General features: G+C 37.7%; 1 protein-coding gene across 1 annotated transcript; it reads left to right on the top strand.

Moving 5' to 3' along the window:
- The first annotated feature begins 33,286 nt into the window (after nucleotides 1-33,286).
- On the top strand, nucleotides 33,287-66,231 carry LOC143270430 (cytochrome P450 3A21-like). Its single transcript, XM_076560356.1, has 13 exons — nucleotides 33,287-33,439; nucleotides 35,087-35,180; nucleotides 43,921-43,973; nucleotides 45,526-45,625; nucleotides 53,030-53,143; nucleotides 53,431-53,519; nucleotides 54,141-54,289; nucleotides 58,064-58,191; nucleotides 59,435-59,501; nucleotides 61,887-62,047; nucleotides 64,085-64,311; nucleotides 66,008-66,170; nucleotides 66,220-66,231. Exons 1-13 carry the CDS (start codon nucleotides 33,369-33,371, stop codon nucleotides 66,229-66,231), a joined length of 1,428 nt encoding a protein of 475 aa, XP_076416471.1. The 5' UTR covers nucleotides 33,287-33,368.
- The last annotated feature ends 5,858 nt before the right edge of the window (nucleotides 66,232-72,089 follow it).

The following is a 72,089-nucleotide window of genomic DNA, read 5'->3' as shown; positions in this document are numbered from 1 at the left end:
GCCTTTGGTAAAATTCAACACTCCCTCATCATATAGGTTCTAGAGAGATCAGGGATACAAGGAAAATACCTAAACATAAAGGCAATTTAGAGCAAGCCAACAGCCAACATCAAAGTAAATGGAGAGAAACTCAAAGTGATTCCACTAAAATCAGGAACAAGGCAAGGCTGTCCACTCTCCCCATACTTATTTAATATAGTACTTGAAGTTCTACTAGAGCAATAAGACAACAAAAGGAGATGAAAAGGATACAAATTGGAAAGGAAGAAGTCAAACTTTCATTATTTGCAGATGATATGGTGGTGTACATAAGTGACCCCAAAAATTCTACCAGGGAACTCCTACAGCTGATAAACTCCTTCAGTAAGGTGGCAGGATAAAAGATTAACTTAAAAAAACAGTTGCCCTCCTATATACAAATGATAAATGGGCTGAGAAAGAAATCAGAGAAACATCAACCTTTATAATAGCCACAAATAATATAAAGTACCTTGGGGTTAACTCTAACTAAGCAAGTGATGCACCTGTATGAAAAGAACTTTAAGTCCCTGAAGAAAGAAATTGAAGAAAATGTCAGAAAATAGAAAGATCTCCCATGCTCATGGATAGGCATGATTAACATAGTAAAAATGGCAATCTTACCAAAATCAGTCTACAGATTCAATGCAATCCCCATCAAAATCCCAACACAATTCTTCACAGACCTGGAAAGAACAATACTCAACTTCATATGGAAAAACAAAAAATCCAGGATAGCCAAAAGAAGCCTGTATAATAAAACAACCTCTGGAGGCATCATGATGCCTGACATCAAGCTCTACTAGAGAACGACATTAATGAAAACAGCTTGGTACTGGCATAAAAACCGAAATGGGGACCAATGGAGCCAAACTGAAGACCCTGACATTAATCCACACAACTATGAACATATAATTTTTGACAAAGAAACCAAAATTTTACCATGGAAAAAAGAAAGAATCTTCAACAAATGGTGCTGGCATAACTAGATGTCAACATGTGGAAAACTGCAAATAGATCCATATCTGTCACTGTGCACAAAACTTAAGTCCAAGTGGATCAAAGACCTCAACATAAATCCAGTTACTCAAAACCTGATAGAAGAGAAAGTAGGAAGTAGTCTTGAAGGCATTGGTACCAGGGATCACTTCATAAATATAACACCAGTAGTACAGACACTGAGCGAAACAATTAATAAATGGGACCTCTTGAAACTGAGAAGCTTTTGTAGGGTAAAGGACAAAGTCAATAAGACAAAACAACAGCCTACAGAATGGGAAAAGATCTTCACCAACCCTACATCTGACAGAAAGCTTATCTATAAAATATATAAAGAACTCAAGAAATTAGAAATCAAAATATTCAACAGTCCAATTAAAAAATGGGCTATAGAGATAAACAGAGAATTCTCAACAGAAAAATCTCAAATGGCTGAAAGACAATTAAGGAATAGTTTAACATCCTTAATCATCAGGGAATTGCAAATCAAAATGACTCTGAGGTACCATCTTACACCCATCACAATGGCTAAGTCAAAACCAGTGAAGAAAGCTTATGTTGGAGAGGATGTGGAACAAGGGGAACACTCCTACACTGTTGGTGGGAATGCAAACTTGTACAGTCACTTTGGAAATCAATATAATGCTTTCTTAGAAAATTGGTAATCAACCACCCTCAAGACTCTGCTATACCACTCTTGGGCATATACCCAAGGAATGCACAATCATACCACAAGGTCATATATATATATATATATATATATATATATATATATATATATATATGTTCAACTATGTTCATAGCAGCATTATTTGTAATAGCCAGAACCTGGAAATAACCTAGATGCCCTACAACTGAAGAATAGGTAAACAAAATGTGATACATATATACAATGGAGTACTACTTCTCAGAGAAAAACAATGACATCATGAGGTTTGCAGGAAAATGGATAGAATGAGAAAATATCATCCTGAGTGAGGTAACCCAGACTCAGAAAGACAAACATGGTATGTAGTCACTCATAAGTGGATACTAGATGTAAATCAAAGAATAATCAGACTGCAACTCACAACTCCAGGGAGGCTACCTAGTAAAGAAGACCCTAAGAAAGACACAGGGATTACCCAGTGACAGAGAAATGGGTGAGATCTACATGAGCAAACTGGGGGTGGAGGGGATTAATGGAGGGCAAGCATTGGGAGAAAACAAGCTTAGGGGATTGAGAGGTCCCAGCTGGATCAGAAACAGAGTGGGAGAACAAAGAAAGAGATACAATAATAAATGAAGACTCCATGGGAATAGAAAGAAACAGAGTGATGGAGAGGTCCCCATAAATCCACAAAGATACCTTCACTATAGACTACTTGCAATGGTTGAGAGAGTACCTGAGCTGACCTACACTTGTGATCAGATGGCTGCACACCCTAACTGTTATGAGAGAACTCTCATCCAGTGACTGGTGGAAACAGATGCAGAGATCCATGACCAAACCCTAAGTTGAGGTCCAGGAGTTCAAATGGTGAGAAAGAGGAGATGAGAGAGAGAGAGAGAGAGAGAGAGAGAGAGAGAGAGAGAGAGAGAGAGAGAGAGAGAGAGATGAGCAAGAGATATTGAGACCATGATTGGAAAAATCACAGGGACAAATAGCCAAACTAGAAACTAGAAACACATAAACTGTGAACCAAATAGCTGAGGAGCCCCCATGGAACTGGACCAGGCCCTCTGGATAAGTGAGATAGTTGATGAGATTAAAGTGTTAAAAAGACCCCAGGCAGTGGGACCAGGACCTGTCCTTGGTGTATGAGCTGGCTTTTTGGAACCTAGGGCCTATGCTGAGACACTTTGCTCAGCCTTGGTGCAGGGAGGAGGGGACTGGATATGCCTCAACTGAATCTACCAGGCTAGGTTGACTCCCCAGGGGAGACCTTGCCTTGGAGGAGAAGGGAACGGGTGATGGATTGGAGGGGTGAAAAATGGGGGATGGGAGGAGGAGGACAGGGGAATCTGTGCCTGATATGTAAAATTAAATTAATTATAAAATAAAAATATTTATAAAAAAAGAAGTCACTATCCACTCCCTCCCCACATATTTAATATAGTAATTGAAGTTCTAGCTAGAGCAATAAGACAACTGAAGGAGATTGAAGAGGTAAAAGTTGGAAAGGAAGAAGACAAAGTATTGATATTTGTAGATGATACAATGCTATATATAGGAGACCCAAAAAATTCTGTCAGGGAATTCTTACAGTTAATGAACACTATTGGTAAAGTGGCTGAATACAAGATTAACATAAAAATGAATATCCTTCCCATCCAAGGAGGCCACCTAGAAAACAGGACCCTAAGAAAGACACAGGGGTTGCCCAATGACAGAGAAATGGATGAGATCTACATGAACAACCTGGACGTGAGTGGGAAAATGAAGGGCAAAAGTCGAGGAAAAGAAAACTTAGGGGAGCAGGAGATCCCAGCTGGATCAAGAACAGAGAGGGATAACAAGGAATAAAAGACCATGATAAATAAAGACCACTTGAGAATAGGAAGAAGCAAAGTGCTAGAGAGGCCCACAGAAATCTACAAAGATACCCCCACAATAGACTGCTGGCAATGGTGGAGAGACAGCCGGGACTGACCTACTCTGGTGATAGGATGGCCAAACACCCTAATTGTCATGCTTGAAACTTCATCCAATGACTGAGGGAACTGGATGCCGAGATCCACGGCCAGGCCCCAGGTGGAGCTACAAGAGTCCAATTGGCGAGAAAGAGGAGGGTTTATATGAGCGAGAATTGTTGAAACCAAGGTTGGATAAAGCACAGGGACAAATAGCCAAACAAATGGAAACACATGAACTATGAACCAAAGGCTGAGGGGCCCCCAACTGGATCAGGCCCTCTGAATAGGTGAGAGAGTTGATTGGCTTGATCTGTTTGGGAGGCATCTCGGCACTGGTACCAGGTCCTGGGCTCGTTGCATGAGTTAGCTGTTTGAAACCTGGGACTTATGCAGGGACACTTGGCTCAATCTGGGAGGAGGGGACTGGACCTGCCTGGACTGAGTCTATCAGGTCGATCCCAGTCCTCAGGGGAGACCTTAATCTGGAGGAGGTGGGAATGGGGGGGGTGCTGGGGGGAAGGGGAGGGGGCAGGAAGGGAGAGAACAAGGGAATCTGTAGCTATTATGTAGAACTGAATAGTATTGTAAAATAAAAAAAATAAATAAATAAAATTTTAGCATTGTGAGCGAATATATATATATATATATATATATATATATATATATATATATATATAATGTTACTGGACTGGACATTGTTAATATATATATATGGAGTTTTTATCTGAATCTGTCAAATGTTAATGGACTAGACATCATTAATGTAATTTTTGGCTGTATATATTGTATATACTTATTGGATATTTTTTCTTGTATTAGTTATAAGCTTTCTTTAATTTTAGACAAAAAGAGAGGGAATGTGATAGTATTGTGTTCCCAAAATTATTGTGTACCTTAATAAACTTATCTGGGGTCAGAGAACAGAAAAGCAACTAGTTAGGCAGTGATAGCACACGCCTTTAATCCTAGCATTCCAGAGGCAGAAATCCATCTGGGATCTCTGTGAGTTCAAGGCCACATTGGAAACAGCCAGGCATGGTGACTCACACCTTTAATCCTAGGGAGTGATGGTAGAAAGCAGAAAGGTATATAAGGTGTGAGGAACAGAAAATAGAAGCATTTTGGCCTGGTTAAGCATTTGAATGATTAAGCTTTTAGGCTTTGGAGCAACACAGTTCAGCTGAGATTCATTCTGGATGAGGACTCAGAGGCTTCCAGTCTGAGGAAACAGGACCAGCTGAGGAACTGGTGAGGTGAGAGAGCTGTGGCTTGTTCTGTCTCTCTGACCTTCCAGTATTCACCCCAATAACTGGCCTCAGGTTTGATTTGATTTTATTAATAAGAACTTTTAAGATTCCTGCTACATATATATACATATATGTGTGTGTGTGTGTGTGTATACACATACATACATACATGTTCTGCCTCAATACCTATGTAAATTCTTGGTTTTCAGAAAAAATTATATCAAGTTAAGAGAATTCTCTGTCCTGTCTAGTTTTCTGAGAACATTAATTAGGAAGGCGTATTAGATACCCTGTCCTAAATTTTCGTATTATTCCATCTTTGATAAGCTTGTGTGGAACTTTGTTTTATTCTATGTGTGGCATTGGATAGCATACTTTAGAATTCATTTCATGTTTCTGCATTAAGCTGACAATTGATTTGTTGATGATATCTCTGGTAGTACTTATAAGCCATATTTCAATGCAATTTTACTTCAAATGGCATAGTCTGATATTACTAAGAGGACAGTGCAAGCATTTAAAATAAATTTTCAAGTTTTCCATAATTTTGCAAGCTTTGGACATGCCTGTGAAGAATTGGTTTGGGTTTTCTATCAAATATTTGGGTAGAATTCCACACTGAATCTCTCTGGAGAAGATTTTTTTCATTGTAGGTGTTTTTTGTCTTGTTTTGTTTTGTTTTTAATTTTCGAGACAGAGTTTCACTGTGTGTTTTATTAAAAATTTAACATCTTTCCTTTGATATGTTTTCTTTTTCCTCCTATTATATTTGTTTCTGTCCTAGGTCTCTGGGTCATCCAGCCTGTGGGTCCTTGTACTCCAGGCAGTAACAGGGATAGGCTTAATGGATTCCTCCAGTAATGGGCAAGATAGGATTGTAGGAATCAGAAGGGTCACGAACTCCACAAGAAAGCACACAGAATCTGGGCTCATAGTTGCTCACTAGGATTGAACTGACAAGCAGGAAGACTGCGTGGGACTGACCCAGGCACTGTGCAGAACAGGCACAAGCTATGCCAGCTTGAACAGAATTCAGGTACTTGGGTGCAGGCCACACCAGTCAGAAGAACAGGTCAACACCACACCAATCAGAACAGAGACGCCTGCTGCAGCAAATGACAAGCTAATCACAAAAGACTGACATTTGGACAGAGCCTCCGAACAAGACCAGAAATCCAGGTCTCAAAGACTAGAAAACCAATGTAGACAGAGACCAAGGAACAAAATACTCACTTAATAAAGACAAACTCAGAAATCAGGGACTAGAACTAATCAACCCAAACCCAGATTATTAAATGTCAGTATTAAGATACAATCAACAACAGACAGGCAATATGGTAATACCAGAGACCAGCTATCTATTGACAAAAAGGCCTGTACATTCCAACACAGCCGAAGTACAAGAAAACATCCTTAAAAACAATTTCATAAAGATGATAGATGTCCTTAAAGAGGAAATGGAACACTCCATAATAGAAATCAAGGAAAAGATAACCAAATTAGAGGAAATCTACAAATCCCATAAAGAATGTCAAGAAAGCAAAAATAAAACAAACAAACAAAGAGGTGAAAGAAACTATTCATGACATGAAAATTAAAATAGAAGCAATAAAGAAAACACAAATTAAAGGAATTCAGGAAATGGAAAATCTGGGTAAGTGAGCAGCTACTACAGACACAAGCATCACCAACAAAACAGAAGAGATGGAAGAAAGAACCCCGGGCATTGAAGATATGATAAAAGAAGTAGATTCATGAGTCAAAGAAAATGTTAAATCTAAAAACAAAAACTCCAAAAAACAAATATTGCTGCCTTTGACACTGGCTTCTAGCAGCAGAGGCCTGAAAGAAAATGGAAAGAGTTGGCAGACGATGACTTATTTTATCTGAGGTGGTAAGGGAATACTTACATGTTCTCTTGAAGGTGTCCTTCAGACCTTTTTATTCTGGTTCTGTATTGTCTTTTTACTTTTCATCTACACCTTATATACCCCAACATTAATCTTTCAGGAAATATCAAAATAGAAAGGTTTGAGGGCCCTAGAACTCTCAATGAGGGACACTACACTTGAGATATACTTACAATCAGGCCTGCCCTTCCAGAGTGTATTATCATAGAGTTTGTTGGATTACCTACATAGTTAATAATTCAATGCCTTGTGACAGATCATCTGAATATAGAAAGCTGCCACTTTGCCTTCCAGGGTCTAGGAAGAAAGAGTACACAGAAACGATGCTTTCTGTGGTTCATCTCCTTGTGAGTTCATTTGGGTAACAGATAGTGCTATTAGACTTTTTCTGGGAAAGATGGGAGCAAATATCTCAGTAGGACTCAGTTGATAGATCAATGCAGCCATTCCTCCAAAGTCCATCTTGAAGAGACATGAGGTTATGAATTTATCACAGGGAATTGTTTGAAAGATTACTTGTGGGAGCATGAATGACCCAAAGGCAGCTGCAGCATCAAATCCCCACATCTGAACAGAGGATGACTCACAAAATCTGTATCTTTAAAGTATATACTTATTTTTTCATTTTGTGTGTATGACTATTTTGTATGCATGTATGTATGTCTATCCCATGCATGATGCCCATTTAAGTTAACAGAAGGCATTGGATTCCCAGGGACTGTAATTGTGAGCAGTTATTTAGGTGCTGAGAACAGAATCTGGGTCTTCTACAAGAGAAGCACATGCTCTTAACTGCTGAGTCATCTCTCCAGCCCAAAAGCTGCTCCGAGTAAGCTGTGCAAAGTTTTAGGTTTATGGACAAGACAAGTTAGAAAATCTTTTCTGGAGGCTCTGCTGGTGGACTATCCTCCTCCTCTGAGAAATGTCACTCCACCTCTTTACAACAAGAGGGATCATGTGGATCTTGCATAACAGGTTACCCACAATGATGACAATAGTCATAAGAGAAATGCTAATCAAAACAACTTTGAGATTTCATGTTATACCAATCAGAATGCCAAAGATCATTAAAATAATAAAACTAACAGCAGCATAAGGTGATAATAATGCAAGGAATTGAGACCAGATATTCACTGTGAATTGGAGTGGAAACCTGTATAGACACTGTGGAAACCATAGGATGATTCCCAAGGAAGCTGTCAATTGACATAGCTCAAGATCCTGCTATACTAGTGAGCATATGCCCAAAGGACTCTACATCCTACTACAAGGATACTTGCTCATCCATGTCCCTTGTTATTCTATTCAAAATAGCCAGAAATTGAGCACACCATAGATGTATATCACTGATGAACACATAATGAAACTATGCTGTATTTACACAACTAAAAAAAAGGAAATGTATGGGAGAAGGAATGGAGCTTGGAAAAAAATCATTCTGAGTAAAGAAAACTATACCCCCCACCCAAGCAAATAGAAACATATGATAAAACAAAAGAGAAGGGGAAACAAAACAAAACAAAGAGAAACCTTCCATGGAGATGTTAGCTTTTAATATGTGTTGTTCTGATTGGTTGATAAATAAAATGCTAATTGCATGGTAGCCGGGCAGGAAGTATAGACAGGATAAGCAGACAAGGAGAATTCTGGGAAGAGGGAAGGCTGAGTGAGGAGACAATGCAACATGCAAGGGATGCAGGTAAAGGCACACAGCATGTGACAATATATAGATTAATAGTCATGGGCAAATTAAGATATAGGAGCTGGCTAGCAAAAGGCTTGAGCTACGGCCATGCAGTTATAATTAATATAAGCCTCCATGTGTTTACTCTGTGGAAGCAAGTGGGAGAGATTTGTCCCGACCACCTGCACAGGAAATCTTCCAACTACAAATGGCTTCCACACGTGGTGACAACAATTTCCACCTAAAACCTGAGAGACCTTAAGAAAGATTATAAATGTAGCTAAGAGCACCTTGCTAGTTCATGTCACTCATGGCAGGCCTAGGTAGAATTATGTGTCCCCTTGCTGTGGTAGGTTCACAGCATGCAGGCTGAAGCTACAGCATGGTGGATTCCTGTTGAGTTACCAAGAGATTTCTGCAAACAATGGATGCTGAATATAGCTTTTGCTACAAAAAAAAGGAGGTTTCTTGGCTACATGAAGCATACACCCACTGCTTCCCAGAGTGACCAGTGAGCATGGTTCCAAGAGCTGGCTGTAAATGTAGTTCTGCCATGTTGTGAAGCTGAGGTGCTATTGTAGCCCAAGTAATACTACAGTTTAAAGTAATAGATTCACAATAAGACAGATTCACATAAAATAAGACTTTAAATGGTTTACAATCTATGTAAAAATGTATATAGGCTTGAAAGAGAGAGGAAAAGGGATATAGACGGTTATGTAAAGAAAATGTTTTAATCTGGACCAGAGGTGAGTATCCCGGCCCAACCCGGACCCCATCCCTGGGCACCAGACACTCCGAGAAGACCTACCCAACTTGGCCCCAGGTTCTGGCCACTGGGCAGGTACTCTTCTAGCCCCACTGGGAGGGATCCCCCTTTTCCAAGCACCCCCCCCCCCCCGGCAGCCCCTGCAATCTCTGCGCCTTGCCCCCACGCCCATCTGACCTAGACCCCAGCCACTTCCTGAGACTTAGAGACCGGCTCCCAGCTCCCACCCTGCCCCCGACTTCCCTTCTGGACCGGAGGTGAGTATCCAGGCCCAACCCGGACCCCATCCCTGGGAACCAGCCAATACAGGAAGACCTGCCCAACTTGGCCCCAGGTTCTGGCCACTGGGCAGGTCCCCTTCTAGCCCCACCGGAAGGGATCCCCTTTTCCAAGACCCCCGGCAGCCCCTGAAATCTCCGCATCCTGCCACCACGCCCATCTACCCGAGACCCCAGCCACCTCCTGAGACTTAGAGACTGGCCCCCAGCTCCCATCCTGCCCCCGACTTCCCTTCTGGACCAGAGACTTCCGGTCCAGATAAGAGCTTCCATCCTGCGCTGGAGTTCCCATTTGGACAAGAGAACTCCCATCTGGACAAGAGAGAGAGATTTCCTGAATCTGTCAGCTCTTTCTGAACCAAGTACACTGATAAGACCAAGAAGGAACCACAAGGAGATGGGCAGACGTTGAGGCAGAAGTACATACAACAAAATGAAGAGCAATATAGCATCACAAGAACCTAGCCTGCTTCCAACATCTAGACCTGAACATCAAAAATTGGAAGAAGCAGAAGAAAGTAGCCTTATGAGTAACATCATGAAGAAGGTAGAGGCTTGTATAGAGGAAAAGACTAGAAAATTGGAAGAACGCTGTAAACAACTAGAGGAAAGGGCAAACAAATTAGAAGAAAACAATAAAGCCCTCCAAGAAAACAATAAAGTCCTGGAAGAAAACAATGAAGTACTGGAAGAAAACAATAAAGTACCTGAAGAAAACAATAAAGTACTGAAAGAAAATCATGAAAAAGCAATGAAACAAATAAAGGAAATAGTCCAAGACCTGAAAGGGGAAATTGAAAAAATAAAGAAGACACAAACAGAGGGAATGCTGGAAATAGAAAAACTGGGTAAAAGATCAGGAAATTCAGATGCAAATATAACCAACAGAATGCAAGAGATGGAAGAGAGGATCTCTGGCATTGAAGATACAGTAGAAGAAATAGTTTCATCAGTCGAAGGAAAAGCCAACAAAGTCATGAACCAAAATGTCCAAGAAATTTGGGACACCATGAAAAGACCAAACCTATGAATTATAGGGATAGAAGAAGGTGAAGAATACCAACTCAAAGGCACAGAAAATACATTCAACAAAATTATAGAAGAAAACTTTCCCAACTTGAAGAAAGAAATGCCTATGAAGATACAAGAAGTCTATAGAACACCAAACAGACTAGACCCCCCCAAAAAGGCCCCTCGACACATAATAATTAAACAACTAAATGTACAGAATAAAGAAAGAATATTAAGAGCAGCAAAGGAAAAAGGCCAAGTGACCTATAAAGGTAAACCCATCAGAATAACAACCGATTTCTCAATGGAGAATTTGAAAGCCAGAAGGACCTGGACAGATGTAATGCAGACACTAAGAGACCATGGATGTCAGCCCAGACTAATATACCCAGCAAAACTTTCAATCGTCATAGACAGAAGGAACAAGACATTCGAAGACAAAGCCAGATTTAAACAATACCTATCCACAAACCCAGCCCTACAGAAAGCACTAGAAGGAAAATTCCAACCGAAGGAAGTCAGATACACACTCGAAAACACAGGCAATAGATAAAGCTACAACAGTAAACCCCAAAGAAGGGAAGTACACACACACTACCACCAAAAATAACAGGGATGAACAATCACTGGTCATTAATATCCCTTAATATCAACGGACTTAATTCACCTATAAAAAGACATAGACTTACAGAATGGATACGAAAGCAGAACCCAACTTTTTGCTGCATTCAAGAAACACATCTCAAATTCAAAGACAGACACTACCTAAGAATAAAAGGCTGGGAAAAGACTTTCCAATCAAATGGTCATAAGAAACAAGCAGGGGTAGCCATCCTGATATCCAGCAAAATAGACTTCAAACTAAAATCAATCAAAAGAGATCAAGAAGGGCATTACATACTCATCACAGGAAAGATCCACCAAGATGAAGTTTCAATTCTGAACATTTATGCCCCAAACACAAGGGCACCCACATATGTAAAAGAAACATTACTAAAGCTGAAACCACATATAAAACCCCACACATTAATAGTGGGAGATCTCAACACCCCACTTTCACCACTGGACAGATCTCCCAAATCGAAACTTAACAGAGAAATAAAGGACTTAACTGATGTCATGACCCAATTGGACCTAATAGATATCTAGAGAAAATTCCATCCTAACAAGAAAGAATATACATTCTTCTCAGCACCCCATGGAAATTTCTCTAAAATCGACCACATACTTGGCCACAAAGCAAATCTCAACAGATACAAAACAATTAGAATAACCTCCTGTGTTCTATCAGACCACCATGGTTTAAAGTTAGATTTCAACAACAACAAAAACTACAGAAAACCTACAATCTCATGGAAATTGAATAATGCTCAACTGAATCACCAATGGGTTAAGGAAGAAATAAAGAAAGAAATTAAAGACTTCCTAGAGATCAATGAAAATGAAGACACCACATACCCAAACTTATGGGACACTATGAAAGCAGTGCTAAGAGGGAAATTCATAGCACTAAATGCCCACATAAAGAAGTTGGAGAAATCTCACACTAGTGACTTAACAGCACACCTGAAAGCTCTAGAAAAAGAAGAAGCAAAGTCTCCCAGGAAGAATAGACGCCAGGAAATTATCAAAGTGAGAGGTGAAATTAATAAATTAGAAACTAAGAGAATAATACAAAAAATTAATGAAACAAAGAGTTGGTTCTTTGAGAAAATCAACAAGATAGACAAGCCCTTATCCAAACTAACCAAAAGACAGAGAGAGAGAATCCAAATCAACAAAACCAGAAATGAAAATGGGGACATAACAACAGACATTGAGGAAATCCAGAGAATTATAAGGTCATATTTCAAAAACCTCTACTCCACAAAACTGGAAAACCTAAAAGAAATGGACATTTTTCTGGATAAGTACCACATACCTAAGTTAAATCAAGACCAGATAAACTATTTAAATAGCCCAATAACCCCTAAGGAAATAGAAACAGTCATTAAAAGTCTCCCAACCAAAAAAAGCCCAGGACCAGATGGTTTCAGTGCAGAATTCTACCACATCTTCAAAGAAGAGTTAATACCAATACTCTCTAAATTGTTCCACATAATAGAAACAGAAGGAACATTACCAAACTCCTTCTATGAGGCTACAATTACCCTGATTCCTAAACCAAACAAGGATACAACAAAGAAAGAGAACTACAGACCGATCTCCCTCATGAACATTGATGCAAAAATACTCAACAAAATATTGGCAAACAGACTTCAAGAACACATCAGAACAATTATCCACCATGATCAAGTAGGCTTCATCCCAGGGATGCAAGGGTGGTTCAACATACGAAAGTCCATCAACGTAATACACCATATAAACAAACTCAAAGAAAAAAACCACATGATCATCTCACTAGATGCAGAAAAGGCATTTGACAAAATCCAACACCCCTTCATGATAAAAGTCTTGGAGCGATCAGGAATACAGGGAACATACCTAAACATGATAAAGGCAATTTACAGCAAGCCAACAGCCAACATCAAAGTAAATGGAGAGAAACTCAAAGCAATTCCACTAAAATCAGGAACGAGGCAAGGCTGTCCACTCTCCACATACCTATTCAATATAGTACTTGAAGTTCTAGCCAGAGCAATAAGACAACATAAGGAGATTAAGGGGATACAAATTGGAAAGGAAGAAGTCAAGCTTTCCCTATTTTCAGATGACATGATAGTATACTTGAGTGACCCCAAAGATTCCACCCAGGGTTTGATAAAGCTTATAAACACCTTCATCAACATAGCAGGATACAAGATCAACTCAAAAAAATCAGTACCCCTCCTATATACAATGGACAAAGAAGCTGAGAAGGCAATTAGAGATACATCACCCTTTACAATAGCCAAAAATGACATAAAATACCTTGGGGTAACACTAACCAAGAAAGTGAAGGACCCATATGACAAGAACTTTAAGTCCCTGAAAAAAGAAATTGAAGAAGATGTCAGAAAACGGAAAGATCTCCCATGCTCATGGATAGGCAGGGTTAACATAGTAAAAATGGCAATCTTACCAAAAGCAATCTACAGATTCAATGCAATCCCCATCAAAATACCAACACAATTCTTCACAGACCTGGAAAGAATAATACTCAACTTCATATGGAAAAACAAAAAACCCAGGATAGCTAAAAGAAACCTGTACAATAAAGCAACTTCTGGAGGCATCACAATCCCTGACTTCAAGCTCTACTATAGAGCTACAGTAATACAAACAGCTTGGTATTGGCATAAAAACTGACATGTGGACCAATGGAATCGAATGAAGACCCTGACATTAACCCACACACCTATGGACATATAATTTTTGACAAAAAAGCCAAAAGTGTACAATGGAAAAAAGAAAGCATCTTCAACAAATGGTGCTGGCATAACTGGATATCAACATGTAGAAGGCTGCAAATAGTTCCATATCTGTCACTGTGCACAAAACTTAAGTCCAAGTGGATCAAAGACCTCAACATAAATCCAGCTACTCTGAACCTGCTAGAAGAGAAAGTAGGAAGTAGTCTTGAAGGCATTGGCATAGGAGATCACTTCCTAAATATAACACCAGTAGCGCAGACACTGAGACAAACAATCAATCAATGGGACCTCTTGAAACTGAGAAGCTTTTGTAGAGCAAAGGATACGGTCAACAAGGCAAAGCAACAGCCTACAGAATGGGAAAAGATCTTTACCAACCCCACAGGTGACAGAGGACTGATATCCAGAATATATAAGGAACTCAAGAAATTAGACATCAAAACGACCAACAGTCCAATTGAGAAATGGGCTTTAGAACTAAACAGAGAATTCTCAACAGAGGAAACCCAAATGGCTGAAAGACATTTAAGGAATTGCTCAACATCCCTAATCATCAGGGAAATGCAAATCAAAACAACTCTGAGATACCACCTTATGCCTGTCAGAGTGGCTAAGATCAAAAACACTGAAGACACTTTATGCTGGAGAGGTTGTGGAACTAGGGGAACTCTCCTCCACTGCTGGTGGGAATGCAAGCTTGTACAACCACTTTGGAAATCGATATGGCGCTTTCTTAGAAAATTGGAATTCAATCTCCCCCAAGATCCAGCTATACCACTCATGGGAATATACCCAAGAAATGCTCAATCATACCACAAGAGCACTTGCTCAGCTATGTTCATATCAGCATTGTTTGTAATAGCCAAAACCTGGAAACAACCTAGATGCCCTTCAACTGAAGAATGGATAAATAAATTGTGGCACATATACACAATGGAATACTACTCAGCAGAGAAAAACAATGACATCATACGGTTTGCAGACAAATGGATCAATCTAGAAAAAATCATCCTGAGTGAGGTGACCCAGACTCAGAAAGACAAATATGATATGTACTCACTCATAGGAAGATGCTAGATGTGGAACAAGGATGACTGGACTGCTACTCACATCACCAGTGAGGCTACCTGGAAAACGAGACCCCAAAAAAGACACGGAGAAATGGATGAGATCTACATGAACAGCCTGGTCATGAGTGGGAACAATGAAGGGTACGGTTGAAGGAAAGAGAGTGGGAGATCCTAGCTGGATCAAGAAAAGAGAGGGAGAACAAGGAATAGGAGACCATGGTAAATGAAGACCACATGAGAAGGGGAGGAAGCAGAGAGCTAGGGAGGCCCACGGAGATCCACAAAGATACCCCCACAAAAGACTGCTGGCAATGGTCGAGAGACGGCAGGAACTGACCTACTCTGGTGATGGGATGGCCAGACACCCTGTTAGTTGTGCCACAAACCCCATCCAAGGAAGCTCTGAGGAATCTGGATGCAGACATCCACGGCTGGGCCCCTGGTGGAGCACTGGGAGTCTAATTAATGAGAAAGAAGAGGGTTTATATGAGCGAGAATTGTTGAAGCCAAGGTTGGATAAAGCACAGGGACAAATAACCAAATGAATGGAAGCACAGGATCTATGAACCAAAGGCTGAGGGGCCCCCAACTGGATCAGGCCCCCTGAACGGGTGAGACAGTCATTTGGCTTGATCTGTTTGGGAGGCAGCTGTGTGTTGATGCCGGGTCCTGGGCTCGTTGCATGAGTTGGCTGTTTGAATCCTGGGACCTATGCAGGGACGCTTGGCTTGGTTTGGGAGAGGGGGACTGGACCTGGCTGGACTGAGTCTACCAGGTTGATCCCGGTCCTCGGGGGAGACCTTGATCTGGAGGAGGTGGGAATGGGGGGTGGGGTGGGGGGGAGGGGGAGGGGGCGAGAGTGGGAGAACAGGGGAATCTGTGGCTATTATGTTGAACTAAATGATGTTAATGATGTTGTAAAATAAATTTACTAAAAAAACAAAACAAAACAAAAAATAGAAATTACATTAAAAAAAAGAAAATTCAGGAGAAAACAAAAAGAATTTTTTTTGGCAAACTTTTATTAATAAACAAAGACCAAAATTAATGATAAAAATAAATGGTGTTTTGTTGTCTGGTCTGGTAGACACAGGTGCGGACATTACCATAATTGCACCAGAATTTTGGAATCCAACTTGGCCTCTTCAGGAGGTAAACGTTCAACTGTTAGGAATTGGGACATTATCTCAGTTAAAACAGAGTGCAAGATGGCTCGAATGTATAGGTCCAGAAGGACAGAGAGGAAAATTAAAACCATATGTGGCTAACATAACTATGAACCTGTGGGGTCGAGACTTGTTGCAACAATGGAATACTCAGATTAACATCCCTCCAATCTCAGAAACAAATCATAAACTAGCACATGTTACTGAGAGAAATATTAGAAGATATTGTTCTAATGAGTGGTCACCAGCCATCCATATTATACAAGAACAGGGCACAATAACTGATGATCTTCCAAAGACACCAACAGCTGTACCTTTAAAATGGTTAACAGACAAGCCTGTATGGGTCCAGCAATGGCCTTTAACAACAGAGAAACTCCGGGCTTTAGAAGAGCTGGTAGAAGAACAGTTAAATGCTCAGCATATTGAAGAATCAACCAGCCCTTGGAATTCTCCTGTATTTGTTATTAAAAAGAAATCTGGTAAATGGAGAATGGTAACAGACCTTAGAGCAATTAACAAAGTAATTCAGCCAATGGGCTCTCTAGAATCTAGGATGCCTTTGCCTACTCTATTACCAAAAGGATGGCCTCTCATAGTTACTGATTTAAAAGACTGTTTCTTTTCAATACCCTTACAAGAAAAAGACAGAGAAAGATTTGCTTTTACAGTGCCTACTTATAATAATTCTCAATCGGTTAAAAGATTTCAATGGAGGGTCCCCCCACAGGGAATGTTGAATAGCCCAACTCTGTGCCAATATTTTGTACAACAGCCTTTGGAAGTGATATGTAAAAAATTTTCTAAATCTATAATTTATCATTATATGGATGATATTTTACTAGCTGACTCAAATGCAGACACTTTAGAAAGAATGTTTGAAGAAGTAAAGAAAATTTTGCCTTGCTTTGGGGATTACAAATTGCTCCTGAAAAGATACAAAGAGGAGATTCTATTAATTATTTAGGATATAAAATAGAGCTACAAAAAATTAGACCCCAAAAGGTGCAAATTAGGAGAGATGGACTATAGACTCTTAATGACTTTCAAAGATTATTTGGAGATATTTCTCATCTACGAACTATTGTTGGGGTAAAAAATGATGAACTGACTAATTTGTTCAAAACCTTAGAAGGTGACAAGGACTTAAATAATCCAAGAGAATTATCACCTGAAGCTGAGAAAGAATTGGCCTTGATAGAAAAGAAATTGCATGAAGGACATGTGGATCATATTGATCCAAAGCTGGATTGCATTTTGGTTATTTTACCTTCTAGGCATTCTCCTACTAGAATATTAATGCAGAGGGAAGATATTATATTGGAATGGATATTTTTACCAAATAAACCAAATAAAAAATTAAAAACTTTTGTGGAAAAAATCTCTGACTTGATTTACAAAGGAAAATTGAGACTTCGTCAATTAGCAGGAATAGACCCAGCAGAAATTGTCGTACCATTAACTAAGGAGGGCATTGAAAAATTATGGACAGAAAGTGAACCTTGGCAAAGAGCTTGCAGCAAATATCCCAAAATCGATAGAATTGATCTTATAAAGAGAGCTGATTGGATCTTGCCTCGAATTTTATGGGATACCCCATATCTGGAGTTCGTACATTTTATACAGATGCCAACAAAGAAGGAAAGGCAGGTTACAAATCAGAAAATTTAAGTAAAGTGGTTCAAAGTCCATATAATTCAGTTCAAAAATCAGAATTGTATGCTATTCTGTTGGTATTAATGGATTTTTCAGAACCTTTCAACATAGTAACTGACTCTCAGTATGCTGAAAGAGTGGTGTTACATATTGAGACTGCAGAATTTATCCCTGATGCTTCAGAATTAACTTCACTATTTATTCAATTACAAGATACAATCAGGAAAAGGAATCATCCTTTATATATAACTCACATTCGATCCCATACTGGTCTGCCAGGCCCTCTAGCACAAGGCAATGATAAATTGATAAATTATTGATAGGAAATGTGCTGGAGGCCTCAGAATTTCATAAAAAACATCATGTCAATAGTAAAGGCTTAAAAAAGGATTTTTCCATAACCTGGCACCAAGCCAACAAAGTGGTAAAGAAATGTCCTACTTGTTCCTTCTACAATCAAACGCCATTACCAGCAGGATGTAACCCAAAGGGTACTCAGAGGAATGAAATCTGGCAGATGGACATGTTTCACTTTGCAGAATTTGGAAAACTGAAATATGTACACCACACCATCGATACTTATTCAGGATTTCAATGGGCAACTGCTTTGAGTTCTGAAAAAGCTGATTCTGTAATCACTCATTTGCTAGAAGTTATGGCCATCATGGGTATACCTGCACAAATCAAAACTGACAATGCTCCATCATATGTCTCTGTTAAAATGAAACAGTTTTTTGCTTATTACAATATAAAGCATATTACAGGCATACCACATAATCCTACAGGTCAAGCAGTTATAGAAAGATCAAACAGAACTCTAAAGGATATGCTAAAAAAACAGAAAGGGTAACAAAATCACCAGAAATAGACTGCATAATGCTCTTCTAACTTTGAATTTTCTAAATGCCAATGAGAAAGGAACAAGAGCTGCAGAGAGACATTGGATAATAGAAAAAACTACAGAATTAAATCAGCCTATATACTTTAAGGATGTGCTGACCTCAGAATGGAAACCAGGGTATGTATTACATTGGGGACGAGGTTTTGCTTTTGTTTCTACAGGAGATAAGCTGTGGGTACCATCAAAATTGATAAAGGTTCAATTTGAACAAGAGGGATCTCTTAATTAGAGGAGGTGATAGCTCATCAACCAGCATGAACATCCAATTTAAACTAACTTGTACCAGTAACACATGCCTTTTCATTTAATCAGATAATAACTTACCAACTATTAGGATATAAAAAATGAAAGTTAGTAGTTAGACATTACAATAGAACTTGTAGTCATATTAGATATGTTTTAAAAATTGAGCAGAGATGTTTTAGACAGGTCATCTTCAAACCCTTCAGAGATCTACAGAATATGGCATTTAAAATGTTTTAATAACTTAGAAAATTTTTCTTTTTTGAGACATGTTGGCTCCTGGCAGTACCAATCTACTTCAGAGAAAATATGGGCATTGAAGAAACTGCATATGCAGTCAACTTTCATTGTGGCAAAAGTTAACCACTGGACAACAAAGAATCCTCAAATCAACAGGACAAAATGGACAGACAGAACATGAAACAAATGAGTACTGATTCTTGCCAAAACAAGTGTGGTTATGGCCTTATCAAAAGGCATCTTCTGAGGCCAGGACAATATGGCCCCATCCCTGAAGTGGCCTTCACAATCCGGAAAAGGTACAGTGCCCTTTTCCTTGAAGGCAGCTTAACAGGCAGAGGGCCGATGGCTTCTGTTGTGCAATAGAACAGCAGCTGAAAGCTCATGCCTCTCTAAAGTAGGCTGGCATTTAATAGAGGGATGTGGAGAAGAAGGGGATGCTGAGATGAAGCCATATATACACAGCCAAGAAGAATGGACAGCTGAATTAAAAAACTGTCAACAATTTCCAGAATTTAAAATCCTGAATCATGACAGGACACTAGTGGAATTCAGGTGTTTCTGGTATGTGGACTGCTCTCACCCAATGTGAGGTTGAACTGTTGACCTTGTGTACATCCTACTTCACAAATGAGTCTGTCAGATACACTAAGCCTATAGGCTGAAGATGATGCCCCAACACTGCAGAGAAACCTCAGGTGACTGCCCAGGCAGCTGGCTGTTTCTGTCAACTCACAAATTTTTGGGAAGTTGCTTGTATGCACTTCCTGTTTTTATTTTTGTTAGCTAATATTATTCCCTTCTTGGGTCTCTGAGGGAGTTGAAGATTAGTTAGTTATGGTTGAAGATTAGTTAGTTATAGTTGAAAATTAATTAGGATAGAAAGTGCATTAGATACCTCTTGGATTTACCAAAATAGGATAGATAATGGAATTATTTTCTCTGATTTGTCAAATTCCTGTTTAGGTATTTATTACTTATATATATTGTATATAGTTATTGTACTTTTGTATATAGTTTCTCTTTTGTTAGTTAAAACCTTTTGCTTCTTTTTTCTTTTTATTAAAATAGAAAAGGGGAAATGTGGTGGTAATCTAATTGTACTGAAATGTGATTTTGATTGTATGTTAATAAATAAAGTTGCCCGGGGGTCAGAGCCATTAGAGCCATAGCAAGAGTGTGGCGGTGGTGGCACACGCCTTTAATCCCATAGATCTCTGTGTGTTCAGGGATACAGCCAGCATTGGAGACATATGCCTTTAAGACCTAGGGGGCTGTACATTCAGACAGTGATGAGGCAGTCACATGTTTGGGTTTACAACCAATGAGAAGGCAGAATGACTAGAAAAACGACTTACACACAGGAAATAGCTCTCTTTTCGGGAAGCTGGGACACCACAGGAGGCAGGGTGAGATTTTAGCTCTGAGCTCTGACCTCTCAGCTTTCTCTTTTACATTGTTTCTGTGTTTCTTATTTAATATGATGGTTGGATACATCTACAACAATCAAATGGACTTAAAAAGCGAGCTGGTGTAGCTATCCTAATATCTAATAAAATAGACTTTAAACTAAAATCAATTTAAAGAGATCGAGAAGGACCTTACATATTTATCACAGGGAAAATCCAACAAGATGAAGACTCTACTCTGAATATTTATGTCCCAAATACTAGGGCACCCACATTTGTAAAACAAACATTACTAAAGCTTAAATCAGACATCAAACCCCACACACTAGTAGTGGGAGATTTCAATACTACACTCTCACCAATGCTCAGTCTCTCCAATTCTCAGACCCTTCTGCTTTTCTCTCATCATTCTACCTAGTTCTTTCCACCTCTGTCCTCATCTTTGTTCTTCTCAATCAATTCTCTCCAGTGCCTCAGAGAACCAGTATAAATACCCAAACAATAATTCCTGGGCAAAACAATTCAAGGCTTGAAGTTATCAGAGTCACAGAGAGAGTGATAAGGATCAACACATAAAGCAATAATTGTCAGATTCCAATTAAAACCCAAAAGGGGAGTGACTAAAGGGGAGTTCTCTGGTAGGGTCAACTAAAGGCTAAGATCAATTAGGGAATTTTTGTGCTCAAAGTATAATCTAGAATTGGCTAGGAGGAATGTTAGTGGTCAATAACTCACAAGAAAGTAAACTGTCTTTGGCATGACTTTTCCTGCTAGTCCAGGCTGAAGCTGCTTTCTGATAGGAAGAGGGACATGTGCTAGATGGCTAAGCAACCTATGTCAGAGCAGGTAGCATGTGGTTAGTAAAAGCACTTTCACTCAGAGTAAGTGCTGAGTAGAAAATCTAGGAATAGCACCTGTCTGAGGAGGAATTAAAACTTAATTTGCCCAAGAAAGAAACGTGGCATCTATCACCTCCCTGGCCTTGCAAACAATCTCCTTGGGTCAGTGGGAAGTAACTGCCTTAATTCAGTAACTAGCAAATAGCTAAATCATCATCCCAGGAATGTGAGCAGTAAATCTCTTAAGTTAGGGTCATGTGTAAATAACCTGGGGTGAAGGTAAGGAGTTGAGGATTTAATTGCTAGTGGTTATTTTCTCTTATCTAGAACTGAGATGAGATAACATTTAACTATGTTCAGTTTTGTCCTTGAAAAAAGGGTATCTTTGCTGAAATACATTTGTCTGGAGAATGACCCTGGCCAGATATATGTTAATGAAAAATAAACACAGCTGGGGACAATTATCCAATTACTCCAAATGTATAGGAAAAGTTGTACCCAAGATTGAGATGCAGTCATGAGATTACATCTACACATAACATGGAAATGTATGGTAAATGAGGAGAATCAACTGTTATTGCACAAGAAATTTATAACAAGATACAGCCAGTTCATTCAAATTCAGTAATTCCATAAAACATTGCATGATGGTTTCCTCTAACAGAACCCTTAGTTCTGATAGTTTGACCTTCTGAACACTAGTTGTCACTGCTGTATACTCTCATGGGCTTTTGCTACCAGTGGCTCTCAATAAATGAGAACACATGGGAATGAGAGGTTTGAGCTGGAACAGGGACAGAGTGAGAGAACAAGGAAATATATAACATGATAAATGAAGACATCATGGGAATAGGGAGAAACAGGATGCTAGGGAAATTCCCAGGAATCCACAAGGATGACCCCACCTTTGACTACTAGTCTAGTCAAGAGGGTGCCTGAACTGGCCTACTCCAGTAATCAGATTAGTGAATACCCTAACTGTCATCATAGGTCTTACACCCGCTAACTGAAGAAAGCAGATGCTGAGATCCACAGCAGGGCACTTGGCTGAGCTCCAGGATTACAAATGATGAGAGAGAGGAGGGATTCTATGAGCAAGGGACATGGTGATCATGATGGGAAAATGTACAGAGATGCCAGCCACACTAGTGTAAATGCATGTACTGTAGATCAATAGCTGTAGATCCCCCAGAGGACTGGACCAGGCCCTCTGGATAGGTGAGATGGTTGTTTGCTTGAACTATTTAGGGCCCCTCATGCAGAGTGATTGGGATCTATCCCTGGTGCATAAGTGGGCTTTTTGGAGCCCATTGCCTATGGTGGGACACCTTGTGCAGCCTTGGTGCAGGGAGGAGGAGCTTGGACCTGCCTCAACTGAATGTACCAGGTTCTGCTGACTCCCCATGGGAGACCTTGCCTTGTACGAGGTCTGAATGGGGGTGGGTTGTGGGGTGCAGGCTGGGGGGCAGGAGGAGAGAGGAGAGGGGGATCTGTAGTTGGTATGTAAAATGATTAGAAAATTTCATAATTAAAAAAACTAACTGAGACTAACCAAAGAAAATTGGGGTATGTTTAACATAGAAAACTTAATAATAAGTAATAAATTTTCTCTGGAATTTATCTTATAATAAGGTTTTTTGTTAGATCCTTAATTTTGTCCTTAAGAACTTTAGAATTAAAATGAGGTTTATTAAGAAATTTGAAAAAAAAATGTGTCATCTAAGAGTGTTATTTAAAGAATTCCCATGAGCTAGCTAGAATGGTTAAAAATATTTTGGGATGGAAAATGGAACAGGGAGTGAATTTTCATTTCCAGACGTAGTATTGTGTAGTATCTTAGTTAATATTCTGACTCATTTCATGGCTTTCAGGAGGAAGACACAATTATAATTGCCTATATGTCCTGGAAGGACAATGCACAAAGCTGTGGTTAGAAATGGGGTAGTCGCCTCAGAGGGAGATACCCAATCCATATCAACCTGCAGAGTGTTTATCAATAAAAAGCTGACTTTTTAGTTTCTATGACATTTAAAGTTTTTATTTTTATTTTTTGCATGCATGCAGCGTGTGTGTGTGTGTGTGTGTGTGTGTGTGTGTGTGTGTGTGTGTGTGTGTTTCCTGGACCCAAAACTGATATTTTACTGTCTACTTGTCTGACTTGCTTTTAAAATTTAATAAACATCACACACACACACACACACACACACACACACACACACATACACACACACACATACACACACACACACACTTCTAGGGTACAGTGTACTATTTTCAAACATATATACAATAGGAAATGATCAGATCAGGGTATCTGGGATTGACCACCTTGACAGTCAAACCTTGTATTTTGTTCCTTTTCATTGGTTTCCTATTGTGGAATATTATTTTAACTGGGCAAAGATGTGTTACATTTGTTTATGCTGTGAAATATTACTTTAACTGTGTAAAGGTGTGCTACATTTGTTTATGCTGAATTTATTTAATGATGTGAGGTTGTGTTACATTTGATTGTGCTATATCTGCTTAATTACATATAGTTGTGCTACCTGCCTAAGGCCCCTGATTGGTCTAATAAAGAACTGAACAGCCAACAGCTACGCAGAAAAGGGATAGGTGAGGCTGGCAGGCAGAGAGAAGAGAAGAAGGAAAAGGAGAAGAGAGGAGAGAATGAGGGAGATGCCTGGGGCCAGATCCCAGGTAGACACCAACTGGCCAGACATGAGAAGCAGTGAAAGTAAGATATACAGAAGTAAGAAAGGTTAAAAAGCCCCAAGGCCAAAGGTAGATAAAGAGAAACAGGGTAATTTAAGCTAACAGAGCTAGCCAGAAACAAGCCTAAGCTAGGCTGAGCATTCAAAACTAATAGTAAACCCCTGTGTTATGAATTGGGGGCTGTTTGGTGGCCCAAAAGAAAAAAAAACCGGTACAGGCTCCAAGGAAAGACTTCAACTCAGGAACTTGAGGTCAGCATACACTTAGAACTGATTTCCCAGATACCCATGACCCCAAGAAGGCAACTGTGACACCTGTGTCTACTCAGAAGTAAAGTTTTAAGTGATTAGTGGCATCTTGATGGCTAAGAAGCTGCACACAATAATCTGTTGAACAGGTGCCCTTTAGCTGCATGCAGGACACACACTCAGAGCTGCTACTTGACTAGTCTTTTAAGGTGTCTTCAAAACAATGCATTCATAAAACACAGACAGAACTCAAACTTTCACTGAAATGGGAAGACTATAATCTAAGAAAAATGTGGTTGGAAGCAGATCTTACAAAGGAAATGAACGTCATGTATGAGCAGATTGAAGTGCTCATTATTCTCACTTGAATATTGCACCTTGTATCAAAATCCCATTCTGTATCCCAGAAACACATACAATTATTATACTCCAATTAAAACCAAGAAAGTCTTTACAGCTGTATGAGGGTTTAGATTAAATGAAGTCCAGAAGACTGACTAGTTAGAAGGGATGGACTTGTACTCATCAGGTCACTGAGTAACACCAAATGTGGCTGACCCATTTGAGAGTATAGTTTTATTACCACATAGAGAACAAGGGTTTCTAGTTATGCTCAATTTAATAGAGTGGGATTTTGAGGTCTAAATTTTCTGTATTTGCATTGTGCAGTTATGTACAGGCAAAAAATATTCAGTGTGTGAGTCAGTAAGACACTTCTTTTAAACTCTACTCACCTCATTTCTGTTGTTGAGACAACGACACAGATCCAGCAGCACATTTCCTGTTACTTTGGTTCCAGTTCTGTTATGTGTAATTGACTTCATTTATTTCTATTTAAGTGATAATATTTTATGATGTTTGCTTTAGAAATTATCACTAACACTTCCTGAGAATTGGGGTTTATTTGCTTCATGTCAATCTATAATGCAGCAAAATATTTTCTTAAATATATGATTTACTAGCCAGCAACATGAAGAGTTTGGATTAGGTTTGTTGGCTTTTGTAACAGGATGTACACCTTATGTATTATAATGTATCTGGGTCAATTTTTAAACACCATGTTCTCCATCCAATCCTTACAAATGAAAACTATTATTAAAAAGCTTGTGGTGCACTTGGTGGCTGTGGCACATACCTTTAATCCCAGCACTTGGGAGGCAAAGCCAGGCAAATCTTTGTGAGTTTGAGGCCAGCCTGGTCTACACAGAGAGATACTGGACAGGCAACAAATTTACACAGAGAAACCCTGTCTTAAAAATCCCCCCAAACAAATGAACAAACAAACATACAAATAAACAAATAAATAAATAAATAGTTGGGGGTGCTTCCTCTGATATTGTGGTTTGTAGCTACACTCATGTCTGTGAACTAGAACAGACATCTTTGGCCAGAATGTGGCTTTAAAAGCTCTACAGTGGTTTCCAAATACAGATGTAGCCAAAAATCAATGACTTAAGTCATTATTTATGGTGCACACCACACCAATCAGGACAGAGGCACACCTACTTCAGCAAATTCCAAGCTAACCACAAAGAAACTAACATTTAAACAGAGACTCCCAACTAGACCAGAAATCCAGGTCTCAAAGACTAGAAAACCAAAGAGGATACAGAAACCAAGGAACAAAACACCACCTAACAAAGACAAACTCAGAAATCAGGGACTAGAACTAATCAACACAAACCCAGATGACTAAATGTCAGTAATAAAATAAAATCAACAATAGACAGGGCAATATGGTATTACCAGAGCCCAACTATCCATTAAAAAAAGACCTGAACATTCTACAACAGCAGAAGCATATGAAAATGTCCTTAAAAACAACTTCATGAAGATGACAGAGGTCCTTAAAGAGGAAATGGAAACTCCATTAAAGAAATTAATAAAAAGACAACCAAATTAGAGGAAATCTACAAATCTCTTAAAGAATGCCAAGAAAGTCAAGATAAAATAAGCAATTAGGTGAAGGAAACTATTCAGGGCATGAAAATTAAAATAGAAGCAATAAAGAAAGCACAAACTGAGGAAATTCAGGAAATGAAAATCTGGATAAGTGAGCACCTACTACAGATACAAGCATGACCAATAGAAGAGAAGATATTGAAGAAAGAACTTCAGGCATTGAAGATATGATAAAAGAAGTAGATTCATTAGTCAAAAAATGTTAAATATAAAAATATCTTAAAATAAATATTGCTGCCTTTGACACCAACTTCTAGAAGCACAGGGCTCAAAGGGAATAAAAAGAGTTGGTGTACTATGACTTATTATATTTGATGGAGTAAGGGAAAGGACACTTATACACTCTCTTGAAGGATTCCTTCAGACCCTTTTATTCTTCCTTTTTTATTCCAATTCTGTATTCTGTCTGTTTACTCTTTTTCTAGCTTATATACTCCAACATTAATCTTTCAGGCAATATAGAAATTACACTGTGGTTATATCTATTTTTTGCAGTTTTTTGAGACAGGATTTCTCAGTGTAGTTTTGGTACTTTCCCTGGATCTCACTCTGTAGACCAGGTTGGCCTTGACAACACAGAGTTTCACAAACTCTGCCTCCCTAGTGCTAGGATTAAATGTGTGTGTCACTACCACCCAGCTAGTTACATGTATTTTAAAGTGAATGATTAAAATGAATAAAAGTTAAAATTAGCATGTTATCCATATCCCTAACATGATTAAACATTTTATATAACACTGATGAAAAATAGTTATCCCCATGAGCCCACATACATTTATACTCAAATAACTTGTTACAGATTTACAGAGTATAAGCAAGCAAGGGTGTTTTTCTCAGCTACTTCCTTTACTGGAAGGCTGTGGTTCACAGCTGCAAAGAAAAACCAGTCATTTTGTTATTTTCTTGAAAGGTAATCTTATAAGGAATCCGAAAGGAATCACAAGCTTAATCTTTAATATATGAAAAAAATCAGTCAGCTCTACTTTAAAATTTTAAAGTGCATACCAACTCATCAATAGCTTTTTATATCAGTAGATTGGGGCCTGGAATGGGTGTAAGGAATTTACCATCATCTTTGATCACCATCCAATCCTCACAAGGAAAGTACATCAGCAAATAATAATTGGGCTGCTTTTTTTTTGATTCCTAACCTCCAAGCTATTATCACAATATCTTAATCTACCTGAAGGCATCTAAAACTTTGTTTTAGAGGTGATGCACACCAAAACTTAGGAATACATCTCTGAACGTTAGGATTAAAAGAATTCCAGCAAACATGGCTCCTAGAAATCATTTTTTCTTCTTTAACCTAAGCCAGAGTCTATATGACTTTTCAATAGGAACTCATGTGTTCTAACTCTGTGACACTTCCTTGTTTTATTTTTATCCTCTGCAGCCTCTGCTTCACCAAACAGAACAGCTTAGGAGGACATAATCTTCATAATAATCCACAGTAAAATTGCCAATAGAATGGGTTATTGCCATGAGATAAATACACTGCATTACAAGTAGTGGTGATCTCTCCATACCCATTCACCCCATGCCAGACACCAGAGAAAGATGGCAACAGCAAACGTGAAGGCACAGCAGAGGCTAAAGACATTCAGCTGTCTCTGGTCTAGAACCCTTGCATATCTGAAATTCACCCATCAGGATTTGCCTTCTGGTTGGCTGGCACTCTGAAGTCAATTGCCATCTGCTGCTCCTCTGACATGGCCACGGGCATCTTTTAATTATTATTTTGAGTTAAATATATTTTTATAATACACCTTCTGAAAACACTGCAAATATAAAAGCTTTTCTTATTAGATCCATATTATGTGCAAACTCTAAGCAACTGATTATATATATATATATATATATATATATATATATATATATAGTCAGAGAGTATCTGACTCTAACCAGCCTGGGCAGTTTACTCAGGATGTCTTGTATGAGTATTTTGCCTAAGTGTACGGCTGTGCACTACATGGATGCTTTGTGGATGTGGAAATGAGTAGGGTATGTCAGATTCACTGCAAATGGTGTTAAAGAGGGTTGTAAGTTGGGAAACCAAATGGGTCCTCTACAAGAGCACCAAGAGCTCTGAACCATGATGGTATCTCCCAGACCCTACTGTGTGATTCTTTTCGTCCCATTATCATTGTGATTTGAGTTCACACGTGACAGTGGCAATCACCATAGTGTGATATATCTAAGGTTTTTTTTTATCCTGTGAATTTATCATCAATGAACTCATTAGTTATGTCCTCTATAGAGAGCATACCCTTTAGTGGACCATCATAAACTCTTTCTTGACTGAAAAACACCTCCCACCAACTTCACCACCCTAATTGGATGTTCAATTTGATTGGGATTGTGTTTTGATACAATTCTAGTTATCTTACAATTTTATAAAACACTGAAATCTTGATGAACCTGAGAGCCATGTAAATTATTGGCATCATGTAAGACATGCTCTGATAACCTACTGTGCACACATCCTGTTTGCTTAACCTGACTATAAGAGAAGAACATTACAGCTAATTTACTTACCTTGGATTCCCATACAAAGAGCTTTTGGGACCTAAGCTAATTTTTTTATCTTACATTTTGTACCCCCCCATGATCCTGACGTGGAGTAATGCATGTCTGTATGTATGGGTTGTGGTAGTCATTTCCTGAAAGCAGCCAAAAGGTAAGAATCCACCCTACAAACAAATATACACCATAAATGACACAATAAACATAGATATAGCTTGCTAGTGTATGCTTGTTTTTGCAGTGCTTTTTTTGTTTTCTGGGTGTTTCAGGGTTTGTTGACATCACTAAATTAGTTCTTTCTCTGTAAACTCTGCTAAAGATTTCTCTAAAGAATCTGTCATTATCACTTTGTTGTGCCATGTTTTCTGTAATGTGCAATAAATACAAGGCTAAGTGCTTTGTTTGGACACATGTATAAGCAATAGGAACAGTCACATTCACATGCACAGAATACAGATAGACAATCACATACTGCACAAAGAGGACCATGGGATGCATGAATGGAAAGACAGAGCTTGAACTTTCTCTTTGTCAAACTACTCCAAAGGGGAGTGCTGAGTTGACACTAACACCATTTGGTGCCTCTTGGCATTCATTTCACTGACCCAGGGAAAGATGATAGTCAGTAATGCCCAGACTATTTCCTTAATAATGTTATGTAAGGAGAATATGAACAGGACCACTCAATGATGGGGGAAAAAGCATGGAGCCAGGCATTGGTGGTGCAATGCCTTTAGTCCTAGCTCTTAGGAGGTAGAGGCAGGTGGATCTCTATGAGTTCAAGACTAGCCTGTGCTACAAAGTGAGTTCTAGGAAAGCCAGAGCTGCACACAGAGAAACTCTGTGCCCTCTGCCAAACAAGCTAGAAAAAAGAAAAGAAAAAGAAATTCATAGAATTTCATAGTTTATGAAGTAATGAAAGAAGTTTTTGCCAAAATGATGTAAATCCATAGTTCACCTTCTATTGTACAAAAGCATTCCATAGGTAAAAATACACATGTATAAAGATTTATACATGGAGCTTCTGTGCAAAGACTTACTTTTTTTTCAATTAAGACAGTAGCAAAAATATTAAAGATAGTTTAATGTCACCCATTCTTGTCATTTCTGGTTAAAATCCATGACACCCATCTTATCAAGAATATGTTTACATATTTAATTTCCTACATAAATTTAACTATGAAAAAGTAAAAATGCATGTTATCATGAACTGTCAACTACTGTCAAAGAGGATACTCATATTCTCCATACCCATGATAGATACACAGTTGTCTTTATACTGGCAGTAGTGGCTGCTCCACCCCCTTTACCAGCTGACAAATACTGCAGATTGGCATCATGAATTCACACATGGAATCAGAAGAACTGAATTCCTCACCTATACTGAAAAGTCAGAGAGCAGATTTCTTTAAGGAAAAGAGCAATGGATCTGATTCCAAAATTTTCCATGGAAGCATGGGCACTGCTGGCAAATTTCCTATGACTCCTCTACCTGTGGTTAACTGGCTGATGCCTCTCATTGTGGCTTTAGTGTTGGGATGAATCTCAGGCTCTTTTTTCCCTGTCAGAAAACCAAAAGGACATTCATACTCCCATAGCTGAACACATATCTTCTGTGAACTAAACCACATAATTCACTGTGCTTTTCAGCCATATGTCCTCAACTCTTGATAAGGCACCAATGCTGTGGACACTCAGGAGAAGGCTTAAAACGATTATAGTCAGTCAGCTGTTTCTCTTGGTTTGTTTTCTGTCATTGTCTTATCATTTGTCTGTCACTTTGCAATAGGAAGGTTTGAGGTCCCTAGAACTCTCAATGAGGGACACTATACTTGAGATATACTTACAATCAGACCTGCTCTTCCAGAGTTTATTATCATAGATTTGGTTGGATTACCTACATAATTAATAATTCAATGCCTTGTGACAGATCATCTGGGTATAGAAAGCTGCCACTTTGCCTTCTATGATCTAGGAAGAAAGAGTACATAGAAATGATGCTTTCTGTGGTTCATCCTCTTGTAAGTTCATGTGGGTAACAGATAGTTCTATTAGACATTTCTGTAAAAGATGGGAGCAATCATCTCAGTAGGACAGAGTTGACAGATCAATGTAGCCATTCCCCAAATTCCATCTTGAGGAGTCATGAGGTTATAAAGTTATCATAGGAATTTTTTTGAAATATTACTTGCATGATCATGAATCACTCAAAGGTAGCTGCAGCATCATATCCCCATATCTGGACAGTGAGTCATCTGACTCAAAAAATCTGTATCTTTAAAGTATATAGTTATTTTTCATTTTGTGCAAATGAATGTTTTGTATTCATGTATACTAAATAGTATACATGAATATTTGAGTGAGTATAGAGGTGAATATATATTTATATATGTATGTGCATCTGTGTCTTAATTACGGTCTCAATTTCTGTGAAGAGACACCAAGACCATGGTGACCATTTGGGTAATACATGTCACAATTTGAGTTTTCGGAGAAATATTAGAGCAAATACCCTTTGACCTCAATAGGAAACAATTGACAGATCATGGTAGCCACTGTTCCAAAGTCCACCATGAAGAGACATGAGTTTATGAGGTTATTACAGTAATTTGTTTAAAAGATTGCTTGCAGGAGCATGAACGGTTCAAAGGCAGTTGCAGCTTTAGAGCCACACACCTGAACAGAGGATGACTCACAAAAGCTGTATCTATAAAATATATTTATTTTTCATTTTGTGCATATGAATGTTTGGCATGCATGTATGTATGTGTATCCTATGCATGTCTGATGTGGATCTAAGTAAAGAAAAGTCATTGGATTCCCAGGGACTGTAACTGTAGACCATTGTGAGCAGTGATTTCCTGCCTGGGAACAGAACCTGGGTCCTCTGCAAGAGCAGCAAATGCTGTTAGCTGCTGAGCCATCTTTCCAGGCCAAATGCTACACCTGGGAAGCTGTGTACAATTTTCAGTCTGAGCGACAGGAAAGGTCAGAGAGTCTTGTCAGGGAGCTGTGATAGTAGGCTATCCTCCCCCTCTGAGCGACCTCACTGCTCACTGTTTATAGTTCAAGAAAGATCATGTGGACCTTGATTTGCAATGCACAGCTTTTTTCTTAAATTATGCATCCACATGATCCTGACTCAGAATAATGTATGTCTGTATGTGTGGGGTGTGGTAATCATTTGCTGAAAGCAGCCAACAGGTAGAAAGCAACCATATATTCCACCATAAATGATGAAATCAACACATCAATATAGCTTGCTAGTGTATTTTGTTTTTGCAGTGCTTTTTTTGTTTTCTGGGCATTTCAGGGTTTTGGGGGGTCTCTAAATTATTTCCTACTCTGTAATCTCTGCTAAAGATTTCTCTAAGGAATCTGTCATTCTCTCTTTGCCATGTCATCTGCAATGTCAGATAAATACAGAGCTAAGTGCTTTGATGCGTTACATACATAAGTAGTATATACAGTCAGATTTACATGCACAGATTACAGATAAACCATCACATAGTGGACACAGACAGATACATAGGTTGGGAGGAGTGGAGAGAGATCAAGCTTGGCCTTTCCTTTGTTCAAACTACTCCAAAATGGAAGTGCTGAGGTAACATTAACACAATTTGTTGCCTCTCAACATATCTGTAGTTCATTTACCTGACACAGGGACTGGGAACATAATGATCAACAATACCAAGATTATTTCCTTTAATAATATCCTTGTGTAAAGACAATATGTATAGAAACCATTAATGGTGGAAAAAACACAAGAAAAGAAAGGTATAGACCTGAAATTGGTGTCACAATGCCTTTAATCCCAGTACTGCAGAGATAGAAGCAGATGGACCTTTGTGAGTTTGAGGCTAACCTGGCCTGCAGAGTGTTTTCCATAGAACCCAGAGCTAAAAACAGAGACTTTCCCCCAAAAAACAAAAAGATAAATGAAAAAAGAAGAAATACACGGAACATTTTTCATTTATTATGAAGGGATGAAGTGATGTTTTTGCCAAAATGGTTATAAAATATAGTTAATATTCTATGGCACAAAAGGATCCCAGTGATAAGAATACACATCTGTAGGGATTTATAGATGGAGTTTGTGTTTTAAAATGTTTTGCAGTTATGACAGCCACAGAAATATTAAAGGAAATTAAATGCTACCTATTCTATTCCATTTCTGGTAAACATCCATGACCTCTGATCTTACCAAGCATATTGGTTTATTTATTTATTTATTTATTAACTTATTACATAAAATTAACTTTGAAAAGTCAAAATGCATGTTACTGTGAACTATCAACTTCTGTCAACTGAAGAGGACACTCATACTCTATACCCGTGATAGATACTCGGTTGGTCATTTTATTCACAATAGTGACTGCTCCACCCACTTTCCTATCACATAAATACTGCAGATTGTCTTCACAGATTCACACCTGGACTCAGAAGGAGAACTCATGTCCTCACCTACTAGGAAAAGTCATAGAGAAATTTCTTGAAGGAAAAGAGCAATGGACTTGTTTCCAAACTTTGCCATGGAAACATGGGCACTGCTGGCTACCATCCTGGTGCTCCTCTACCTGTGAGTAATTGGCTGGATGCCTCTCCTTTGTGGCCTTACAGTTGGGATGATTTTCTGGCCCCTTTTCCCTGTCAGAATGCCAAAAGGTATAATGCAATGGAAATTCATACCCCTAGCTGAACACATTTTGGCTGTAAACTAAACCATTTAATTCATGTTGCTTTTCAGGCAAATGTTCTCAACTGTTGTTAAGTAGACAATGCTGTTCACAATCAGGAGAAGGCTGTCTCTTGGTTTGTTTTCTCTCATTAGTTTTATCATCTATGTGTCATTTTGCAGTAGAAAAGTTTGAAGGACCTAGAACTTCCAATGAGAGAAACTACAGAGGAGATATTAGTGATTACTTAGACTCAGACCTGCCTTTCCAGAGAGTATTGTCACAGAGATTCTTGGATTATTGACATAATAACCAACTAACTACCTTGTAACTGATCATTTCAGTATAGAAAGCTGCCATTTTGCAGTCTAGTGTATAGGAAGAACCAGGATAAAGAAAGAATGCTTTATGTAGTTCATTAGTTCATTTGGGTACTACATGGTGCTTTTCAACGTTTCTGGAAAGATTGGAGCAAATAACCTTGTCCTCAGTAGGGCACAATTGTCAGATTAATATAGCCAATCCTACAAAGTCTGCCTGGAGAGACATGAGTTTATGAGTTTATCACAGGACTTTGTTTGAAAGGCTACTTCCATGAGCATGAATGACTCAAAGGCAACTGTAACATCAAAACCCCACACCTGAACTGATGACTTGCAACATCACTATTTTAAAAATAAATATTTATTTTTATACTGCCCCTATGAATGATTTGCATGAATGTATTATGTGTATCACATGCATGCCTTATGCTCACATAGGATAAAGCAAGGCACTGGATTCTCAGATACTAGAATTATAAACTGTTGTTAGCTCTCATTTGGGGACTAGTGACCCAACCTGGATAATCTGCAAGAGTGGCAAATGCTCTTAGCTTCTGAGCCATCTCTCCAGGCCAAAATCTACACCTGGGAAGCTGTGTACAATTTTTAGTCTGATGGAAAGGCAAGGTCAGAAAGTCTTGTCAGGAAGTTCTGCTGGTGGGCTATCCTCCCCTTCTGATCAACCTCATTGTTCACTACTTAAATAAAGTTGAGGCAGGATCACGTAGACCTTGCATTGCAGGTTACCCACACCGATGATTTGTGTTTTAAGTCTGGTGAGTTTTTCAGAAACCTTCAAACTCAAGTTTATAAAGTTTTATTACATATTAACTCTAAGACTGGAACCATCAAGTATTAACCTAAAAGTTTATAATAAGTTGCTAAGTGAAGGGGATTATTGCTCTGAATTTTTATGTTATTTTCTGCCCACCTATTAACCTCACTGGATAAATTCCCATAATTCTCAATGCATCCAAGAATATATATATATTATTAAACATATATATATTAAAATATATATGTTATATATATATTCACATATACAATCATTTCTACTCATATTATATATTAAGTCAATAATATATATGAATTAGTGTATATATGTTCATCATTATATGTATTTATATATGTACATGTGGGAATATGAGATTTATGTATGTGTATGAAAATGAATAACTATGTGTATGATGAGCAAGCCGTGACCTGACTTTATCCTTCATGTTTTAGTTATGGGACCTCTTCTCATGGACTTTTTAAGAAGCTAGGGATTCCTGGACCCAAACCTCTGCCTTTTGTTGGGACAATGCTTAACTACAGGAGGGTGAGTGTTGTTGGCTTTCTACTTTGCTTCTGTGATTGTGTCACTTACACAACTATCTTTAAACCTTGTCAGTTCATCTATGCAAATGTCCAGTGGGATTATTGGCAATACTTTCATTTGGCAGAATGGTTTGTGCTATACTGACATTATTGCCAGGTTACCTTTGGGTGTTACTGACATGTGATTGTGACCTCAGGTTTGTGTCAGGTCTGGTGAGGACCCTGGCTGTTGGCACACTAAACCTGAGCCTGAAATGCTAATGTGTAGACTTTGGAAGCATCAAAGATTTTGTTTCTTTTTCAGTTTAGATTCAAGAAAAATACAGTTGTTCTTAATAATATTTAAAGAAATACATGTAAGGCCACTGAGTAGCATCTCATCAACCTGTGTGATTTATTCACATCTGAGTTCAATAATAATATTTATACTTCTTGCTGAGTATCTCTGGAACATGCCTATCAGGAGGCACATAGTTATTTTGGGGGAATATGCACATACGTGTGTCCTCAGCTGAACTGTTTAATCCCATTATTACTTCCAAGGCTCTAGCCAAGATTTGCTACCTACAAGATTTGCCTTTACTCCTTTTCATTTCAAGGTAGAACCCTATGTGTGACTCTAAACAGCAGGAATGTGGGAGATGAGACAATATTACCTATGAACCTCAGATATTTAACCAGATTGTGAGATTTGTTTCTTGAAACAGAATTAGAAACATTTATATAAAGTCACTAATAAAATCATGATTTGACAAATCTGCCAAAAATGTATATGTAGTGTATGATATATAATATGTACAAATGCATACATTTATACATATACATGTACCTATATAATAGGGACTGTGAATTTACAGAGTTTTTCTTGATGCTTTCTAAAGGAAGGACTCCTGGCTGTCCTTCCTGAGCTCATGCCCAGGGGCAGTGCCTAGGTACAGACTGCACTCTTGGCAGATTTGCTTCTCTAAATGCTCAAAATTTGCTTAATAGATGATAATTTTTCAAAATTAAGGACTCTGTTGCTTATGTTCCTAAGATTTCCATGCTTTCTGGCCCCATTCGAAAAAGCAACATCTTCTTTATGATTTTTGGATGAACTCTTTTTTAGGTATACTTTGAAACAAACTTCTTGGGTTTTGTTTTTGTTTCAAGTAGTGTCTCCTGTAGATAAGACTGGTCTTGAACATGATGTTCAGATGATGACCACAGATTACTTCATCCCCTTACTCAATGCTTATGCATATCATTATATCTTATATGTAGGCGACTGGGTCCCAGTCCCATGGTTGAGGATGTACTATGCTGACCCAATAAGAGCTGTACAATAAGAGCTCCAAAAGGTGGGGTTTTGAGAAGGAGGACCAAGGGAGAGAAATAAAAAAGACAGATAATGGAACATACATGTCTTACATAAGTTTGTGACTTATGCCAAGGAAGTTTATTAATCAGCATATCTTCTTACATACTATTTGCAGGGAGAATTGGCCAAGGAGAGCTGAGAGTTAAGTCAGAAAATTTTGGCAAAGAGAATCCAAGATACCTCAGACACTGCTGCCTTAAGACTGATAACCACAACCCAGGGAAAAGAGTAAGATTGCCAGAAACTGCAACCAAAACTTCCTAGAGGCCCTAGCTCCAAACCCATAGAGGAGCTTTGCAAATCTGTTCCTGGAATGCCACAGAACAGTCATGCCTTTTCTCCTTTGGCAAAGGTGTCTGAGAGAACTTTGGATTAGTCTGCATCAAACAGAACCTCCTCTCCACTTTTTACTTTTTATGGCCATATGAGTTATTTGTATCTACATGATGAAGAGCCACAGATAACCCTTAAACCAGCAAATGCTTCCTAATATTGTTAGATGAATTACCAACACTAAATAATCTGAGGATAATAGTGAACAAATGTTTACCACTGTTAAAGAGATTACATCTGGCATTTTGTGTAATAAATCTTTGGCTGAGTCCAAACAGGAATTGACTGTATGATGAGCATGGCACATGTTAGTAAGTATTTGCTTGATGGTTAGGAAATTCTCATGTGGCCATATTCCATGAAAATGATTTTTTATTCTCTTCCATTTTCATTCATGTTCATCATGAATTAAAGGAGCATCATGGGCATATATAAAGCCAGCGTGATACTGTATAAGTGATTAACATTGCATTGTTTGTACTGTATCTTAGGCTCAATACCCAAACTTTTAAAGCATTTAATTAGGTTCTAGTTGTTGTGTTCATTTTTATGTTTATTCACCAAAGCTCCGGAAGTACTATAAGGAATCTGATTAACAAAATGGGCAGTTACACTAGTTGGGCGAGGGCCAATGTGGAAGCAGCCTCTGACTTGAGAACTGTAAGTACTGCAAAAAAATAGTTAAAATAATATCTAGAAATATTTTTTTAGCACAAGCCTGATGTAATTCAATAAGAATGCATTGTGCAAAGTCACCATACTTAAAGCATCATTAGGTTGCACAGGAACCACAGCAAAGGAAGACAGTTAAAGTAAAAGAAGGCTCCCATGAGCAAAGGCATCTACACAGGTAGTGAGGATGCAAGTATCACATGTAATTTTGAAGTGATCCCCCTTTCTTTAACAGAGGAACTTGCAGTCTGTGACATCTATGGAGGGTTAACACAAGCAGTGAGGTCAAATCTAAAATGATATGCATACCATGGTTAGTCATTTTCTCTAAAAATCCCACAGGTCACCTCATTATCTAGGACAGTGGCTCACAGCCTAAAGTCCTTTTCCTCTGAAGATAGTATAAACAGGATTTTGTAGCTTGAGTATTCCTGTGTCTACCCAGCTCTTGTAGCCACTCAGACCCAAATAAACACACAGATGCTTACATTATTTAAACTGTTTGGCCTAGTGGTGCAGGCATATTGCTATCTAGATCTTACATCTGAAATTAACCCATTTCTATTAATCAATAAGTTGACACATGTTTGGTGGCTTTACCTGTTGCCTTTAAATGCTGCTCCCTGGACAGCAGGCTGGTATCTCCTTACCCAGCCTTCCTGTTCCCAGAATTCTCTCTCTTTGTCCCACCTATACTTGCTGCCTGGCCACTGGCTGCTCAGTGTTTTATTTATCCATCTATCATCCACAGCCCTTCCCTTTTTGTAGAACACAAACCTCACAGCCTAATGTTCTGTTCCTTTGAAAATAGAATAAACAAGAAGTGGCCAATGAGAGGATTCTAGGAAGTTATCTTCATCTAGACCAAGTTAGCACCACTAAGACAAGTCAGCCAGCTCCTCAGATCATCCATTCAGAGGCAAGGCAAGAGGTTCTTTAGAATCATGGAACAAGCTACTCAAGTGGAATTCCATTCTGAAGCAGGGCACAGGAAAATCACTGCATTCTTGGAAATGTCCATCCAATGGGGTAACCTAAAGGTGATCAGAATGATGAATAATTTGATGATGCTTGATTTTTGATTCCACATGGATCTTTGAACTATGGGCCTTTCCAGTCACTCACATGAGAAGAACATGGAAATACTGTCCCATCAATGACAAACAAATAGGAATAATTTATGATATAACAATATAGTGAAAGTGAGTAGTGCCAGGCCCCACAGGTGAAACATCAGCATTGTAAAATAACTAGCACACAATTAGTAAATTCTCTAGTAGGCAAGTCTTCCCATGTGACTGGATGGGCCATAGGGAGTGTAGTCTATATAGGCCCAGAAGACTTCTTCTGCACTTTTCACTTGTCTGACAGAGAGTAATGCCAAAATTACTAAAACAAATTGAATATGAATGACAGACTTTCATGTCTCCTTGACCACTCAAATTCCTTCTGCAGTGAGATATTTAGTATGCCCCCAACTTGTAAGTGAGCCCTATGATACCAGATGGACTGCAAGGGGTAAACTGGTCTGCATGCTGCTTTCAAACTCATCATCCTCTGCATCCTTAGCTTCTGTCACCTGTACCACAGCAGATAGCTTCATAGCCTGGGAATGTAAGACAAGGTGCTTCAGGACCCAATAAGATCTATCAGCTTCCTGTGTGAAAATAAAAAGATCCTCTCCTCTATCTGAGCACAAGTTCAGAATCACACAATTTCCATATCTCAGGAACTTTGCACAAAAGGTCTCCTTATTGAGCATGTCTACTCATAAATACCCTGCTCCAGTTAATCCTTTTTGTTCTGTTCTCAAAAAGAATTAAATTAAAGTACAATTAAGAAGATTTGTAGAAGTAAGAAGGTATAAATACTCCCACTTTTTACTTTTTCAAGCAAAACTTTAATATAATCATGTGCAACTTCTCATCTTTGAGGAATACAAGAGAGGCCAGTTTTATGTACAATGCATATTGTAGCACAAAATTCCTTAAAGGCATCAGAAGTGTATGCTGAAGCACTAATTTTTAAACACTTTGGAGGGATCAGCTATAAAAAATGATGACTAGCATGCTGGGCGGTGGTGGCGCACACCTTTAATCCCAGCACTCGGGAGGCAGAGCCAGGCGGATCTCTGTGAGTTCGAGGCCAGCCTGGGCTACCAAGTGAGTCCCAGGAAAGGCGCAAAACTACACAGAGAAACCCTGTCTCAAAAAAAAAAATGATCACTAGCAATGAGTAATCCAATGCTTACCAGCTTTTCCATTTAATAGGGTAGACATGAGGAGGAACCCAGAATAAATGTCATGCTAACATGAATATATTTGAGGCTGCCAAATAATTGAAATGCCTGTAACATCCATCTGACATAAAATAGTAAGCGCTGGAGATTTACCCCATAACAAGAGGAAGGCAGAAGGGCTACACAAGCAGAAAGGTGTAGATGTAACCAATTGTCTTATTAAAATAAGAAACACAGAGCCAATGTAAAAGAGAAAGCTGAGAGGTCAGAACTCAGAGCTAAAATCTTACCTCCTGCAGTGCTCCTAGCTTCCCCGAGAGAGCTTCTTCCTGTTTTTCTGTCTTTAAATAGTCTTTCTGTTCTGCCTTCTCATTGGTTGTAAACCCAACCACATGACTGCCTCGTCACTGCCTGTAAGTACCGCCCTCCAGGTCTTAAAGGCGTATGTCTCCAATACTGGCTGTATCCCTGAACACACAGAAATCTACCTAGCTTTCTAACCACCACGCTCTTGCTATGGCTCTAATAGCTCTGACCCCAGGGCAACTTTATTTATTAACATAAAATTAAAATCACATTTCAGTACAAATAAAATATTACCATAGAAAGGTTACAATTTGTCATACTTGAACTCTAGATAACTGAAACTAGTACTATACATAACACAGTGCTGATGGGAAATCGCATGAGTCAATAGCTAGCTTAAACCAAACAGTCTCAGCAACCATCTGAATAAAATAAGGCAAAACTAGATGGAAAGCTTGATTCCCTTTTTCCAAATAACCAGGAAGACTGTAGTGTTCTTGAAAGTATTGGAGAAATTAGGAACCTCCTGGTTCTGACAGTTGTTTGGCATGCTGAAACAAGTGAAACATTTCTTCATCCTCAGTCTGTTTAGTAAGAGCCCAAGGAAGTATTTGAACAACTTACATGAAATATAAACTGTCAGAGTAAGTGTTTAGAGGTTGAGGCAATGCAAAGGAAATCTACATTCTGGGATGATTTAGTTGAAACAGTCAACGTATGAGGAGTTACTTCTTGAAGTATAACATTAGTCACCACAGATGGACTCTCACCAAGGAACACATATCTATTTCTGGGATTGTGTACCTCACACAATGTGTTGGGATAACTAGAGAGTAGTGTTGAAAATTTGAAATAAAGGATCTTTAGGATATGAAGTACAAAGCTAGCGCATAAGGTCAAATAGCGCTACCTCTCAAGAGTCAGTGAAGGCACAAATTGAATCATGTTGTGAAGAGGTGAAGGGGTGAACTATCATATCAATTTATCATGTGATAAATTGATGGGCTTGAGGACACATTTTCTGGATAATCTGAGCAAGGATTTTATAATAAGAAGTCAAGAGGCAGCCAGCATCAGTGGGCAGAAAAACCCAATGTATAGGTCCCCTAGGTTGCAAGAGTGTTCCAGAGGGATATGTAGGAGTAACTAACAGTATAGGAGATAAAAGCTTTGTGCCAATACTGGTCAACTGTGCATGAGTGATGATTAGATGTATTAATTGTAAGGTGTTTGACTTTGAGGAATAAGCTTTCTAGAAGAGGGGTCATTATCTCCTCTAATTATGGAGAAATAGAGAGTCAAATCATTTGTAGTATGTTTCAGGGAAGTTCTCACCCAGTTAATATCTCCTTGCATCTTTTGAAAATCAATAAATGTTAGCAGTTACATCCAGATCTTGGTGGGCAAATAGTATGCATGATCTTTTGTAATATGACGTAAATAAGAAAAGGGAGCTGTAACCTGTGATTTTTCTGAGGAAATTTTCAGCTGAGTCTGTTGGAAGTGATGCTGGAATGTGATAAATAACTGAGTAATTAAATTTTCAGTAGGTGCTGAAATCACCTAGGTAATAAATCAACGAGGTTATAAATAATCATGAGAAAGGGTACTTTTTTCTAACTGGGAGTAAGGTTTGAGCAATAAATTGTTGACACAAGTTGGGACTATTAGTCATCCCATGTAGTAGCAGCTTCTTTTGATCTTTCATCATGAGTTTCTGAAAACTAGAGGAAGGAAGTCAAAAGCTAAATTAGGAGGATCCTGAGGAGGATTGGGCTTTTGACTCAGTTAGATGATTAGGAGCCAATTCAGGTGATTTTATAACTGCACCAGCAAAAAAGAAGTTTCTCCTCATCCTCTGGCATATCATGAAGTATAAGTAATTCAAGAAATTAAGCTACCTAATCATCCTCAGAGCCTTTTACCTGATTTTTTGACATCATATTTTTATCTTACATCTCCCAGTTTGATTTGAGTATATTGGCTAGATCTACTAGGGTGCTGAATTGCAAATGAATCATATACGAGCTGTGAGTATACACACAATCATGTATAAAATTCAACAGAACAAACCCAAAGTAGAAACCTTAAAGGCATCATAGGTGATATTCTGTTTTTACACTTCTACCTACATGTTCCCATACCTTTAAATTTACAGAACCTTATTCAGGGAACCAGGAGCATATTTTTTAATGAAAGTAAAGAATTTATTTAAGTCCCATAGTGATACATGTTAAAGTATAAGTAGATGAAGCATATGAATGAAAAGAGATTGTTCTTTAGAATCTTTTTCCTCCCATGTTTTACTCTCAGCTATTCCTACATACTTTCTTTCTTACAGGTACCCATGTCTGACACTTTTTGTACATTTAGCAAATTAACACTCATTCTTGATGATTTCTAATAATCTTGAGCCCTGCATTGAGCACCAAATTACATGAACCAGAAGGAATGAGGATCCCAAAGGGGAAGGTAATGAGGTGTTTTGGAGGAATATGTATGAAACTAAAGAAGACATGTTGCTGTGAGCAGGAGTTATTGCATAATATGATGAATTCTATCAGAATTTTTTAAAGCAGCACAGCTTTTCACATGCTATTTGTAAAGCAGAAAAGGCCAAAGTCAGCACATAGCTAAATCATACAATGCTGGCAAAAAGAAAACAGGATACCTCTGACACAGATGTATCAGGATTAAACCACAGCCCAGGAAAAAGTCAAATCACCATGAAACTACAACCTTCCCTCTTTTGAGGTACTGGCTAAGCACTAGATTGCACTTTTCCAATTCAGTTCCTGGACAAGGACAAAGAAGTAATGTTCCCTTTGTAATTTTATTAGGGTCTCAGGAAGTCTTTGGTTCATTCTGCTTTAAATACTAGGCAAAGAACTCTAAACATTGGGCTCTGTCACCTGCCTGGAGACATAGTTTCATATAATTGACATTCACAGTAGCTTAATATGGAATTCCCTTCTGTAGAATACTTGCTTGGAATAGATAAAACCCAAGACTTGATCCCAGCACCATATAAACTGGACACGGATGCACACATCAGTAACCCTGCACTCAGGAGGATCAGAATTTCAAGGTCAGTCTAGATACACAGAGAGTTTGAGTCCAGGTTGAGTTACTTAGGATCCTATACCCCAAAATTACAATTGCCACTTAATGATTATATGGATTTTTCCAGAGTTCAGAGGTAAAATTCAAATGAAGCATTCATCTTTATGTTTTCTTTATGTGAGGCAGCATATCCTCATCTTTCCCTTTTGAACAGGGACACTAGAAGGCAAAATCATTTGCCTTTACTTCTTTGTTCCTTTTCTTTTAATATTATAAAAGGCAAATATATAAATCTAATATGGTATGTACATCAATGTTGTCTTCAATTTCCTGACTATACTGAAATCCTGGAGAAGTCATCAAGTGAGTGAAAGCATTGAGAAGAAAATAGATTTTGTAAATTCTTGGCTGTATCACTGACTATTGTTGGCCTCAGGTATCTAAGGAGGGGAAAAGACAGTGTTCCAAGATTTCAGAGTCAAAACAAAACCAAAAGATAAAGACAGTTGCTACTTTTAATAGAGAAGGAACGTTTCTGGAATGTACAATATCCAAAAAAGAAACCATGGATATCTTTAAATTCCCTAGGTGAAGTGTCTTCTGTATTTTCTTTTTTCTCTCAGAGAACTTGGAAGGACTTCCATTAATTGCTTGGTCAGAAAATTAAATAATGAGCCTGATGTTCTGTGATTTGAATCATTTGTTTACAGTTTAGTGGGCAATACAGGTAGAAAAATAATGACTTTTCATTTTCTTTTCTTTCCCCAGGGAATATCAAAATACGATATAGAATGTCATAAAAAGTATGGAAATATGTGGGGGTGAGTATTCTGCAAATGTCCAACATGTAGATTTGTTACGATGTGACACCAAACTGCACTGGAGAACTTTTTCAGTCCAGAGTTAATTGGGTCACATTTGCCTGTTTTAAGGTGTCTGAAAGCCTGTCCTGCCAAAGGGTTCCACAAGTATGTTGTTGCCCACAGTCTGAATTAAGATGAGGACATTACAGGCATAAATTGTCTGCATCCTTTGATGTTCCAGAGACACCTAGACTTACTTTAACCCAATGTCTTAGAAGGGTTCCTGCCTTCATTTAATCTTCCTTGAGACTTTAAAAAATTTTAAGATTGTGTTAATTCAGATGCATGTAATATGTGCTCATAAATTCAGGAGAGTGTCTCTTGCCCATACAGATTTGCATTTAATTAAAAGCAAAAATAATTTCATCAAAAATATTTCTTGTAAGTATTGACTTTTCAGAGATAGGCCAAGGGAAATATAGGCATATTTACAGTTGTTATTTTTGTTTAATTTAATGTGTGTATAAATTATGTTTTTTTAAAATTTTTATTACTTCCTTTTTGTTTGAGGTTATAATATAATCGCATCCTTTCTCCTTTCACTTTCCTCCTTCAAATACATGCTCTGGTTTTCATTAATTGTTGTTACATGAGTATATGTATATATAAGTGCATTTCTATTCATAACTATGACCTATTCAGTATGTATAGGGTTACTTGTACATGTTTTCAGAACTGACCATGTGGAATCAGGTAAACCAGTTTGTGTGCTCTTCCCTGGGGAAGACCATTTCTCTCATTCTCAGTTATCTTTACCTGCCTGTACTTCTTTCTATTGGTTTGAGGCATCCCAGGACTTCCCCCATTGTTTATTTGTTGAGATCATGTCTCAATATATCCAACATTGGACTGGAAGTGTCTAAGAGTCCACATTAGGCTAGAAATCACTGTCTTCCTTATCTGCCTCCTGACTACTCATTTTAGAGTTCTGCAATTCCACACTTTTTTAAATTTTCTTTTACTTTTTACTTTTTGTTACATTTTATACAAGGCATTGACTATTTAATAAAAATGTGTATGGTTATTTCCTCTCAACACATACTACTCACTTTGAAGAAAAGGTGTTGGATGTGTTACACCAGGCTGTTGACTTCTAGGTTTGTTTCATTAATTATTTTTTGTGATGATTGAGGCAATTTAGGATTTGTCTAGAGCTTGGAAAGAAGTGACATCACTATGTTGTGTGCCACAAACAAGTGGGAAGAGTTTCTGCTTCATCTCTTCTCATCCATAATCAGAAACCACAGTACTAATCACAAGGTCTGCTGAGCTGCCATGGCCATTGACCCATTGCCATAGGCATGCTGTGCTGCATTCTTATGGCTTTAAAGAAAAGTTCCTTGAAACATTACTCCTTGTCAATTGTTAATAATTTACCCTTGGGGCAGTAGATTGAATAAACATTTTTTAATCTTACACAAGGCCAAGTTTCAGCTCACAGAAGCAAGTATTATAGAACCAGAGGTAACATCAGGATCAAAATGTAATCATCTTTGTTTTTCCAATACAGGCTATATGATGGGCTGCTCCCTGTGCTAGTCATCACAGACGCAGATATGATCAAGAATGTGCTAGTGAAAGAATTTTATTCTATCTTCACAAATCGACATGTAGGTATTCCTTTTTTAAATTGTGAGGATTATACACACCAAACATGTTATAGATACGAATATATATGTATATAAATATGTATACATGTATTCAACAACAAATTATTGATACAACAAGGCATGGATATGAAAAAAAGAAGGAAGGTGTATATGGAAGTGTATGGAAGGGAGAAATGTTACAATTACATTATAATTTCAAATATAAAAAAAAATTAAATGTAAGTCTTCATTGAAAATTTTTTTATGATCTCACATAGTCTAGCAGTTAGGATTCCTGGTTTTCACTCAGGGGGCCTAAGTTCCACTCCCGGTATAGGAACACCTGCATCTTTCAAAAAAATCAGCCAGGCTGTGTTGCTGCACACCTTTAATCACAGCATGTGAATGGATCTTTGTGAGTTTGATCTCAACCTGGTCTACAAATCAAGCTCCAGGACAGCCAGGGCTATACAGAGGAATCCTATCTTGTAAAGCAAAAACAAATAAAACATTGTTATGAGAGGCTGGAGATGTTGCCCAGTGGTAGATTAACCTGTAGATGTAACCAACCATCTTATTAAATAAGAAACACAGAAACAATGTAAAAGAGAAAGCCAAGAGGTCAGAACTCAGAGCTAAAATCCCATCCTTCCTTCTGCTCTGCCAGCTTCCTGAAAGAGAGCTATATCCTGTCTGTATGTCTTTTTTATAGTATTATTGTTCTGCCTTCTCATTGGTTGTAAACCCAAACACGTGACTGCCTCGTCACTGTCTGTATGTACAGCCCCCTAGGTCTTAAAGGCATATGTCTCCAATGCTGGCTGTATCCCTGAACACACAGAGATCTATGGGATTAAAGGCGTGTGCCACCACCGCCACACTCTGTCTATGGCTCTAATAGCTCTGACCCCCAGGCAACTTTATTTATTAACATACAATCAAAATCACATTTCAGTACAATTAGAATACCACCACATTAACCTGATCCAGATTTCAATCCCCAGCACCACAAAACGAACATTTTATTATGAAATTCTTACATATTCACCAAATTTTGAAACAATGTAAAAGGCATGCTATGTGTCTTCATGTTGTTTTGTTAAGGTGGGGGTTGTTAACCTTTCATTATGAGAAATTGTCAGCACTCAGAGATAAACAAAAAACTTCTCTTATTGGTTCACAACCATTGTTGAAGAGACACAAACATGCTGTCTAAGTGGGTATTCATGGTGGTCACTTCTCAAAGGGGAAGAGCAGATGTGACATTGGTCATCAGAGGAATGGACAAGCAGGGTCATAAAGCAGAAGTCACTAGTTCATTTTAGCCGCTCTGCTGTCTCAGGGCAGAGGCTGGTTTACTGTCTACTTATACTTATGTCACCCCATAGTCCCTAAGGAAGCTTGGTAATCATAAATAAGGCTCAAGTTGGTGTTTTCCTTTCTCCTTCAGTTTTTCCTAGGTAGTTCATTATTTATTTTATGTGGCAGTGTGTTTAAGCTTTATTAGTAAGTGTCAGTGCTTGCATTCAAACTCAGTTTGGTCTGATGACAGAGCTAAGATAATTTATGCACATTTATATACCTCCTTGTGTAAACAGCTTAGAATAGTACTTTTAATTTTTTTGTTAAAATACAAATATTTTACGCTTACTCTGGATCCTCCCCCCATTCCCACCCCAGCTCCCTTTAGATAATATAAAATATTGAATCCCTACGTCATTCAACCATCCATAGTGTAATTCATCATTCCCTCTTCCTCTCCTTCTGTATTTCTCTCCTTCTTCCTTCTCCAGGTAAAAGTCCCTTCCATTTTCCCCATTTCTCCTTCATATTACCTGTGTCCTCCTGTTTTCCTCTTAGTGTTTCACATTGTCACAGCCCCATTTTAGTTTCCTCCTTTCTGTGATCTCTCTGTTGTATTCACACATATGGAGATTTGAGGGCTGGGAACCAAAGGTATGAAATAACATGGGATATTTGTCTTTGTGGGTCTGAGTTATCTCACTCAATTTAATATTTTCTGGTTTCACTTGTTTACTGCATGGTTTCAATTCTCTTTACAGCTAAGTGTTATATCATTATTTACATATACTGCATTTTTAATATCTATTCACTATCTGTTAGTTGAAGGATATTTAGGTTGTTTTCATTTCCTAATAATTGTGAACAGAGGATCGTCTGTGGAGTAGGATGTCGTCTTTTTTGAATGATTGCCAAGAAGTGGTAAATCTGGGTTATATGTTAGATGTATGTTTGGTTTACTAAAATATTAATCACAGTGATTTTTCAGATCGCACCAGTTTGCAATCACACAGTAGATTATGATTCTGTTTTCCTACGTGCTCACTAGCATTTGTCGTTGTTGGTTGTCTTGATTTTAGCAATTCTGATATTGGTAATATGAAATCTCAAAGTTGTTCTAATTTTATTTTACCCAATTTCTATGGGTAATGAACAATCAGATATTTTTTAGACTTTTTTGTCTTCTTTTGACAATTTTTTCAACGCTATTACCTACCTTCTTTGAGATAGAGTCTCTCTGGATAGCCCTGGTTTTCCTAGAACTCACTATGTAGACCAGGCTATTCTTCAAATCAAAGAGATCCGCATCCCTTTACCTCTGGAGTACTCTTATTAAAGGTATGAGACACTATGCCTGTCTCTCATATCTCATTTTTAAATTGAGTCATTTATATTCTTAAGTCTTTGGGGTTTTTTGGGGGGGTAACTTATAGATTCTGATATTAAACCATTATCAGATGTGTAGCTGGCAAAGATTCACACTGTATAGTTTGCCTTCACTCAAGTGACTGCTTTCTCTGCTGTACAAAGCTTTTTAATTTTATGAGGAAATATTTGTCAGTTGTTGACCTTAATTTCCAGACAAATGGAGTCCTATTCATGTAATCCTTTCCTACACCCATATTCTTCAGGGTCCTGCTTCAGTTTTCTTCTGGAAGATCTAGCATTTCAGATTGTACACTAATGTCTTTGATCTATCTGTAGTTAGTTTTCAGTAAGATGATTGATATGGGTCTAACTCATTCTTTTACATGTGGACATCCTATTTTCACAGCACATTTGTTGAAGATGCTGTCTATTCTCCAGTGTGTATTTTTGGATCTTTGTCAAATATCAAGTGGCTATAGACATGTGTACTCATGTGTGAGTCTTTTTTCCCTCCATTGATCTATGTATCTGTTTTTACACCAGTAAGATACATTGTTCATTAATACTGATGTAGAACATATTTTGAAATCTGGAATGATAATTATTTCTGCATTGTTCTTATTATTAAGGATTGCTCTGGCTATCCAGTATCTTTTTTGATTCCATGTGGATTTTAGGAATTTTTTTCTAGTTCTGCGAAGAATGTTGTTGTGATTTTTTTAGTGTTGCCCTGAGTCTAAGTTGCTTTTGGTAGAATCATCATTTTCACAATGCCATTTCTACTAATACAGAATCAAAGGATGTCTTTCTGTCTTGTAGTGTCTCAATCTCTTTCTTCTGAGATTTAAGACTTTAAGTGTAGATTTCTTTCTCCTCCTTGAATATGTTCATTGAAAGGTCTGTTACATTCTTTGAAGGTATTGTAAGTGGAAATGCAACCATGATCTTCTCAATCTGCTAGTGTACATATAGGCTACTGATTTTTGTAAGTTGATTTTGCATACTGCCTCTTTATTGAAATTGTTCTTTATTTCAACATGCTTTCTAGTAGAATGTATATTTATATACATATAAATTTATGTGTATATATATTCTGTAAATAAGAATAATTTGACTTTCTCTTTTTGTATAATTTCCATCTCTTATTGTTTTGCTCTAGCTAGTGCTTTAAGGATTATATTGAAAAAGAGTGGGTATAGTGCACAGCTCCGTCTCATTCTTGATTTTAATTTATTTTAATGGTATTGCTTGAGTATTTCTCCATTGAGGATAATGTTGGCTGTGGGTTTGTAATACAGAGCATTTATTATTTTGATGTTTATTATATATTTTATTTGATGTATATTTCTTTCATTCCTACTCTCTCTAGATCTTGTATAATGAAGGCATGCTGATTTGTTTTCAAACACTGTCTCAAAAGTATCTTCTCTGCAATATTGGAACTCAATATGTGTTCCAGGATGATGTTGACCTCCCAGACATCTAAATGCCTCTCCATCCTCTGTGCTGAACTTAAACACACAGCATCACTGTGCTGAATATTTTAACCATTTATTTATTTGTTTGTTTATTTTTATGCTAATTCTTTTTAATTTTAAAATTAGGTGTGTGCATGTGCATCAGTGTGTGCATATATGCACATGAGTAATGATAGTAATTCTTATTTTATATCTTCATTATTTCATATATGTGTGTATTATAACGTATGATATTATTGCAATAAATGCAATACATGATAACATATGGACATATAATACACACATATATACATATATATATAAAATCATATATATATATATATAATTTTTTTTGCTTATATTCACCTCCTATTACCTAATCTTGTCTCTTTCCAATTCTTACTATTCCTCTTTCTTTTCTAAATTATTTTCCTTCTGCTCTAATGTCTTTAAAAAATGGGTGACTCTAGTGAATATGTTAAGTGTTGATTACAAGAGAACATACATTGGAAAAATATTTGCAGAAAAGTAGAGACCCTATCACTCTAAATGGTTCTCCCTTCTCTGGTTGCCACTACTTACCTATAAATCCTAAGGGAGAGACAGAACCTCATGAACCCTTCCCTTCTCCATGGTCGAATGTTGATGGGTGTTATCTTGTGAATGAACTTGGGCCAATAATCACAATTCTGGAACTGCAATGATATTTCAAACACAAGGGAACTTTCTATATGTCTCTACCCTTCCTGTTGTTCTTAAATGCATAAGAAGCTTTATTTGTGTTTATTTAAATATGTGTATGTGTTTGTGAATATGAGTAAAGTACCCATGAAACCAAAACAGGGTGTTGGATTCCCTAGTTCTAGATGCACAGGCAATTGCCCTACCTGACAGGGGTTCTGGAAACTGAACTCAGGTCCTTGTCAAGAAGAGTATATGTTCTTAACTAGTGAGCCTCTTCTGCAGGCCAGACCTTATATTTCTTCTGCTCCTCTCCCCTTTTCAATCTTCCCTGAACCTTTGAGTGGGTGATTTAGATGTCACATTTAGGAGTGATCATTCTGAAGTCACTTTTTTTTACATTGTCTAGTTATAAATTGCTATATTAATCTGTGGCCATGGTAAAACGAAACTTCTAAGACAAACACTGACAGCAGTAATCTGAGGATATAAACATAAGAATCTAGAGGGCAATAAGGTTAGCATCACACTCCATTTTGTAGCAACAACAGTTGTTTCTGCATTTTGGCCTATAACATGCTTCTATCAGTTTTACAATACTGCCTATAGAGAGATGGCTCAGGCCTCAAGAAACCTAACCGCTATTACAGAAGACCAGGGTTCAATTCCCAGTAGCCACGTGGTACCTGAAACTCAACACTAAGTCCAGTCCCATTGGATCTGATGTCCTCTACTGGGCTCTGCAGATACTGCACATTTTTAGTGCAGATGTGATCCAGATATACGTGGAAAAATGACCTTGCAAATATTATTAGCTCCACAGATAGTGAGTGACATCACGAGCTTCTTTCTTGTCTGTGCTGGATTTGTAAAACTGGATTGATGTTCTAGAGGTCTAGTAGGGATAACCAAAGCAACTGTGAGTCCATGGAGTCATACCCATGTCATGCCCAGAGTCAAGACCTTCATGGAACTCCTCTGGCTCTAGGATTCTTTAAACTATGTCTTCCACAATGTTTCTTAGGCCTTGGGTGTGAGTGATTATAGGTATTCTGTCACTTTCAATTTCCTTAATTTTTTGTGTATAGTCTTTATTTGTTTCATGTAGTTAATAACATATCTATATGTAAATATTTCCACTTCCAATGAAATATGAGTGCCTTTTAGTTTATCTTTTGCCTCTCATTGCAATAGCTAGACACTGGGTTAGGATGCAGTAAAAGCTGAGAACTATTCTTTTAAAATCTTTTCTTAATGGGAAAATCAGTGTTTCCTTACAAAGGGAGGTACTGGATGAAGGTTTTGTTTGATGTAGTTTTTATCATATGTATGAGGTTTCCCTCTCATTATTGACATGTATTTATATCATCAAGAACTATTGAAATATTCCAAGTTAGAATCAAATACAGGAGCATATGGTGGAAGAAAATTTCCAAGGAGGAAAGAGAATTATAGTGCTCCTTTACCTATATTTCAAAATAAACAATCAAGGAGAGATATTTACATGATATTTAGTTAATGCTTTGCCTAATAGTACCCATTTCTTTGGTATTTATGACTATTTAATAATTAATGTTTCATGTCACATCTCTTCAAAATGTCTCAACCTGAAGATACTTGTATGTGCAAATCTGGTCTAAGGAAAATTTGCTAATATAGACCTCCTATATGTAACCTATTGTTCTGGTTGCATTTTGCCAACATGAAACAAATCTAGGCATAGTTAGGAAGAGAAACCTCAGCTGAGAAATGCCTCCAACAACTTACTTGTAGAGAGGCTGTGGGGCATTTTCTTCGTTAGTGACTGTGTTCAACTCACTGTGGTTGATGCCACCACTGGGCAGGTAGTCCTGGGTTGTATTTGAAAGCAGGCTGAAGAAACCATGGTGATAAAGACAGAACGGGTATTCCTCCAAAGCTTCTACTTCAGTTCCTGCCTTCAGGGTCCTGCCTTGAGTTCCTTCCTTGACTTCTCTCAGTGACAGACTATGGCCTGAGAGTTGTAATATTAATAAACCTTCTACATCAGAAGTTGCTTTTTTCCATGGTCTTTGTCACATCAATAGAAATCTAACTAAGAAATCAACTTTTTCTGTACTGACTTAGAGAATACTTTTAGTTTTCTACATGTCTTTTCACAAAAAAAGGCATTTTTTTTTCTACAGAGGGATTCACATTGAAAGGAAGATTGTACTATAACAACTTTATCCCACACAGGTGGTATATGTATCCGTACTTTAACTTTGAAGCATTTTACATATATTATTTATCACATATGTGTGCCTGAATGTATGTATGTGCACTGCATGTGTGCAAGTACTCACAGAGAGCAGAAGAGGGCATCAGACACCCAGAACTGGAGTTACTTACAGTTGTGAACCACCTAATGTAGCTGCTGAGAATTGAACCAGAATCTCTGCAAAAGGAGTAATTGGTGTAGACCACGGAGCCATTGCCTCAGCCCTAGTTTGAGAAACTGCTGTTGAGGGACTAGCATGAAACCTGCCACCTAGAAGAGGGTTAGTAACTGTTAAAGAATGTTGTCTACTTTATGCAGGTTTTGTAACTATTAAGATAACCAATCTAATCCAGGGCAAAATTTTTCTTGGTATTGTAGTTTTTTGGTCCACTTGGATTTATGAAAAAAGGTATAACAACTTCTGAGAATGAAGAATGGAAAAGAATCCGATCATTGATGACACCAGTCTTTAGCAGTGGAAAACTGAAGGAGGTAAGTTTGTGAATAATTTTTTATTGTAAATGGAGTAGATTTTATCAGAGGGGTGGTAGAAATAATATCACACTCTTTAAAGAGATGTTCCTTTGAGCATTACATTACTAAGATTGGTCTTTGTTTTGTTTCACTGTTGTGTTGGGTTTTTGTTTTGTTTTGTTGTTATTTTGTCTTGTGTAGTAATTTTAAAAATATGATGATCTTTTTATAAATTCAAAAGACTTGTTATTTGGGGACTCAGATGTTGCCATTTACCATGAGACTGTGTTGTGTTTTGTGCTTAGATGTTCCACATCATCCAAGAATATGGAGACGCCCTGGTGAAAACCATGAATCGGGAAGTAGAGAAGGGCAAGAGTGTCAACATGAACAAGTGAGTAGTGATGCATGCATTCGCTGGGGACTCTGTACTCCATCTGTGAACCTCCCTTTGCCTGATAAATAGATAAATTATTCCAGAGCAAGAGTACGGGAGAGTCATGAAGTTATCCTTCTGTGAACCACTCAGTAAGGAATGCCTCCCAAAACCTCTCCCTGTGAGAGTCTCTTCCTTGGGTACCTGAGACAAAATTAGGTTACCTATTGTCATCTTGTGTATTTTAGAAGACAAGTTATGTAGTTTAGAATGAAAGAAGAAAATTTAGAAATGGTGCAGATATGGGGATTAAGAAATGTGTGAGGACAATATATGTGCCACATAAGAGGTCATTAGTTTGACAAGCGTATTATAGCTGTAATTTTCAACAATCTAAATCTTCAGGATATGCTAAGTGTCTTAGAAAAATATCAGCAAGAGACAAATTTCTTCTACCTTTTTCATCCAACAGAAGGGGGGAAAGGTTCTGAAAATGGTGTGGGTAGTAAAATCGTGTTGATTTCTGAAGACACTACAATAGTAAACTCAGGCTTTGTTGATTATACTGCAGACCAATGGTCATATAGCTCAGAGATTGTTGTATGAGTAACACATTAACTCACCTGCTTCTCTCCTCAGAGTCTTTGGGGCCTACAGCATGGATGTGATCACTGGTGCCTTATTTGGAGTGAAGGTGGATTCCCTCAACAACCCCCAGGATCTCTTTGTGAAAAACGCCAGAAAGGTTTTTCTATTTGACTTTTTCAACCCATGGGCTTTCTCTACAGGTATATAGTCTATTTTTCAACTACATTAAGATCTTAGTTTAATTACCATACAATGTAAAGAGGTTCCCTATAGCATATCCATACACAATTATTATCTTCCCCATCTTGCATTCACTCTTCTATGATCTAATTATTTTATTCCCCTTTGAATTTTCATAGGACATGGTGTTATCCATCATTGCCACATACTTTTGTATATTTTGATAGGTATGAGATGATTATGTGATTTCTGTCTTTGAGCCATTGATGTCATGATTTATATTTATACATTTACATATATTGAATCATTCCTCCATCTCTGGAATGAAACTTGAATCAAAGTTAAATAAATGTTATGCACTTCCAATGTTTCTCTTTATTTTATTATGGATAATATATTTATTTTAAGAGTGGGTATAGAGGTCACTCACTATTACATGCAGAATTCATTCTGTGACATGTCTATTAGCATTTTTATGAAAGTGAGTGCACATATCGATGCATACACATTTAGAGTTGCAGAACCTTGTGGATGGATAGATTTTTTAAAGGGTATAAAGCAATCTTCTACATCCTTGTGACTACCTTTAGTTTGATATTAGAATAACGATGCACGCTTGTTTCCTGTGTTGATATTTGGTGGTTGGTAACAATTCTTGGGTCAGGAAAAAACATGATTGATAAGCAAATATGCTAGTCTCTGTATTATTTACCTACTTATTTATTAAAAGACGAGTTCCATGTATTCCTAGCTGGTCTAGAACTGGCTGTATAGATAAGACTTGTCTGAATCTTACAGTGATCTGCCTGCCTCTAGCTGTTGAGTGCTGAGATTAAAGGTTGTGTCCTTAGATAAAGGAATATAGGCTGTTAATATTCAGACTTCTTATTGAAAGTCACGCATGTATTCCTGGCATGATACTGATTTTCTACTGTGTGGCATTGTTTTTACCCTCTATTCTTAACAGGTTTCTCAGCATCGTTTTTTTCTCTAGCCTATTGACTATGTTTTTATTTTCCTTCAGTCAAACTGATCTTTACATTATGTAATGCAATTAGACTTTATTGTGCAGATGTCATTCTGAACAGTCCAATGAGAGCTGGTGGATTCTGTGTCTCAGGAAGCCACTGGGGTTGCAGGGGTGGGGGTAGGTTTGGAGTAGGGCATGAGACTTGTAGATTGCAGAGCTCAATGGGAAGTTTAGTGGGGTAACCTGTCCTCAAGAGTCTTCCCTGCTGGGCAGCACCTGGGCAGCACTTGGGCAGCAATGAGTAGGGGGTTCCCAGGGACTGCTTGTGTCCTGGGGCCTAGGTCCTGGAGGCAGGGCTCTGGGTGGGAGAAGAGTCACTCACTTCTTGGTCCAATGAGAGCTGGCAGATTTTGTGTCTCAGGAAGCCAATGGGGTCACAGGGGGATGGATATTTTTGAGGTAGGGCATGTGTCTTATAGATTGCAGGGTCAGATGGGGGTTTTGGTGGGAGATCCTGCCAATAGTAGTCTTCCCTGATGTCTAGCACTGGAGCAGCAATGTGTAGGGATTACAGGGGACTGGTTGTGTGCCAGTGCCTAGGTCCTAGAGTCACTTTGATTTCTTAACCTGTGTTTTGTACCTTACCTTTATGGGTGGTTACTCAGTGATTGAAGGATAATTGATGTAGTTTTTCATGTTACTTATGCTTTACAACTAAGAAATTCCCATCTGTGGTTACATCAATGGTTACGTTTTGTTATTTTTTTTTAATTTTTGTCACCTTTCTCCCTACAGTTGGAGTTTTTTCAGTTTTTCAGGAAAGCCTGGGCTGTACTAGGTTTGAGGTGTTGTTTTCTTCCGTTAGGCTTATATTCAGGGTTCCAAGATCTTCTCCCAGTGATTCTCTGGTAGTTGATCAGTGTTTGCAACAATAATTATCAACAGTTAGCAAACTCTCTATGAAAATAGAGTAGCAGTTGATTTAAAAACAGTCATTAGTCATCCTTTTAGTGCCAACTATTTTAGGGGGGAAAGTAGACTCCATTTTCTCTACTCTGACATGTTAGCTATTGTGGGTATATGTATGAATAAAGGGGAAAAATAAGTTACAGTAGTACTCGTTATTAATAGAATGTTGATAAGTGGGACAGAGTGGAGCAGCAAAAATATCATAGTAGAGTAAAAAAAAAATGTGGGATGCAGGAAGATTTTGGAGTTTGGGTTAAAGATAAATTAGAAAAAAGAGAGGATAGATTGTGCAGTCATATCATGTAGAGCAGGCCAATCTTTCAAGAAACTGAGTCACGGAGTTCCTTTAAACCAAGAAAGTCTTTGTTACTAAGATGGAAGAAAGAATGTATGAAAACATTTCCAAAAATATGAAATTACAAAAGATTTGAAAATTTAGAAACAGGGATGCCTTCCTACATTATCCTTGGGTATTCTATAAATAAGGAATAGATGTAGGGGAAAATGACAATGGAGTTTAGCTATTGAATAATACAACTTGATGTCCAGTTATCTCATTACTGGGAGACCCTCTGTATTGTCCTCCCCAACTTCATATTGAGTTTCAGCATCAAGTTCTTCCTGGACCATTCCCCATGATTGTGATATGGGCAGAAGGACCAGTGTGCAGGTGTTGGACCATGATTATTTATATCTTGCCAATTTTGTAAATAATGTTTTCTTGCTAATCATTGGCCTTGTTTTTTGCATTATTTATGAGAACACCAAAGAAAAGGGACATGACTTTGTCAAGAGTGTTGAGGAATATTTTTAATCCCTGCTGTAGATCAATACAGGGTGGAAAATTTTAATTCTTGCCCTACCCAGCATTCAATCAAGATGCTTCCTCAAGCCAGAGGCTTGGGATGATACCTGGCTAGTATATATAAGGCTATGGCTTTCATGACCAACACTGCAATTTTTCTTAATTTTTAAACACATTCTGTCTCCTAATCAAGTCGGCTTTCAAACTTGTGTTTCTCTGACTCAGCCTCCAGAGCACATGTTTACGATTTATTTTCATACATGTTTTGTGTATTAATGTTCTACCATGAATGACATATATGCACCTGTTTTTTGGTTCTAGTCACTGGGTAGAAGTAATGATAGCATGAACAACCTATTATTGCCTTTTTCCAAGCATGATGGAGAAGACTTATTCCCTCAATTCCTATTTTAGCCCTTAGTTTCCATTGACAATTCTCATAAAGTTAGGGAAATCACTGCTGTTCCCAATTTTCTGAGAACATTAAGTAGGAAAGGATGTTGTCTTTTCCCTGAATTTCCTCAAAATACTCCATCTCTGCTTGCTTGTATGATTTGGTTTTATTCTGTGTTGTAGCTCAGTGGGTAGCATACAACAGAATTCTTTTCATGTTTCTGCCTTCAGTTGGTAAGAGTTTTGCTTGTAAAATCCCTTTGGTAGCCTTAAGTCACATTTCTACACAGGTTTCCTTCCCAAGTTTTATTTTGATTTTAATAATGGGGCAGTAGAAGCTTCCAGATTCAATTCTACACTTTCCCCTAGTTTTCTAAGTTTTGGCAATGCCTATGTAAAACTGGTAAGTATTATCTGTTAAATATATCATAATAAAATTCCACACTGAATCTTTCTGGAGTGAAATGTTTTTATTTAGAATTCAACTATTTTTTGGTGTGATATACTTTCTATATTTTATAATTATATTCATTTCTACCACAGTTATTAATGTTGTTTTGATATTTAGTTAAATTATTAAAATTTTTTTCAGTGAATAAAATAACTGTCAGAAGCTTCAATTTGCATTTTCATCATGTTATTTTTCTTTCTCTACAGTACTCTTTCCATTCCTTTCCAGAATATATAACAAACTAAACATCTGCCTCTGTCCAAGTGATGCTACATCATTTTTTAAAAAATTCATAGAAAGGACCAAAAAAGATCGGCTTGAAAATACCCAAGAGGTAAAATATGACACAATTTATTGTAATTATAAGTCAATGATGTCAAAAGATAAACATTGCTTGTAGAAAGCCCTCTTCGGATACTTAATGGATTTGGTCTTTTCAATTTGAGTTGTATCATACCTAGAACTTTAGCAGTATCTATGAGCATTGAGATTTTCACTTACATAATACAGTTTTTCTTAATAGATGTTATATTCTGGACTAAGGATAAGAATGTTGGCAGAAAAAAATGCTAATAGAAGACTGTCAGGGAGTCAGTATTATGTCTGAGGAGGTGCCATGGCTTACTTCCTAGTATTCTGAGGTTCAGAGCATTTGTTAAGTGTGGTTGTTTGAGAGAAAATGCCTCACAAAGGGAGTGTCACTATTAGGAGTTGTGGCTTTTTTTGGAATAGATTTGCCTTGTTGGAGGAAGTGTGTCACAGTGGAGGCAGGCTTTGTGGTTTCATATATGCTCAAGCCATACCCAGTGTCTCAGACCACTTCAAGGTGCCTGTCAAGATGTAAGAACTCTCAGCTACCACTCTAGTACCATGTTGCCTATATGCTGCTTTGTTTCTGACATGACAATAATGGACTCAATCTCTGAACTTTAAGCAATCCACCAGAGTTAAATGTTTCCCTTCATAAGAGTGCAATAGTCTCGGTGTCTCTTCACAGCAATAGAAACCCTCAGGTCTACTGACAATCACACAAAACCTAGCAATGACTTCCAGAAACAGCAGTTGATGAATATGAAATATTCATAAACATTATGTCAAGGGAATGTTATATTGACGTGTAGGACTTATTTCTAAACAAGTGCCTAAGAAAGGAGAAGAAACTCACAACTATCCATCCACAAGTCTGTCCTCAGCAGCTACAGATGCTTACAATGAGAGAAAGCCATGAGACATGTTGTTAGACTTATTTTTTTTCAAATTTTTCATGACAGGTTTTCTCTGAGTAGCCCCGACTTTCCTGGAACTCATTTTATAGATCAGGCTGTACTCAAACTCAAAGATCCAACTGCTTCCCAAGTGATGGGATTAAAGGTGTGTGTCATCACCACCGGGGCTCATGATAAACTTTTTGTTCCCGCAAATCTATGGGTCAGTGTTTTGTGTTACTAGTGATTCAGGCAACATTAGCTGACTTCTTATGTAAAGCATTTCCTCATGAGAGTTTAACTTCTTTGATTCATACTTATTTTTGACCAGCCAAACCATTTTCTGCTTTTGAAATTTCTGTTTCCTTTCAGCATCGAATGGATTTTCTTCAGCTGATGATGAACTCCCAGAATTCCAAAGACATGGAGTCCTATAAACGTAACTAAGGATAATTTAGGGTCTAAAGGGAATGAACAGGGGGAAGGGCTCTTCTTGAAATGTAAAGGGGTCATTCAAGCAGAGAAAGCTTTCTGCTCAATTACAAAAAGACATAGTCAGGCTATGTTATATGAAGCAGCCTAAGGAACATTCTAAAATCATGGAGTATATACATACAGAAAATGTCAAGGTTATTGAAACTTCCATCTAAGATAGGGAAGTTACACCCACGAAATATCATGAACATGGCTGCCTAACTAAGACTTGAATTGCAACAACAACAGCTGACCTTCCAACACAGATGGAGAAAATGTCATGAGAACCCATCCTTAGATGGTAGTTCAGAATAACTGAGGGAGAGATAATTAGTCTTCCAAAGGGATGAGTCCCTGATTGTTTATCCAATACTAAATGGTCAACCCAGAAACAAGTACAAGTAGACAAAAGTGAATAGACTCGGCAGGTTGTATTTTTGCTTGTTTATCAGTATATGAAATAAAAATGATTAAAGAAGAGGTCCTAAATTTGAGAGTGAGTGGAGAGGTGGCATGGGAGGGGTAGGAAGAAAGAGAGAAAGAAGGAAATGAAATAATTATATACTGATTCAAAATTTTAAACTCTGAAGTTCTGTAATGAGCATTGATTTTACACTTCAAGAGGGATACCTACATCGATCAAATGCTGATTCTCAGCCTCAGGTAGGGCCACTGAATCAACCTCTACTTACAAATCTGCTTCCAGAGCACCCAATTAGGAGGCACAGTGTCCAAATAGCAACTTTCACTGTGATTTATTCATTGGAAATATGTTCACAAGCTTAAGGGACTGTGGAGATTTCTTTTTCCTTTCACATTAACATAGTACATTAAAGAAGAAAAATCACAGTGTTTATAATGTATTTCTTCTGCATTCTTTTACTCACTGTGAATGGCTTAATATTTCACAGTAAAGCTTCTTTCCATACATTGGTACTACAATGTATGGAATGAAAATTTTAATTAATGAATTCCATTGTTAATACCACATTTGAAGTCAATATCCAATTTTTTGGTTATTTTTTATTAAACAATTTTTGAATTTAAATATATTTTGATCATATTCTTCTCTTCCCCAAAGGCCTCCTGAATACTCCACCCAGTGAATTTCAAGTCCCAAACACAAACAAAAGCCCAATACAAAGATAAAAAAGTGTAATACAAAAGGAAAAATTACCCAAAACCAAGGAAATAAAATAAAACAATACCCCCCCAAAAAAAACCAAACACCAAATTGAAACCAAATAAAAGTACACGTATACACACACACACACACACACACACACACACACACACACACACACACACGGTGGAGTTCATTAATATGATGGGCAACTAGTCCTGAACATGAGGCCTGTTCTGGAGTGGTTGATATTCCCTGTGCCACACCACTTGGAAAAAACTGATGCTCCTCTCCCAACACATATAAAGGACAGTTCAGTTGTTAACCTTTATCCCAGCAGACAGGTTTTTATTTATTCATTCATTTTTAATGAACAAAATAAAATGCATTAACATAAAAAACTAATGTATCAAAATTAGAGTAGACAAATTAACAGAAGAAAAAAGTCCAAGGGAAGATACAAGAATCAGAGACCCCACTCATTTGCACACTCAGAGATCTATAAATACAGTGAACCAGAAGCCATAATATATACACAGAGGACCTGCTAGAGACCTGTGCAGGCCTTATGCATGCTTCCTCAGTCTCTGTGAGTTCATATGATATTTCATCATGTTAATTTGGTGAACCCTGTATTCTTGGTATTGTGGGTATTCTCAAGTCCATGGGCTATTACATTCTTCTTGACAACTCTTCTGTGGGATTCCCTGGGCTCTGAGGAGAAGAATTTGGTGGAGACAACCCATTTAGGATTGAATGTTCCAAGGGCTCTCACTCTTTGCCTAACATCTGGTTGTGGCTCTGAACATTTGTTCCCTTATGCTGCAGCAGGAAGCTTCTCTGGTGACGGCTGAGCAAGGCACTTCTCTACAAGTATAGCAGAATACCACTAGGAGTCATTTGATCTCTACATTTCGTTTTTTTTATATCAGTATTATTTGGTTTTGCCCTTGGCCCCTGGGATATCTAGTCTTAGGTTGTAGATCATCTAAGCAGCACCAAGTCTTGGTTCCTTTTCATAGAGTAGATCCTAGGTCAAATCAGTTATTGTTTGGTTACTCCCACATGAATTGTGCCACCATTGCCCTTGCGTATCTGCTGCAGTACACCATTGTAGATAAAGTACAGTGTATCCTCCTGCACCAAAGATGGTAGAACAAAGCAGGTGAAGACTCTGGGTAGGCACCAGCCTTGATCATTGACATAAAATGTCTTATCTCATTTTAGCTCTTTCTGATCTGGAGATCCTGGCCCAATCAATCACATTTATTTTTGCTGGCTATGAGACAACAAGCACCACTCTTACATTTATTGCATATATACTGGCAACTCACCCCAATGTTCAGAAGAAACTCCAGCATGAGATTGATGCAGTCCTGCCCAATAAGGTGAGTGGATGGTGCTGGGAGCCACAGGGAAAATGTCAAACCTTAACAAGAAACACTACTTCCACACTTGCTTTTCAAATTATACTAAATACAATAAGAATTATTTCTTTGAGCAATAGTCACAGAAAAATCTAAGACAAAGCAAAAATTATGTGTAGAGAAAAACTAATCTCAGTAATTCTGTACTGACCCTGTAATAAACACTATCTCTAACTACAATGACACAGTCCAAAAACACGCATAAAAATCTCTTTAGATTTTTAAGGATAAGCAAGTGTCAGTCAAGTGTCTTCTTTAAACTTAAATGGGTGTTGTGCCTGCATGTATATCTCTGTACCATGTGCATATCTGAAATATGAGGAAGCCAGAAGAGGATCTCCAATTCTCTAAATCTAGATTTCCAGGAAATGTGCTCACCATGTGGGTACTGGGAACTGAACCTGGGTCCTCTGCAAGAGCAAAAAAAGTGCTCGTAACCACTGAGGCATCCCCCTAGAACTTAAACAATGGACCCAACAGCTGTATTATTACTAAAAATGCTTTGGCATGATTGCTGTCAATGGGGCCTTGCATATCTTGGTTAGGCAGGCTAATTCGGTTATCTTTTTTATTGCTCCTCTCTCTAATCACATAATTAAACTCAAACAAAGCTTATCATGGCAGCTTCCAAGTTAAAATGTCCACCTCTACATTATACTAGCTTTAGTGTTGCACAATGTGATAGCAATTCATCACATATGCTATTTTCTTATGTATGCCCAAAACTGGATGCAATGCAGTGTGAGGTACCAGAAATCTGGGACTGGCTGGGTTGTCAATGAGGTACATACAAAGCATCTTCAGACCTCATACACACCCCTCTTCTTATTTCATTCTGTCACTGTGACAAATGTCATGATCCAAAACAAAATGGGGAGGAAAGCATTTACTTTAGCTTACATTTTCACATGACAGACTGTCACAGAGAAGAGTCAATGCAGGAACTAAAGACAGGAACTTGTAGGCAGGACTGCCTGTCACTCTATACAGCACTTCTTCTGACCAAGGTACTTATAGTCAAAGAAGCACAGTAGGGGCTATGGAGGATGCTGTCTGCTCTCTGGCCCCTCACTGACCTAGTATTATCTAGATGTTCTCATGCAGCTCATGGTTATCCAGTCAGGAAACAATACTACCTGCAAATTGCTGGAACATACTACATCAATAAATAGTAAGAAAAACAACTTTCCTAGATATATTCACAAAACAATCTAATCTAGCAATCCCTAATCTTTCAATTTAGACCTCTTTCCCAGGTGACTCTAGCATGTGGGATGATGAAAGTCAAAGATTTATAAGAACGACATATGAAGTAACAAGGGAAAGATTCTTTTAGAAACTGAGCATGGAGCTGAATGGGCCTCTCACTAAAATAGAAATTGTTTGCTCAATTAGTATCAGTTTTTAGGCTATTTTACCACAATGAGTTTCAAAGGGAAAAGGTCCTACTGAAGTTAGTCACTGTAATTTTATATACTATTCCTGTTGAATATGACATTGATCTTCAAATTGAACATCTATAGTGTTATTACATTTAGTCATAGGATTTAAAACTGTGAGTTGTCTCTGAAAGGATTGATATGGAATTTTAAAAAGGAATTTAATGTTCCCCGTATTATATATTTTCGGGTAGGACTTTTGGCCTCCTTGTATTAAGTTTTGACACCCTCAACAGCTAATTTATGTTAAATGAGATTGACATGATATGCCATTCATTATTAATGAAAAGGAAAACAGTACAAAGGAAAACTGAAGATTTGGGGCCTAAATGTAAGCTTATGTGAATGTTCTTCCATATTCACTTCACCATGCATTTCAGTGGACCTTTAGTAAGTCAACACATAGGACTGTGTTCAATAGCACTTATCAATGGTAAATCCACTCATTAATCTGGGTTGAATATGGAGTTTCTAAAAACTTAATAGTATTGTATAGATTGATATGAAAGTTAGTTTTAAATCTCAAACCAGCAAAGTCTTTTTTTTTTATTTTTCCTAGGCACCTGCCACTTATGAAGCCCTGGTAGAGATGGAATACCTGGACATGGTGGTGAATGAAACTATGAGATTATATCCAACTGCCAACAGGCTTATCAGGCTCAGTAAAAAAGATGCTGAAATCAATGATGTGTTCATTCCCAAAGGGACACAGGTGGTCATACCTATCTATGTTCTTCACCGAGATCCAAGATACTGGTCAGATCCTGAGGAGTTCTTTCCTGAAAGGTATGAAGACACTGAGAAGGGGAACATACACAGAACCAGACTTCTTTATTTATGTTAAGATGTCTTTATTGAAATCAGATACATAAATTTATATTATTGAATGTATATTTGATCTTAGAATATATGTAGTACAATTTGATAATGATTGTAAAAACTACAGACATTTTATTGACCAAAAAATGACAGTCCTATATTTTGTAATTGTGTTTTAGAGACTTAGACCTGTCTTAGTCATGGTTTTTAATGTTGTGAAGAGATACTTTCACCACGGCAACTCTTATGAAGGAAAACATTTCTTTTGGGATGGCTTACAGTTCAGAGGTTTAGTCCATTATCGTCATGGAGGGAAGCATGGCAGCATGCAGACAGACATGTGGCTGGGAAAGTAACTGAGAGATCTACATCCAGATCAGCAGGCAGCAGGGAGAGAAGATTGAGACACTAGGCTTGGCTTGAGATCCTGAGACCTCAAATCCCACCACCAGTGACAACTTATCACAAAAGGCCACACCTCCCCAAAGTGCCATTCCCTATTAGCCTATGGGGCCATTTTCATTCAAACTACCACAAAACATTAATGAATATTTCATTAATGTTATGACATCATGGACAAACTTCAAAGCATATATAAGTATTTAGAAATTAGAGAAACATCAGTTTTCTCCTATTTTTATAATTGCTGATTACTTTCTATAACCTATAAATGGTATCTTATGACACATGCTTTTGTGTGTGTGTGTGTGTGTGTGTGTGTGTGTGTGTGTGTGTGTGTGTGTGTGTAAAATCTTTCTCAACAGGATTCTATCAAGTTCACCTTGCACATATGTACCAGTACAATTTTCACTGGACTCTAATGCTGTTCTATAAAATAGCTTAAAATTATTTCTCAAACTTACCTAATACTTAATAACTCTCAGAGAATAGATGGTTATTAGTCTTCTAGAACATTTCCAGAATCAGCATTTTTATTTAAATAATTATTTGAGAAATCAAATTTTAATTGGACATAGGTCTGTACTTTTAGTAGTTTTTTTTCCCATAATGGAGGAGATGGAGACAAAATTCAGTGATAACAGAGTAGAGAAGCAGCATGTGTCCTTGTAAAACACTTCAGTTGATAACTCTTGGAGGAGGGAGAGACAGTCAAAGTTTTTATGAAAAGTGCTTAATGAGGGACATGCAAGGCTGGAGAGGAAGAGCAGGAAGAATCTGAAATATATTAGGATGATTAGAATGAAAAAAGGACAGGAAGAAAAAAGAGGATGTTGAAAAGAGAATGGAATCAAACATTTCATTTGTAACATACATCTCATACATCTCCTCCTTCCCCAATGAGCAAATGCATAACTCAAGTGTCAGGGCAATTTTTAACTTGTCCATCACTTTTACTTTGTGATGTTCACACACTGGGAACACATGACACTCTCAATATTTTAAACTTTAAAGACACATTTAATTTTAATGAGCATTAACCACACATCATCTTATTTACTTCGGGAGCTCCTTTAATGTAAAGTTGTAGAAAGAACTTTAACTCCCAAATCTCATAATGAATTAACTCACCCTATTGCAATAGTGAACCCACTGAAGTGCCCTTTATGATTCTGGCTGAGGACTGTAGGTGAAAACTGTAAATGTTTCAATCTTGTGCACTTCATGTTTCATTATTTGTATTCTTGTTCAATTGTGACAACAGGTTCAGCAAGGAGAATAAAGATAGAATCAATCCTTATACATACCTGCCTTTTGGATATGGTCCTAGAAACTGCATTGGCATGAGGTTTGCTCTCATTAACATGAAGCTTGCTATCATCAAAATCCTGCAGAACTTTTCCCTGAGAACTTGTGAAGAAACAGAGGTGAGGCAGAACATATACTATTTGACATGTTTTTATTTTTTATTCATAGGCATTTTCATAAACTTGTGGATATATGTATATATATAACATAGACATGGAATATATTGATTGATTTTTAATTAATGTTTTCTCTGTCAAAAGATCTATATAAAGCCATGATTGATCCCTTGAGCCCTTGAGTTTTGGAAAAGTTAGCCTGTGTCTAAGTGTAAATGTTAAGATCATGTAGATTCAGTGAAGATATTCTTTTTATGATTATATATAATATCATTGAATTGAGTATATATCTTGTTCAAGAATACATATTTTTAAAATAATAGTCTTTTAAAAGCACTTTCATGCTTGTATGTAACATAGATGGAAAATATTTTATGCTTATTATTTGCTCCTCTCTCCTAAAATACATCCTGACACAGCCTCCTCTATCCTTCCTCCCATCCTCCCAGTGCCCCATTTCCACCTCCCATATCCACTGCCCTTCCATTTCCCAGGAGAAAAAAGCAGACCTCCCAGGGGTATCAACCAAACATGGCATAACAAGACAACATGAGACTAGGCATAAAAGCTCATATCTAGGCTGGGTGAGACAACGCAGTAAGAGGAAAAGGGTCCTGTGAGCAGGCAAAAGAGTCAGAGACATTCCTACTCCCACTATTAGGAGTCCTACTCCAAGCTAAACAACCACAGCATGTATGTAATAGGCCCTACACAGACCCATGCAGACTCCATGATTGCCGCTTCAGTTTCAGAGCTCCTATGTGCTCTGTGTAGTTGATTCTGTGGAACTTGGTAGCTTCAACCCCTCTGGCTCCTAAAATCATGGAACAGATCTGTAAAGTTTGTTTCAGTTTAACTATGTATATGTACATGCTTTACCTCCAAGAGGTGTCATGGTCATCATCTTAGGATCCCTGTGCCATCTCACAATGTCAAAAATCCTTTACTCATCAGAGAGTCTTTAAACATTCCACAGTGGTTGCCATTTATGGCCACAGACAAAAATCACTGCATTAAATCATTATTCATGAATATGAAGGACTCCTTTGTTTGGTCATTTTTCATATGTGTCTGAACACTTTAGGAACTCAGTTCTAGACCAGCAGGCCTCCACTTATATTCTTATAAATGGATGTGTTTCTTCCATTCTTTTTTCATTATTTTATTTTATCCTTCAAGTTCATATCAATCAAGTTCCCTCCAAGCCAAGAACCTTCACTAGATTTTCTCAGTGCACTTTACTCCTGTCTTCTAGATATGGTATCTTCAGACTGCCACTGCCCCCCAACCCTCAAACCCATGAACTACCCACATGTACTTCCTGCTGTTATTTTCTCTTTATTCATTAAAACATCCCCTACTTTCTAAATCATTTAATTTTATTCTTCCCAAAAATTAAAATGGTGCCTTGGAGGACCTTTGTATATTAAATCTTTCAATAAATACATTAAACATTTTAAACTATTCTAAATATTAAAAACAGTCAAAAAATTTAATAGATGCATTTCTTTATGTATACTTTTATACATTGTTATTAATTCTTGGTGAATTCATACCATACATTTTGATTACATTCACCCCATCACCACAATTTATCCCACATCCATTCCCATCTTACCTCACATTCAATGTGATATCTCTCCATTTTTCTCTCAAATTTTTAAGTCAATCAAGTCCAGTTTCTGTTAGATGACTGCTCTTATGTGTGTGACCTGGCCTGGAATCTGGTTGATTTAATAGATGTAACAGCCTTAATAAAGAAATCAGACTACCTTTCACAGCAACTATCAAACAGCAAAGCTCCTCAGCCATGGGTGGGACTATAATTCTTTCCACACAGACACACACCATTTAGCTCGAGTTTGCACATGTCATATGTCTTGTGCATACTTTCACATCTTTGTAAGTATATATGTATACCTGCCCTATTCTTTCTGGATTAATGCCGTAGTGGTACCCAAAGTCACTCCGTCTATCATGAACCCACATCTATCAGATTGGAAAGTAAATGCATTGTTCCAAAGTCAGAGTATGACAATAGTATTTACAATGTACCAAACCTACATGTGGTTTTCTTTCCAGTTTTACTAAATGAAAATTAACTTAATATAACCTTTTAAAATGGTATCTGTCCACAAATGTGCTTTACAAAGTTCAAACTTTTAATTTTCAGTTAAACTTTAGAACAATAAGGAAGACATCACAATTTTATCTCAGACCTTTTACAGATTCAGTGCTTAATATATTTGTTGAAGTATCAATAGATTGAACATTCTATGTTTTCATATTCCATAGAAGCAATAGAAGACATTTGGTGTTTGTCTTAGTTGGGGTTTCTTTGTTATGAAGAGACACCATGACCATGGTAATTCCTATAAAGGAAAACATTTTTAGTTAGGTGACAACTTACCTTTTCTGTGGTTTAGTCCATCATCATCAAGACAGGGAGCACAGTGGCCTGAAGGCAGACATGGTGCAATGGAATTCTTTATCTTTATTTAAAGGCAACAAACAGGAACTGGCCTGAGACACTGGGTGTATGTTGAGCATATGAGAACACAAGGTCTAACTCCATAGTGGCATACTTTCTACAAGACCACACCAACTCCAAAAGACCACACCTCCTAATAGTGTCACCATTTGGGGGGACCATTTTCTTTCAAAATACCATAGTGTTAAAAGTTTTATATATAAATGTAGATTTATTTATTTTTGGAAAGCATTTCATATTGTTCAAGATGGTACAAAACATGCTATGTAGCTAAGCATGCTGTAATCATGTATTCCTTCTCCCTTTTACTTCTGAATGTTATGGTCACAGCCCTGTGACAACAAATGAAAAAGCTACTATTGTTCTTAATATATTGGGTCTGTCAGCCTTCTGTGAAATTGATGATTCATTTAACTTACCAGTCTCTTTATTCAATTATTATAGGTTTCCTTGAAATTAGGTAAGAAAATGATTCATACTCTAGAAAATCCTGTTATCCTGAAGATTATATCAAGAAATGGAGTCATATCTGAATGTTGATTTTATCTCAAGTTCTGTTATATTCTTCAAAGATTGCATTTAAATATCTGGATTTTAATTAATTCCTGAAGAAACCTAGATAGATATGAGTTTTATCTACCACATTTCATGACACAATCTTCAATTATTTCTCATTGTCTCAATTTTTATGAAATGAAAATGATTGTTTAGCAATCTTTATATTTTCTCATATCAAAATTTGCCCATTTCCCCAAAAATAGAACAATGTTTCATTTCAATTCTGATAAAATATTTGTCATTAATTTTGTCAATATTGTTCCCAATATAGAAATTGTACTTTCCTATTGGTGGCTGAGCATTCCACTGACAATTATTCTTTGCACTTTGATGAATTGTAAGTTTCTGTGTTAACCACTACCCACTGCACTAAGAAATTTCTTTGATTAGATCTGAGGGCTACATTAATCTATTGATAAAAGTTGCAAATTTAGAAGGCAGTTGGATATAAGACCATTTATGGGAATAATAGGTTCCTTCTTGTGCCTATAAACTCCAGAGCCTTGGGTTCTTGGCCAGAGATACAGTACTGAGCATGTATTTCCTCCCCTGGAATGGAGTGAAATCCAAGCAGAAAGGGGTTGGCTACTCCTGTAATATTCATGCCACTATTCCATATGTATATTTCTATCTTGACATGATGGTCATTATAGGAGTTCATTGGATTTACTGCTGGGTAAGAAAGAATTGACTACTTGTGCGGAATAGTGGGAGTGGGTTAGGAGGGGAATACTGGGCTGTGCGGGGAGGGAAGAGGCAGATCTTTGATTGGTGTGTAAAATGAATGAAACCATTTTCTTAATTAAAAAAACCTAGAAATACATTACATAATGCTCTGTTAAGATGAATTTTCTAAAAGCTAATGAGAAAGAAATAAGAGCTGCTCTACACCAGAGCAGTGGACTTATGCCAGATTTAGGAGCAGGGCCCAGCTGCCTTGCCCAGTGAGTGGTGGTCGTAGTGGTGCAACCTGGAGGAAGAACTCTCACCTATTTCTGGGTGCTGGGGAATTCCGTCTGCCTTCATTGTAAAACACATTAAAATCTTTGCAAACAGGCTCCATCTATAAATCTTTACACATGTGTGTTCCTTTCTCTGGAATCCCTGTATATCACAGAATGTATTTTATAAGCACTTTTTGCAAAATAAAAATCACTTCTCTCCATAGCCTAGAGTTCATGTTATATTACTATTATTGTCTGTTTTGCATTATTGATAGTTTCCACTAAGAAGCCCCTTACACAGTGACATTATGAATGGAATAATCTGGAACTGCTCACTTACAGTCCCAGTCTTTTTGCCAGTTAAATGTATTAAAGATAACCTCAGATGCACCACAATGTATTAGTACTTCCCGTTTGGATTAATTTGACCAAGAGAAATCCCATGCTTGATTTCTCCAGTTTTACTCCCATGCCTTGCCTCTGTCTGTAGCATAAGGTGGTCTAACTGTAATCTGTCCCTGTCAATCTGTCTGTACCTATTTCTTGTGCATGAAAACAAAGGGCTTTGCTTTGTATGTATTGACCATCACATAAAGGATGACATGTGGAAGAGAAGATGGATGATTTTACAGAAATATTTAACAGTTTTACAGGGAGAACATACATTTACTGACCACAACAAACACTGAAACTCTGATAAGACCAAAAGATACTCTAAACATAAACAAGCTATATCTATGTGATATATGCTTGTGTTAGATATTCAATTATTGGATTGCTTCCAACCCATTCGCTGCTCTCAACAAATTATTACAACTCATACATACACCAATGCATTATTCTGAGTCAGTGGCATGGATAGATATATAATTTATGATTTAAAGTGTCCATTAGCATAAGTTATAAAAGCTAATTTAATAAGAAATCCAAGGCAAATAAAGTTTGTTGGGACATTGTTGCCTTAACAGCAGATTAAGCAAACAGGATAAATACACAATAGGGTATCAGGCTAAGTCTTAAGTAATATCAAGGTATATTATTAACTTGGCTGTCAGGTCCAGAAAAAGTTAGGTCTCTTAGAATGTAAGAGACTATAAAATACATAAGATACATAGAATTGTATTAATACACAATCCTGATCAGTTTGGACACCCAAAAATGTTGGTTCAGTTGAGTTGAAAGGACTATTAACTTACAAATGACTTTCATTACACAATAACCATGATGCTTTACATAGATGACCTAAGTGATGGCTCATGATGCTGAATTCACAGGCAGAAAAAATATCTTATAAATATGGTGTCATATATATCACTGCATAGTGATTGTCACTGTCACCCAAAATCCCACTTGATGGCAGAGCCTTTCCAACCTAGAAATTAGGAAACACACCGTAGTGGCTGAAGGAATGACTCCATGGTTAAGAAGTCTTTCTGGTCTGTGGCTGATGTTTTCTCTGGTCCTGCCCAGCCCCACAGACCCCACAGCTGCTCATAAAATAATCACTCAGAAGCTGATATTAATTAAAACTGCTTGGCCATTGGCTCAGGCCTACTACTGACCAGCTCTTACATTTAAACTCAGCCTATTTCTGTTAATCTATTTGTTGCCATAGGTTCCATGGCTTTACCTGTGTGCCATTACATGTTGTTCCCTGGATGGTGGGTTGACATCTACTTACTCAGTCTTCTTGTTCCCAGAATTCTCCTTGTCTATTTACCCCACCTATACTTCCTGCCTTGCTACTGGCCAATCAGCTTTTTAATTATTAACCAATCATAGCAACACATTCACATCATATAGAACATCCCACAGCACCTCTAATTTTCTTTGTAATCAAAAAGGAAGGGTTTAACATTAACAGTGAAATTACATACAACAAAACATTAATCAAGCAAGAATTACAGTTATAATATTTAGTCTATTTGT

The sequence above is a fragment of the Peromyscus maniculatus genome, chromosome 23 (assembly GCF_049852395.1).
Source record: "Peromyscus maniculatus bairdii isolate BWxNUB_F1_BW_parent chromosome 23, HU_Pman_BW_mat_3.1, whole genome shotgun sequence".
NCBI classification, from domain to species: Eukaryota; Metazoa; Chordata; class Mammalia; order Rodentia; family Cricetidae; genus Peromyscus; species Peromyscus maniculatus.
The sequence above is the reverse complement of the archived record's forward strand: the minus strand, read 5'-3'. Positions and strand labels throughout refer to the sequence as shown.

Excerpts from the sequence above, each read along its gene's own strand:
- LOC143270430 (XM_076560356.1), top strand. The coding sequence starts at position 33,369 with ATGGACTTGTTTCCAAACTTTGCCATGGAAACATGGGCACTGCTGGCT. Across the intron at positions 53,144-53,430 it reads GCAGTGGAAAACTGAAGGAG|ATGTTCCACATCATCCAAGA; the intron begins GTAAGTTTGTGA and ends TTTTGTGCTTAG. Across the intron at positions 53,520-54,140 it reads AAGAGTGTCAACATGAACAA|AGTCTTTGGGGCCTACAGCA; the intron begins GTGAGTAGTGAT and ends TTCTCTCCTCAG.